The sequence below is a fragment of the Mesocricetus auratus genome, unplaced genomic scaffold, assembly GCF_017639785.1.
Source record: "Mesocricetus auratus isolate SY011 unplaced genomic scaffold, BCM_Maur_2.0 Super-Scaffold_100676, whole genome shotgun sequence".
NCBI classification, from domain to species: domain Eukaryota; kingdom Metazoa; phylum Chordata; class Mammalia; order Rodentia; family Cricetidae; genus Mesocricetus; species Mesocricetus auratus.
This window is the reverse complement of record NW_024429266.1, coordinates 69,645,524-69,717,323: the sequence shown is the minus strand read 5'-3', so window position 1 is coordinate 69,717,323 and position 71,800 is coordinate 69,645,524. Positions and strand designations below refer to the sequence as shown.

The following is a 71,800-nucleotide window of genomic DNA, read 5'->3' as shown; positions in this document are numbered from 1 at the left end:
GCTTAAGTTTCCAGATAGACCTAATTGGACTACTCTTCGTGTGATGGCCTTGAAGGTGCAGTCCGCTTGCCTTCTCTATTGTTTTCAGAGTGCCCTAGGGCAGCAGCTTTTGGGTAATAAGAGAACCCCTCTTCTCCTCATCTTGCAGTGTGAGTGTTGGGGTGAGGGCCCCAACTCTGTGAGAAGACAGACCTGGGAGACTGGAAGTTTCCAGCCTGGGTGTGACTTCTGTATGAATTCTTGAAGGTGTGCGTTTGTGGAGGGCCCAGTCATACTGAGCGCCTGGGAGAGCTCACTTGTCTATGAACCAAAGACACTCATGTGCAGGGAGATGAGGCGGTGACTGTGGCCTACGGGAAAGCCCAGGTGAACTCCTGATAGCTCTGCACTCTGAATTGTGGGCCTAGGTCCTATGATGGGTGGGAGGGGCGGGGGTAAGGCCTGTGGTGAGGATGGAAGTCATGAGACCTAGGAGCTGGCTCTCTAGGGGGAAGGTGTAGGATGGAGACAGAGCGTGTGTTCTAGGGCTAGTCAGTGTGTCCCCTGACTCTCATCTCTGCCCTGTCTTGTGGCCCTGCAACTAATCCCTCCACACCTGATGGACAAAGCAATCCAGCTGGGCTTCCTAGAACCACAGGAAGCAGGAGCATGACACAATTTGTTTTCTAGCCACTGAAGGCCATGGCGTGATGTCCCTTCCTTCTGGAAGGTGGAAGAGAGGAAGGCAGCAGCCAAGGACATTATGTGAAGCATTGAACCTCTGGGGTGGGGAATGGGCCTCAATATAACTGCTTGCTTCCTTGGATAGTAACTTTAGTTTCCTTTCATTGGATAAATACTCCCAGGATGCTAGCCAGAAAAGTACCATGAACTGGGTGGGGACAGCATTCGGCACTCTTGGAGACCCTCTTGAATACATTTAAGAGTTTGAGGAATAGCAAGATGAATTTGACCAGAAAAGGAATTGCTGTGTGACCTTGGGTGGTTCTCCTAATCTCTCTGTGCTTTGATGGTCTCCCTTGTTCTGTGATACGAAGATCAGGATTTATCACGGGGTTTGTAGGTGGAAGAGTGGTCCCTGGTACCAGCACAGCAAAGGTACTACCCCTCCTCCAGCTATCCCAGCTGCGTAACTCTGTGGGACTCAGCTCCTTTGTGTGCAGCGCTGGCATCTCTCTGACCACCATTCCCGTTGCTGGGAGTCCTCCAGCCTTGCCCTCAGCTCCTGGATCACTGGGCCCTGTGAGAAGTCAGGGGGAGCCTGCAGCCAGCAGATCCACCACACAGCTCTTGCTCCTTGATTCCGCCCAAAGGGCAAAGCCAGGAAGTGCGAAGGGCTGGCAAAGGCCAGGTCATGTAAAGCATAGGGCAGACACAATGGCAACAGAGGAGGTGACACAGAGGTGCTTTATTCCCATCCACAGGCGCTGGCCACAGGTGACTGCAGGCCCAGTGTGGGTGACTGCTGGAGCCTGACGGTCAGGGGCACTCAGGCCTGTGGACTGGGGAGATGCCAAAAGGAGTGTGCAGAGGCCTCAGGCCCATCAACACCTAGCATATTCCTCCCTCCCTTCCTTCTCCTCTCTCTGCCTTTCCTCCCTCTGTCTCAGCTCCCTCCTTCCTTTTCCCCCTCCCCCTTCTTCTTTCCTTGGTCTCCTGTAGCCCAAGCTGCCTCAGAACTCTGCTTAGCTGAGGATGCCCTGCATTCCTGATCCTCCTGCCTCTGCTTCTAAGTGCTGGAATTATAGCTGTGTGCCATTGCATCTATCCATCTGTCTGTCTGTCTGTCTATCTACTTGAATTTCATGTGTATGAGTGTTTTGCCTGCATGTATGCATGTGAACTGCATGTGTGTAGTGCATGTGGAGATCAGACAAGGACACAGATACCCTGGAACTGGCGTTACAGATGGTTGTGTATTAATTACCACGTGGGTTCAACCCAGGTCCTCTGCAAAGTCGGTAAGCACGCTTAACCGCTGGAGAGCTGGCTCTCTAGTCCCACATCTGGATTTTTCTTAGGTTTGTTCTGGGCATTCAAGCTCAGATCTCATGCCTCATGGCAAGAACTTGACCAACTAACTAGCCTCCAAGTCCCACCAACGTCTTGATAGCCTGGCAAAATGGAGTATAAGAGAGGCATTAGTCTGAGCTATGCTTTCCCTGTCTGTAACATTGGCAATCCATTAGTTTGGGTTTGGAAAAGTCTCTCAATAAGTCTTGTGTTGAAACTTTGGACCGTGACCTGGTGCCCCTGGAAGGTGGCAGACCCTTGAAGAAGTGGGACCCAGCGGGAGCTCTTCTGGTCACTGGGGGTGTACTTTTGATGGAGGTCTGTGAGCCTTGGTCTCCTCCTTGTCCTCTCCTGCTCCATGCCTGTGGGCTGAGCAGTTTTGCTGGGATGCACACTCCTGCTATGTGTGCTATCTTGACTTCGGCCTATAGTAGTGGGCTGTCTCACAGGCCAAGGCCTCAGAAGCTGTGAGTCACAGTAAGCCTTCACTTTCCTAGTTGACTGTTATTTGTTTTAGTCAGACACAACTGGTTAACACAGGGACAGTAAGACCTGTCCACAGACTGAACGACACAGAAACTTGCTTTATGCTGTATGCTTTCTCTCATTTGTGGTTCCTAGATCTTATACAGATCATAAACTGTTCATGTACACAAAAAGCAGAAGGAAAATTTTTAGGGGGTAAAACATTTAGGGAGACTAGGAGGAGGGGGGGAGAGGAAGGACAGGGTATATAGGGGACTGTGCTCAACATCCGGGTTATAGGTGTAAGAAAAAAATGTAAAAATAAATCAGTTTAAAAGGCAGAGGGGTTGGAGAGACGCCTCACAAAAAAATTCTGGGCATTGTGGTGTTCTTATAATGCCAGCGCCGGAGAGGCAGAGATGCGCAGAGCCCTGGGGCTCCCTGGCCAGCCATCCAGCCAGCCTACTTGGTGAGTTCCAGGCCAATGAGAGCCCCTGTCTCAAAAGTGTCGGACAGTGTTCCTGAGGGGGTGACACAGGAGGTTGTGCCACATAAACCCTCTTCTGACTGTGTTCCCCGAGGAGGGGTCATTAGTAACTTCTGCAACGACTCTTCACCGAGGGCGAGAAACAGAGGTCGGAGACAGTATGATTGAAGCAGGTACCTCATTTCCAGGTGTGTCACACCAGAGGACACAGGCGAGAGACTGTAAGGAAGTACAGGGAGTATGGCAAGCTAGCACAGGTGGTTACAGACACCCGCGGTAAAAGCCCCTGGAGCTGCTGTGGCCTGACACACAGGATCTTGGTTGTAGTCTTGATACCTGGGACAAGGACTAGCTAGCATGAACACTGAGGCCTCTGGAGTCGCAGCCTTCCGATCACTCCGAAGCCTCCTCCAGGTCGTGGACCCAGCCCCACAAACCCTGTCCTCTCATGACGTGTAGTCTGCCTGTGCCCGTTATGACACAGTCTGCCCTCATTTCGTCTAGAATTATTTTACGTGTCTTCTGAAATGCCAGCTTGCTGGCTTGTGTAGTTCTTGTCTACATATTTTTTTTTAAAAAAGAAATCTGAGTTTTCATATGTTTGCGTGCGGTGCGTATGTTCGTATGTGTGAAGGTGGCTTGTGCGTGTGTTCACACATGCAAGTGTGGGTGTGTACACGCCACGGCGTTTGAATGGAGCTTGAAGAACAACCTTGGATACTGGTCCTCAGCTTCCACCTTTGAGAGACGAAGTTTCTTTTTTGTTGTTGCCACCCTGAGAATGCCAAGCTAGCTGGCCTATGAACTCCCGGGATTTCTGCTTGGTCTGGGATGACAGGTGCATGCCACCACGCCCTGCCTTTGTGGGGCTCTGGGGAGTCAGGTCCTCCGGCCTTGTTGCAGGGTCCCGATGGGTGTCCCTTGGGGATGGGAAAAGTAGACACGACACCAACGACACAGGTATGGGGAACAAGTTGAAACAACAGGCTCAGTTTATTCCAGGAAGGGGTTAGCCTTATATACCCCCCAGCTCTACCCCAGGGGAGGGGGTCCACTGAGCTGGCATCTGCTGAGGTGATGTGCTCGCTGTACATAGGTCCACGACATCTCTCATCAGACTCAGCTGGTGTTATCCCAGGCTGACTGTTAGGAAATATCTACACACATGCTTTAGACCCATTGAGGCTTAGTTATCCCACACTGACTGCTCTGGGTGTTTTTTTTTTTTTTGTGAGTGTATTATTGGTCTGTTGCAGAAATAAAGAAATGGGAACTTCCAGTTTTTCTAGTTTTGAGCTTTCTATTGTGTAAGACATTGGGGACTTCATCAGAAGTGGCCTTTCTTTCCTTCTATTTTTCATTCATTATTTCTTTACTTCCTTCTCTCCCCTCTCCTTTTTCCATTCAGAATCAGGTTTTCACCATGTAGGCCATGCTGGCTTTGAACTAGCAGTCTGCTTGTCTTAGTTTCCCTTTTGCTAGGATTATGGGTGTGGAGGTCAGGGCAGGAAGTCAGAGTGGGATCCCAGAGGTAGGAGCTGAAGCCATGGAAGGGAGCTGCTTGCTCCCCATGACTTGCTCCAACTGCTCTATTTTAGAACCCAGGACCACCAGGCCAGGAATGGCACCTCCCACAGTGAACTGAGACCTCCCACAGCAATCACAAGTTAAAAAAAAAATCCTACAGGCTTGCCTACAGTCCCATCTTATGGAGGAAATTTCTTTTTATTTAATTTGTAATTTTTGATGCTAAATTTCTTTTTTTCTTCACTTTTTAAATTTAAGTTAGAAACAAGTTTGTTTCACATGTCAATCCCAGCTCTCTCTCCCTCCCCCTCCTCCCCAATCCTCCCCACCAGGCCCCCAGTTCCCCACCCAATCTCCACTCCAATCCTTGGGTAGAGTGAGGCCCTCCATGGTGGAGGAATTTTCTAATTGAAGTTCTCTTTTCTCAGATGGCTCTAGCTTGTGTCTGGCTAGCATAAAGCTAACAAGGACAGGATATTTTACCAAAGCAGTTGAAATTAAGACACTCCCTACAGTACCAACCTAGGACCAAGCCTCAACATATAGGTCTTTGGGGGACACTTGAGACCCATTGGGGGGACATTTGATGTTCAAATCACAGTAGGGAGCTGGTTAAGATTGCTTGATGCTCATCTAGAGGACACAAGCTTAGTTCCCAGCACCTACGTCATGTGACTCATAACTGCCTGTGACTCCAGCTCCAAGGGACTCCAACACTCTCTTCTGCCCTCCAGAGCACCACTGCCCCCAAATAAAAGCAAAGTGAGTCTTTAGGGAAATGGAATCCACAGCAGGAAGACAAGCTGTAGGGAGTGTCTTAGTTTCCCTTCTGTTGCTCTGGTAAAACATCCTGGGCTGGCTAGTTTGATGTCGGCTTGGGAAAGAAGCTGGAGTTGCTTTCAGGTGGGACCAGCCTTTACTCTGCAGCTTTGCACTGGATAGGACTGCGGTCTGCACACTGAAGCGTTGTGGCCCCGAGCATGCGAACCACCCAAGAGGTCGTGTGAGTAACCCTGTGTGCAGAGCAGCCTCTCCTTTCCCACTCAGCCATGGAGGACACGGAAAACTCACTTGGCATTATCTCACGAGGCTGGGGAGATGGCTCAATCAGTGAAGTTTGGAAAGCATAAAGATGCTCAGAACTAACATAAAAAAGAGTCTGAGCATGGCTGCATGTGTCTTCTCAGTGTGGGGAGACAGAGGCGAGCAAATTACCCATGGGTTTCACTCCATGAGAGACCCTGTGTCAAAAGCCAAAGTGGACAGTTCCCGAGGAATGACCTCTGATCCCCACATGCACGAACTCACACACACACACACAGACACACACACACACACACACACACACACACACACACACACACACACACACCATAATGGTTTTACAAAGAACCACCACACTTGCCCCCAGCAGCTGAATGGATTTTACATCATCCTGATCTACTGATTTGTTCATGTGTTTTCTTAGACCTTTGGGAGAACACAAAAAGATGCTAATGGATGCTTCCTGTCCTTAGCTCATCTGTCTACCCAGTTTCAGGGCACCCCTGTGTCCAGACTGATGGGAAACCTAGCTCTGAAGCCAGCTGGATCCTGGCCCTTTTGGAAGGGTTCTGAAGGAGAAGAGGACCACTTGTCGCTGCTGTAATACACATCTGCTCTCCATTGCCTCTTCAAACTCACAGGACTCCTTCCCTTCCCCCAGCACCTCCTAGCACTAATCCACTAGTTGAGCAGGAGAGCGTTGGTGATGCCGTTGTTTGGTGATTGAGGAAACTGAAGACCTGAAACTAGCTTGGCTGTCAGTGACTTCTAAAGCAGGGATTGAGCCTCAATTTTGGTGACTCCAAGCTCAACTCCAATCAGGAGGTATGGAGAAGTCTTTCTTCTTCTGCAGCCCTCCCTACAGACCCCCACCTGCCCTGACTTCAGGCTGAGAAGGTCCTAGACTAAGTCTCTGGTGAAGGTGACAAGAGGCCACTCTTGCCGGTAGGACCCAGGGCCTGCACACCTCTCTCATGCTGGGAACCTCTCGTCCGAGATCCTGTAGCTGATTTTTGCTTTCTCCATCTGCATGTGGAATGCTGGTGACTGACCAGAGATTTGAACTCACATGGAGGGGGAAGTTGAAAGTCCCATCTGTCTCTGAGCCATGGACCTGGTTTAATAGCCTCCTGGGCTAGGGAGTGGCTCAGTCAGTAAAGCACTCGATTTGCATGAAGACCAGAGCTCCACCCTCAAACCATGTTAATAAAGCTGATTCTGGTGGCTCAGGCCTGTAATTCCAGCAGAGATGGGAGGGACCCTGGGCTAGCTGGTCAGCCAAGCCTGGCCAATTTGGCGCATTCCAGTGTGATGAGAAACTGTCTCAAAAAAAAAAAAAAAAGACAAAGGTGGACAGAACTTGAGAAATGACACTAGAGGTTGTTTTCTGGACTTCATATGCACACATGAGCACACACATATACCCACACACAAAAATAGAAGAAAGGGAGGGAGGAGGCAGGGAGAGAAGGAAGGAGGGAGGGAGGAAGGAAGGAAGGAAGGAAGGAAAAAAGGAAGGAAGGAAGGAAAAAAGGAAGGAAGGAAGTCTGTTCTCTCTTGATTCCTGCTTGGAAAACAACAAAAGTGGAGGGTTACATGGACAGTTTATAGAGCAAGGCCTGGGGCCCTTGCCTGGGTTAGGAGGAAGCAATGGGAATGGCAGATGTGTGGCTTTCTGAGTCTAAGGGAGCCCTGAAAGGGTCTCCAGCCTTGGTGTCTGCACCATCAGCTAATCACTGGTGAGTCTCCTGAAAGGGGAGGAGCAAGGTGGTTGTCTCCTGCCTATGGCACGTGAAAATGGGAGAAACTCACTGCCTTGAGAATGAGTTCTCCATCCTGGAGCTGGGACCTGGGCAGGGTCATCTTGCCTTGGTAATCCCGGCTCCTTTCTCCAGAGTAGCCAGGGAAGGGGTGGTGATGGGCAAATCCTCAGGTTAAATTCCAACCCATAGTATCAGGACCTCTTCCTACTTCCACATGGGGGCATAAATCATCACCCTAGGCTCTGAACATCCTGGTCATAGAGGTTTCTAGAAGGTCTGAATGACTGAGATAAATTTTGACGAGAACAAGATTATTTCAAATGAAGTGGAGGAGACTAGGGCGGTGGGAGCATGGTGTGTAGTTCAGCTGTTAAAGTGCGTGCCTTGCAAGCATGTGGACCTGAGTTCAACTCCCCAGAAGCCAAATTAAAAATAAAAAAGGCAGGATGTGGTGGTCTGTACTTATAATTCCAGAGCTGGGGAAATAGAGACAGGCAGACCCCTGAAGCTCCCTTGTCAACCAGCATAGTCACATTGATGGGTTTCAAGCCAGTGAGAGACTATCTCAAAAGGCAAGGTCAGCAGCTCCTGAAGAATGACATTCAGGGTTGACCTCTGGTCTCCATGCGCATGTACACATGCACACCACAAGACACACACGCACGTGCGCGCGTGTGCACACAGGATATGGTCTTGGGGGTGGGCTGAAGTAAATACCATGGGTCCTGGGAATCTTGAGTCTTCCATTAGTCCTGGGAGGGAGGCCAATGATGTCTGCTGTTGGGGAGGGGAGGGTTCCTGTAGGCAGCTGGGGACACTGAGCAGGAAGGCAAGTTCAGAGGAGCAGCTGGGAGAGATGGGGGTGCACCCTTGTTGATCAGAGAGATCAGACAGAGCTGGCAGGAGGGAGGCGCCCAGCCACATGAGGGATGAAACTACACAAGAGGATGTTGGGAAGGGAGCCACTGCCCTCTCCCCACCACTGCTGCAAGGATCGGGGCAGTATGGGTAGTAGCTCATAGGAGCAGGAATGGCCAGCATCAGGAGGGAGCCTCGCAGCATCTGGACTGAGCTGGCCAGGTTTCTGTGACCCCAGGGGGCCTGGAAGGACTACCTGTGTGGTTTGAGGGCCAGCTCATCTGACTACCCCACAGCAGAAAGACCACTCAGGGTAACGGAGCCAATGGAGGAGCCCATTGCCTTTAGGGGCCCTCCGTGACTCAGTGTTCCACCCGCCCCTCCAGCACTCTGAGCAGTCTTCCTGGCGGATGCATCACGAGCAGAGAATTTGATCCATATGCTGCTTGATTCCTTCACCCTGAACTCATCGCATGCCCCCTTTGGAGCTCTTTGATGCCCCGCAGGACTCACAGGCCTTTTACGAGCTAACTCTCAGCCCTGCTCTCCTTGTCATGCATAAGGAAAGGAAGTTGTTTCTCAGAGTCTAAATAGACACTGGCTTTCAGAGGCTACAGTTCTGAATTCTAAGCTTGTAGGGCCCCCCGGGATTCACTTCCAGACTCTGGGGTGCAGTTCAGCATCCCCTAGTGGTAGTGAGTGGAAAGGGCTCTGCCCTTTTTCCTGACCCCACACCTGGGCTTGGCCTTGGCTCTGTCACAGGCAGAGTGAGAGTGGCGATGGAAGGAAAGGACTCACCTGAGCCCTCTGCCTCTGTCACGTTGTGTCTCAGCACGATTTGCCTCCTTGTCCCTCGAAACACTGCAGATGCTTAAGGTTTCTGGTAGGGGGCTGGGAGACAGCTTGCTGAGCAAAGTGCTGTTGTACATACACACACACACACACACACACACACCACACACACACAGAGGAGAAGGCAAACACATATACACATGCATTCACACATATCATTATCACTGTGATACTGGCCTTGAGAAGAGCAGCGTCAGAGGCAAGAAAATTCTCATGTGAGAGTGAGCTCTCCTAATCAGGTCTGCTAACCAGGCCTGGTTCTACTTAGCATCCAAGATCGGCCAAATCACTCATATCCATAATGGTGTCGCCAGGGAAAGGAATCAGATACATACACGAGTACAACTGGGTAGTGGCAGCTGTGAAGGAACAAGTTATGGGGATACGCCAGCTTTTTATCAGGGAACGGGGCATCTGGACTGTGTCTTAAAGTTTTGAAGACCGGCTAACATAAGTGTGTCCAACACGCTGCCGTCATGCCACATGTGGCCGTGGATAGCTATGAATGTGGCCTAACACAAAATCACAAGCTTGCTTCAAACAGTAGTAACTGGCTCGGGGTGTTCCCCAGCATGGACTTTGCAGATGACATTGTGACATGATGTTATCTTCAGAGTTCATGTTTGAGGACTGTGATGTCAAGTTACAAATACTTCCAGTCCTCAAGAAATGGCTCACAGGGAAAAAGCACCCGTCACTAAGCTGATGGCCTGAGTTTGATCCCGGGGACCCACATGGTAGAAGGAGAGACTGTACACTGAAAGCTGTCTTCTATCCCTAAACACAATGAATATGAAAAAAAAAAGAGTTGTTCACAAAATCCCAAAAGGGGGCTAGAGAGATGGCTCAGCAGTTAAGAACATTGGCTGCTCTTACTGGGTCTGGGTTCAATTACCAGCACGCACAGGATGGCTCACAACTTCCTGTAACTCCAGTTTCAGGGGACCTCTTCTGGCCTCTGTGGGTACTGCACACATTTGGTGCATAGACATTAATGTAGGCAAAACACTAACACAGGAAAATTTTAACCACTCCCCCCCAACAAAAATCTCATAATGTTTGAAGTAAGTTTATAATTTTGCATTGGGCTGCATGCATGGCTATCCTGGGCTATAGATGTGGCAGATTGGGCACACTCATATCTGAGCTGCTCCACGCTATATTATGTGTAAACTATTTTGCAGACTCCCTCTGGCTCCATGGAGGGTGTGAGCTGGGACTGGGATAAATATCTGATGCCAGCATTGTAACTTGTGATTAAAGACTTGTCTAGTTCCAAGATGATATTAGAAGTGATTGCAGTGGTGAACTCAGGGCCTGCAGAAGAGGGGCGGGCAAACACAAGACCAGCTACCCATGTGAACTCCAATTGGGAAACAAGAGAGGAAGCAGGGCCTGTTCTCACCAGTCGGTGTAGAGACCCATGCCATGGGTGGCATTGGACGCTCAGGGCTCACCAGGAAGCCAGAGAACTCCCTGAAGCAGCGCCAGGCTGAGTGTCTCATGGCTCTGGTGGCCTTTCTATTTCTGGGACTAGCTGGGCAAAGTCTTGTTTCACTTTGATGAAAGAAATTGTGGGCAGCTTTGCCAGGCACGAGTGACCCCCTGCCTCTGCCAGTACAAATATACCACCGCAAAGCAACCACAGTATTGTGCCATGTCAAACAGGGCATTGGCAGCGGAGCTCACAGTGGACTTTTGCAGCCAGGAGGCCTCAGCCAGTTTTGGAGGTGGCTTAAGGGACGTGCAGGCATCTGGGAATCTAGTCTTACTACCATGGGTCACTTAGATGGAGAGTGTCTTATTGCTGGGTTTCCCAATCCTCAGGGGGTGCCCTGGAATATGCAATGGGAGAACTTGGGAGTGACGGTTAATGCCCACTGTCAACTTGACAGGATCCAGAATCACTATGGAAGCACACCAGTGGATGTAACCGTGAGAGAGTTTCTAGATTGGGTTAATCCAGGTGCCATCTTCACTGTGGCAGCGTCTTTCCATGGACTGGGGTCTTGGGTTAATAAGGAAGACAAAGGGAGCTGAACACCAGCACTCATCTCTCTCTGTTTCCTGTCTGCAGATGTAACGTGACCAGCAGACTCAATGTTCCAGCTACCAGGACTTCCCGGATGTGGTAGACTGCATCTCCTTGAACAAACGTTTCCCAGTTAAGTTTCTATTTCTGTGATGGAGACCATGAACAAAAGTGACTTAGAAAGCAGAGGGTGTGTTTCACCTCACATGTTGTGGTCCACCATGAAGGAGCTCAAGCAGATGGCATGGAGAAAAGCTGCCTACTGGATTTCTCAGGCTGCTTTCTTTTATTACCCAGGACTGGCCCCAACTTCCACGGGGTGCAGTGCGCCCTACTCTATCAATCATCAATTAGGAGGCTGTCCCCACAGAACTGTCTACAGGCCAATCTGAAAGGGGGGGGGGATTTTCAGTTGAGAGTTACTCTTCCCAGACATGTTTATGTTTGTGTCAGGTTGACAAAACCAATGGTTCCCGCTCCTCCTTCCTCCCTGAAGCTTCCCTGTCAGGGTTTAATTGCAGCAACGGGAATAGTAGCTAATGCTGTGGGTCTGGGAGGGTCCTAACCTCAGCCTATCTCTCCCTCACAGACAGCTCTGGCTTTCTCATCTGTCAAGTGGGTGTAAAATCCCAGGGTTGGGTTTAGCGAGATGGCGCAGTGAGTGTTTGCTTGCCTTAGGAGCACAAGGCTCTGAGTTCAGTCCCAGAGTCCATTAGAGGGAGGCATCTGTGGTGTGGTGGCTCTGGGGTCAGGTGGATTCCCAGACTCGCTGGCCAGCCTGCCTTGTCAGTTTCAGGTGAGGAAAAACCAGAAACCAAGGTAGACAGCACTGAGGGATGATGTCTGAGATTGGCCTCTGGCCTCCACATGTATTTGCACCGGGAACACACGAGACATCCACGTTCACACGTCCCTCCTATGTAATCTCAGAAGGGACAAATTGCAGCAGGGAAGCGGCGAGGGTGTCACCACGGCAACACCTGCAGAGAAGAGCCAGCCCGGCAGAACGGCAGGACGGTGAGCCAGGATGATGAGGCAGAGCGTGCCGAGGCCCTGGAGTGGATTCCGGTGGATTCCGGGCCTGAGTGGCTAAAGATGGATTCCAGGCCTGAGTGGCTACAGTTGAGGTCAGAGCACGAGACTGACATCTCAGCCCAGTGGGCCACACTCAAGGAAATCAATTGCTTTGAGTTTTGCTTGGGCTCAGTCAACAGGAATCTCTAAGACCCCCATGGTGATGTGTCTATATACAGGAGTCAGATGTGGTCCCCATGTCACATGTGTGCATGCATATTGTGTATTATATGTGTGCCCTGTTTATTATTTGTGCACATGCTTTGTGACGTGTTTGTATGAGTCACGTGCCCATGTGTGTTATATGTGTGTGCGTGTTTGTATTACTTTTGTACACATGTGTGGTTTGTGTAGTTATGTATTGTGTACATACATGTGTTGTGTCTGCTGTTATGGGTAGTTTGTGTGAATATGTGTGCTTTCTGTACTGTGTTTCATGTGTTCATAGGTGTTATACGTATGCTTCATGTATATACAATGTGTATGGAGATGTTTTGTATGTGTGCTGTTTATACTTATGCGTTGTATATGTACTGTGTGAATATGTGTGACCTGTGTGTACACAAGCTTGTTTATTTGTGTGTATATATATATATATGGTTTGCATATGGTATGTTATGTGTACATGTGTATTGCATGTGTACAATTTTTATGGATTATGAAGTGTGTGAAGAATGAATGTGTGTAATTTGTGTGTGCTGTTACATGCTTATTTTGAGCATGTGTGATTGTATAGTTGTTAAAAGAAGCTTTCCTTGCTAGCCGCTTTGGTTTATCACCCACCAGTCGCCTGGGCTCTGCCGAGTTGTAGTCCCCAAATAACACACAAGACGCTGTATTAATTATGAAGCTGTTGGCCTTGCTTGTTTCTTACTGGCTAGCTCTGACTCAAGTAATTACCCCATAATTGTTAATCTAAGTATTTCTCTTACCGGAGAATAGTTCTGGGCTTCCTACCCCATGGCGGTTACATCTCGAACTCTCGTGTTTCTCCTTCCCAGAGTCCTCCTGGACTCCTAGTCCCTCCTATCTAGGTTTCCTATTGGCTCAACAGTACTTTATTGACAAATGCACAGGACTTCCCCCAACACCTCCTCTTTTCTGTTTAAACAAAAAGAAAGGTCTTAACTTTAACACAGTCAACTTGTGTATAACAGAACAGTTATCAAATAAGAACATAGTTACAATACTTTAGCAAGATTTAAAGAAAATATCATCCATCCCATCCTTGTGAGTCCAAAGTTCTATATGTAGTTTATCTTTTATCATAACTAAGGAAAACTATAATTATAACTATCTGCCTTCAACTCCATCAAAGACCACAGAAGGATAATATATAAACACTAGGATTGACAGAGACATCTTACTGCCTGAACAGTCACCCGAAGTTCCTCTGTATTGTCGGGGCATCCATCTTCAGCCCATAGGCCACAATGTGTCCAGAAGATTTCTCAGCAAAGCAGGAAATTTCAAACTGTCCATCTGCATTGGCAGTCTGTCAGTCATTTTTCTTTGTCCTGCAGAAAGTCTCTTAGACTCTTCCATGAAGCAGGAACCCTGTAAGACTGAGTTCAGCAGTCACTTTCCTGTGGGTCCTGCATGTCCAGTTTATATAGCAACAGTCAAACAGTCTAGGCAAGAGCAGTTTCTTGCCCAAATGGCTAATCTTGCCATGTTGAAAGCAAACTCCATAACAAGTTTCTTTGATGCCCATGTTCCTCTCAGACGTAATTGGTGCTGCCAGGAGCAGACATTTCTCATTGTCAAGAAAAACCCTAAACCATTTTAAATGCCATTTTCTGAAGGTCTTTGAAAGGTTTGAAGACTATCTGTCTCAAATATATCACTTTCTATCTAGAAAACCTAACTTACCTAACTATAAGTTCTGACTATTATAAGTAACTATCTATAGTCTGTATTCAATTATGCATTACATTTTAAAAGATCTGTATAAGCACAATACTTAATCAAGAGGAGAAATATACACATCACAAAATTGACCTTGAATTTGTATCAATAAATGAAAAACAATACCCATACCATAATTCCCCTTTTTACCATTAAAAGGAGATTGGTTGTGATCATTAACCAATTATAAACAATCCCATTTAAATGAAAACAAAGATTTATAAACAAGATGGGAATTGGGACGTCGCTCATTCCAAACTGCTTCCTGCTGGAAGGGGGCGCTGTTCACACCATGGGGATCATGACAAAACTCAGAAACCTGTATAAGTCCTTATTTTCGCGGTCTGTAAAGCTGCATCATCTTAGCTGTTTCAGTTGTTGGAACATCTGGTCCACTGCTTCCGGGGGTCTTGGTTCGTCAAACCACAGAAGCCTGGAAGGAATCCTCAGCTTTTCATTTTCTGTGGAAACATAAGTAAAATCTCCTTTCCCAAGTAACATATCATTATACTTAAATTTTGAAGTCAAGGCATTTTTAAAAGATAGAAGTTGGATTAATTTAGCAGCATTTATAATCAAGTGTACTTTAGTAGCAGTTCCTTCCTGAGCAAGCAAAAAACTGAAAAACACAATAGCGTACAGTATCCAGACTCTCTGTGTATTTTCCATCTTTACGTGGCTTATTTATTTATCTATTATTACTTTATTTATTTTACTTTTATTTATTTTTCTTTGAGACAGGATTTCTCTTTGGAAATCCACCTGCCTCTGCCTCTGGAGTAAATCCTACCGGCGTGCGCCACCACAACGCCAGCTTTTGTATTTATATACCACTTTGCCGTTTCATTTTCTCTCTCAGTCTCACGTATATTTTAAAACACACTGTAAACCTTTAGAAGTTTTTCTTTATCCAAGTCTGACTTTACTGTAAATCTTTATGTTTTTCTGGCCACGTGTCTTATCTGTAAAACCGAGGCTGTTTTAAACTGCCTTTTTTTTCAAGATGGCGGGCGTAAGTGTGACTCCAGTTTACCGCCTCAGTCCATGCTGACCTCCAGCAAAAGCTGCCACTTCCAGCTGTACGTACAACTTTTCAATCGTTAGCAGAGTCTCTTAAAACAACCTTGCTGTTTTTTTTTTTTATGCCGAGTCAGGAAGACTCCGGTAAGCGAGCCGCGTGAATCTCAGCTTGTGGCTAGCAAAACAGAGCACACCTGAGAAAAATGCTGCTACCAAAATCTGTGCTTCTCTCTGTTCTTCTGTTTCTAAAATTCCTTTAAAGCTTTTGTTGTTTTGCGTGGAAATTCAATCCCACTCCTGACACCATTCTGTTAAAAGAAGCTTTCCTTGCTAGCCGCTTTGGTTTATCACCCGCCAGTCGCCTGGGCTCTGCCGAGTTGTAGTCCCCAAATAACACACAAGACGCTGTGTTAATTATGAAGCTGTTGGCCTTGCTTGTTTCTTACTGGCTAGCTCTGACTTAAGTAATTACTCCATAATTGTTAATCTAAGTATTTCTCTTACCGGAGAATAGTTCTGGGCTTCCTACCCCATGGCGGTTACATCTCGAACTCTCATGTTTCTCCTTCCCAGAGTCCTCCTGGACTCCTAGTCCCTCCTATCTAGGTTTCCTATTGGCTCAACAGTACTTTATTGACAAATGCACAGGACTTCCCCCAACATATAGTGTGTGTTGTATGTACATGTATGTTGGATGTGTGCTGTGGGTATATATTTAGCTCGTATGTGTGGTCTATGGAATGTTCTATATGTCCACATATATTGCATATGTGTTCTTTGTATGTGTGCTGTATAAATGTGTTGAGTAGAGTGTGAATTGCATGTAAATGTATGTTGTGTGATCTGTGTTCTGTGTTGTGGGTATGTGTAAGTATATTATGTGTGTACATTCTGTATACTGTGTTCTATGCATGCATATGCTGTGTGTATAATGCATGTATGCATATATAATCTGTGTAGTATGTGTTTTATGGGTCCATTTGAAGTGTGTTTATATAGTTTCATGTATAGTCTGTGTAGTGTGTGGTCAGTGTACATAGATACTGTGTGTATATGTAGTTTGTGTGCACATGTATGTTCTGTGGTCTGTGTGTATATGTTCCAGTATGTGTGTCTTCAAACCAGTGCAGCCGTGGTGAGAATGGCCCTTCCCCATTGTACAGTGCCTGCCCTTGAAAAGGGTCCTTAACAGGCACAGGCCTGTGGGTATGAGGAGGGTCCTTTTTGTCTAGCATTTCCCTTCCTTCTTATTGTTGCAAGTCTTCCGGCTCTGCCTTTGGCCTCCCCTTCCATTCTCCAGTGCCATGGAAGGTTCTCCCTGCTCTCCTTCCTGCACCCCATAGCCAGCAGTTCAAGCCTTAGCCTCACCCCACAGCCAGCAGTTCAAGCCTTAGCCTTTGCTGACCAGTTTTCCCATTCACCTCTCACCTGGGCTCTGGGCTCTCTTGGTATAGGAACAGCTCAGTTCAACCTTGGCCCCTGCAGCACGGCATTAGTGACATCTCTACATCTCCACCTGGCTGACCCTCTGTCACGGAGTTCCAAGTTGAAGGTCACGAGAAGCCCTTGGCAAGCCTTTTCTGGCTCCCACTGCTGGTGGGTGTGGAACATTTGTCCCTCGCAAAATGCACAGCAGCTGGTGACTCTGTTTCATGGTGTCTTAGTTAGGGTTTCTGTTGTTGTGATAAAACACCACGTCCAAAAGCAACTTGGGGAGGAAAGGGTTTATTTCATCTTATAATTCCACATCACAGCTCAACATCAAAGGCAGCTAGGGCAGGAACTCAGGGCAGGATCCTGGAGTGAGGAACTGGCACAGAGGCCATGGAAGATTTCTGCTTACTGTCTTGCTCCCCGTGGCCTGCTCAGCTTGCCTTCTTATAGCACCCAGGACCACCAGGCCAGGGATGGCACCACCCACAGTGACCTATGTGCTCTCATATCAATCATCAATCAGGAAAATGCCCCACAGGCTTAACTACTGGTTAACTTGGGGTGGGGGGACCTTTTCCCAGTTGAGGTTCCCTCTTCCCAAACAACCGGCCAGCAGACATTGCCTCTTCCAGAAGGTACGCAGAGGCATGCACTTGTCTCTGTCCTCCACCTTCTGTCCTGGTCATGGCAAGTGGCCAGTTCTGAGTCCCTGTCCTTGCACTCCTTCAGTCCCCGATGGCCCTTTGTGTTCTCAGGCCAAGTGAGTTGCTGTTTATGGGGGCAGCTGACTGCAGGTAGCATGGGTAATGACTATGACACCGCCTAACCCTGCTTCCAACATCACAGAGCTATGTCACATAGGCTTCTGGGCTGCACCTTTTATAGGTCTCCTGTTTGCCAGAGTCTGGCTGCCTTCCCTGAAAAGCTGCCCTAGTATAAGAGGCTTTTTGCTCTGAAAGTATCAGTGCATGTGACACGGCTACCTGTCCTGTGTGTGGCTTTTCTTCTTAAAACCCTTGTCCCGAGGTTCCAGAAAACTCCATCTTTCCTGCTTATTTGTTTTCAGCCTCTTTCTGTGGGGCCTGGCATTCTGCCCACTTGGTGTGGGATTGTTCTCTGGGCTATCCTAGGCTCATTGCTCCTGCCCCATTCCTGGGTGGTAGGCTAGAAAAGCAGCTCAGCTGTCATTCCTCAGGGCCAATCCACTCTCTTTTGTCACACTGTCTGTCACTGGTCTGCAACTAGCCAAGTGGGCAAAGCTGGCTAACCAGTGATCTTTGGGGATTCCCTTGTCTTCACACCTCAGTACTGGGATTACAATCGTGTGACCTCATACCTTGTACTGGGATTACAATCGTGTGCTCTCACACTTTGCACTGGGATTACAATCGTGTGCTCTCACACCTTGCACTGGGATTACAATCCTGTGACCTCATACCTTGCACTGGGATTACAATCCTGTGACCTCACACCTTGTACTAGGATTACAATCATGTGACCTCACACCTTGTACTAGGATTACAATCCTGTGCCCTCACACCTTGCACTGAGATTGCAATCATGTGCTCTTGCACAGTATTTACATGGGTTCTGGGAGTCAAGCTTAGGCCCTCATGACAGCTAGTCAAGTGTTTTACCAACTAAGGCATCTCCCAATCTTCTCTTTCTCCCTCTTTACATCCCTCCCTCTCCTCCAGATCCGCCCTCTTCTTCCTCTCCATTCTCATTTTCCTCTTCCCTCCCCTCCTCTAGTTCTCTCTTCCCCCTTCCTTCCTGACCCCCACCTCATTCTGCTCTCTGCTGAGCACACGCTGACCAGAGGAATTGACCCTAAAGAAGACCATAAGGTAGGGGTCAGTGGGTCTTTCTGACATTTTGAGAATACTAGGGGTCTAGGTGGACAATGAGGTACAGGGTGAGGTTGATTTTGTCATCTGTGTGAGAACATGGACAGTTAAGGGAGTAAATTCCAGAAGAGGACCATCCTTGACTCAGTGGTCAAGACAGTCACAGGTGAAGGGACAGAGAAAAGCAAGGGCCTGATCAAGAGCTCTGTGTGTCCAAGGAAGAAGAGCAGAAGGTTCATGAGGAAGGTTCCAGTAGGTTCTGGAGAAGCCCATGCTGGTGGTGGGTAAGGACTGGGCTTGAGACCAGGACAGGGTTTGGGGCTGGAGTCAACATGGCCACTCTCAAATGTTCCTCAGGGGTTTCTTGTATACCATGGGATACATCACTATACATTGGTGGCACCCTAGGATGAAACATGAAGGGTAAGAGCTGAGGGGTGGGTCAGCGAGATGCCTTAGTAATTCATTGTTGCCAAACCTGAAAACTTGAGTTTGATCCCTAGACCCACTTGGTGGAAAGAGAGAACTGACTTCTGCAACTCGTCCTCTGACCTCCATTTGTGCATCATGGAACACACACACACACACACACACACACACACACACACACACACACACTTACCTTGCAAAAATTATTCACCATCAAAATCTCCTCATCTCATCCAGAATGCTCCGGTATCGTAGGCTGACCTCAAAGATTATACAGCCAAGGATAACCTTGAACTTTCTAACCTCCTGCCTTCATGTCAGAACGCTGGGATCACAGGTATTCACCCTCACTCCTGGTTCATGCTGTGCTGGGGATGGAACCCAGAACTATATGCATGCCAGCAAGCACTCTACCTACCCAGGCCCTTCTCTTATTGCTTCTGGACCTGGCTCAGTAGGATTCCTTTTCGGTTCTTTGCCCAGCATCAGTCCTCCCCCACGCCTCTGCCCAGGCATCTATGAGACCGACTCTATCACTTTATAAGTGTCTGCTTTGAGCCACCAGAGAACTCTTTCCTGATTCCCTTACTTAAAATCTCGTTTCTGGGCCTGCAGAGTTCACTCAGTGAGTACGTGCTTGCCATACAAGCACAAGGACCCGAGTTTGATCCCTAGGGCCCACATAGAAAAACTGGGGTGAAAAATGTTGGAGCTTAGTCAATCGAGTGCCTGCCTAGCATGGGTGAGGTCTTGGGTTCAATCCCCAGCACAGCGGATCTGGGAGGGGTGGCACATGCATATAATTCCAGCATTTGGGAGGTAGAGGTATTTGGGTCAGAAGTTTAAGGTCATCCTCTTTTGCATAGAGAGTTCAAAGCTGACCTGGGCTACATAAGACCCTGTCTCAACACCACCACCAACAAAGAGCCAGGTTTACTGGTGTATGCCGATGTGAATGCCTACGATCCCGGTCTTGGGGAGGAAAGGCAGGTCAATTCTGGGAACCAGCCAGCTAGCCTAGCAGAATTCATGAGATGCAGGCCAATGTCAAAAGCAGCTTAGGGAAGAAAGGGTTTATTTTAACTCACGATCCCAGCTAAGTCCTTAACTGTGGGGAAGTGAGGACTGCAGGAACTTGAAGAAATTGGTCACATCCACTGTCAAGAGCAGAGAGAAAATGAATGTGTGCATGCTGTGCTTCAATCATCTTTTCTGTTTGCTTTTTTTTTTTCAGTCTGAGATTCAAACCCAGGGATTGGTGCCGCCCATTTTTAGGTTGGGTCTGTTAACATAAGCATGGCAATCTCTCATAAACACGACAACAGACCAACTGATCTAGATAATCCCTCATTGAGACTCTCTTCCAGATCATTCTAGACTGACAGTGAAATCTGTGTCTGGTTGACAGTTAAAGCTAACTACCACATGGTTGGTGTTAGCCTTACCCCACACCTCGCTTTACCGTCCCCCTATTACCTGAAATTGTGTTTCATCACCTGCAATGCTCCCTACGTCCCTTCTCTGTCCAAGGATCAGGTCATGGTCCTTTCTGCTTGGTAATCAATGTGCACGCATAGCAACGGCTCCCAACATACTTGTGGAATGACTGTGAGGGAGGAAGGATGGGAGGGTGGGGGGGCAGGCGCGGCTGCTGCATCAGCCTGTGTATGGCAGCACAGGACGGGGTTTCCTAAGAAAGGGGGGGGTGTCGCTTGCCAAACACATTTCAGATGGCTAGAGGCTGCAAAGGGGGAAAAACAAAGCTATAAAACCACTAGATGAAAAGACAGGAGAATATTTTCATGATCTTGGAGGAGAGACAGCATTCCGAAGCAGGACATGAAATCCAGAAGCTAGCAAAGAAAACCTCAACAGGCTTGATTACATAAAAATAAATGCTTCTGCATGGTCCAAAACACGATAAACAAAGTTAAAAGACCTGACCAGGGGAGAAATTTAAAACATGTGTAATGACCAACAGATTAATGTCGTAACGTATAATGAGATCCCATGAGGCAAGAAGAAAACTCATACACAACCTGGCAGGAAAACAAAACAAACAAATAAAAAATAAAGGCCGGCGTCTAAGTCAGCTGGTAGACAGTACTTGCCTAGCGTGCTCGAAGCCCTGAACTTCATTCCCAGCACAGCAAAACTGGGTGTGGTGGTGCATGCCTGTAATCCCAGCACCGGAGAGGAGGAGGCGGGAGAAACAGGTGTTCAAGGTTATCTTTGGCTACATTGTGAGACCCAGGCCTATGTAAGCTACCATCTTGGATGGGGGGGGCGCGGGGGAATAAGAGGAAGAGAGAGAGGAAAAGAGCAGAAAAAGAAGAGAATAAAAAAGATAAGAACAGGCAGTGAAAGGCTTAAGAAATTTCTAGAGTGGGAAATATGGGGGTGGAGAGACGGCTCAGAGGTCAAGATGTGCAAGCTGCTCCTTCAGAGGACCTGACAGCACCGTATTCAGGTGGCATTCGAAATGGTCACTCCTCAGGACTTGGAAACTGGCAGATGTTCAGTGCCTCATGGTTTATGCCCACAGAAAGTACAAAGTGAAGTCACCCATGTCTTTGTCCCTGTTCTATTGCTGTGAAAAGACACCATGACCATGACAACTCTTATAAAGGAAAAACATTTAACTGGGGCTGGCTTACAATTTCAGAGGTTTAGTCCATTATCATCATGGCAGGAAGCATGGCAGCGTGCAGGCAGATGTGGTGATGAAGAGGTACCCGAGAGTTCTACATCTGGATTGGCAGCAGCAGGAAGAGAGGGTGACACTGGGCCTGGCTTGAGCTTCTGAAACCTCAAAGTCCACCACTAGTGACACACTTCCTCCAAGAAGGTGACACCTACTCCAACAAGGCCACCCCTATGAGTCTATGGGGGCCATTTTCATTTAAACCACCACACCCAACTTCTCCAGAAAGAAGGTGTCAGACGTCCCTGAAACCCTTGCAAGGACTCTACTCAAGTATGGTGAAAGTCTTCCAACTCATTGTGTGTAAATCAAAGCATATTTGCAGTAGGAGGATAGTGTAGTCAAAGAAGGCTAATTAAAAAATTATTTATTTATTTGGAGATTCAGGTATAGTTGACATGGTGTGCAGTAGAAGTCAGATGACAACTAGTGGGAATCAGTTCTCTCCTTCAACCATGTGAGTCCCAGGAATCAAACTCAGATTGCCAGCCTTGGATGAAAGTCCCTTAATTCATTATACACCTCTGGTCTCCATGTACATAAGCGCACACACACACACACACACACACACACACACACACACACACACACACACACACACACATTTACAGTAGCCAGTTGTGGTGGCAGTCACCTGTAATCCCAGCCTTCAGGAGACAAAAAAGCAGGAACAGTGCCTCAAATTCGAGACCAGCCTGATCTACATATCAAGTTTTAGGCAAGCCATGGCTATGTGTGTGGCCTATTCAAGAAACAAAAACAATATTGCAATAATAACCTATTTTGGTTGCAACAGATTCTTATAAGTATACCCTCCCTTCTAGAGCTCACTATGTCTACAGTTCACTCAAAATGCAATCTGCAGGTGTGTGTATAACGAGTTTGATCCTTGGAACCAAGCAGTCCCAAAGGTGGAGGGCAGAGGCAATCCCTGGAGCTTGCTTACCTGCTAGTTTACCCATCCCAACACATTCCAGATCAGCGCAAGACCCTGCCTCAAAAACAAACAAACCAATAAACAGCTGTCTTAGCCATTGCTCTGTTACTGTGAAGAGACACCATGACCAAGGCAACTCTTATAAAGGAAAACATTTAATCAGGGGCTGGCTTACAGTTTCAGAGATCCAGTCTGTTATCATCATGACAGGGAGCATGGTGGCATGCATGGCACTGGAGCAGTAGCTGAGAGCTGCATCTTGATCCACAGGCTGAGGGAGGCAGAGACAGATTCTGGAACGGATGGTGGGCTTTTGAACCTCTGAAGCCCACTCCCAATGATACACTTCCTGCAACAAAGCCACACCTCCTAATCCTTATCAAACAGTGCCACTCCCTGGTGACTAAGCATTCAAATATAAGAGCCTATGGGGACCATTCTTATTTAAACCACCACTACGATCCACCCTTCCAAATCAAAACCACAAAACAAACACCCACAACAAAGCAAGGTGTCAGCACCCTGAGGAATGGTGCCTGAGTTTGATTTCTAGCTTGACATTTGCGTACACTCACATGTGCACATGAACCACACCACCATGAACATACTTGCAAGTAAGAGCATTAAAAGGGTCTCCCTCCTCCTACCTGGTCCAGAGACAGCCACATCTTCCCATGCAGTGCCAGCCTCATTCCTGAGACATGATGGTGAAGGTCAGAGTACACAGATTTGGCTGTATTGGGTACCTGGTTAAGAGGGCTGTCTTCATGTCTGGCGAAGTGGATATTGTTGCTACCAATGACCCCTTCATTGACCTAAGGTGCGTGGCATACATGTTCCAGTATGACTGGAAAGTTTGACAGCATAGTCAAGGCTGAGAATAGGCAGCTTGTCAACATCTTCCAGGATCGAAATCCCACCCACATCAAATGGGGCGATGCTGGTTCCAAGTGTGCTGTGGAGTCTACTGGTGTCTTCACTGCCGTGGAGAACACCAGGGACCAAAGGTCATCATCTCTGCCCCTTCTGCTTGTGCCACATGTTCATGATGGGTGTTGTCTTAGCTAGTGTTTCTATTGCTGTGAAGACACACCTTGACCAAGGCAACTCTTATGAAGGAAAACATTTAATTGACACCGACTTACAGTTTCAGAGGTTTAGTCTATTGCCATCATGGCAGAAAACATGGCGACATGCAGGCAGACATGGTACCAGAGAAGGAGTTGAGAGTTCTACATCTTGACCTTCAGGCAGCAGAAGACTGTTTGTCACATGGGGCATAGCTTGAACACATGAGACCTTAAAGCCCGCCCTCACAGTAACACACTTCCCCCAACAAGGCCATGCCTCCTAATAGTGCCACTCCCTACATGCCAAGCATTCAAACACAGGAGTCTATGGGGTCCATTCTTATTCAACCATTACAAGTTTGAACCCCAAGAAGTATGAGGACTCACCCAAGATTGTCAGCAGTGCCTCCTGCATCACCCACTGCTTAGCTCCTCTGGCCAAGGTCATCCATGACAACTTTGGCATTGTGGAAGGATTCATGACCACAGTTCATGCCATCATTGTCACCCATAATACTGTAGAGGACCCCCCCTGGGAAGCTGTTGTGTGATGGCCATGGGGTTGCCCAGAATATCATCCCTGCATCCATTGGTGCTGCCAAGTGGAACCGAAGCTTGTTGGCCTGGCCTTCCTTGTTCCTACCCCCAATGATGCCATCTGGAGAAAGCTGCCAAGTATGATGACATCTGAGGGCCCACTAAAGCACATTCTGGGCTACACTGAGGACCAAGTTGTCTCCTGCAACTTTAAGAGTGACACCCACTCTTCTGCCTTTGATGCTGGGTCTGGCATTGCTCTCAATAACAACTTTGTAACTCTCATTTCCTGGTATGACAACATAGCAGTGGACCTCATGGCCTACATAGCCTCTAAGGAGTAAGAAGTCCTGGGACACCCACTCAGCAAGAACAGGAAAATGAGAGAGAGGCCTCAGCTGCTGAAAAAACCCCAACACTGAGCATCTCCTACAGCTTCCATCCCAGACCCCTAGAAGAAGGGGAGGGGCTTAGGGAGCTCTGCTCTCTTGAGTACCATCAATAAAGTTCACTGCACTCTCTCTCTCTCTTTCCCTCTCTCTCTTACACACACACACACACACACACACACACACACACACCAAAAGAGCAGTGAAGGGCATATCTAGGCTTTGTGCACAGAGGACTTTGTGTCCTGTGGAACTTCAGGAGCTTATAACGTAGCCTCATGATGAGTTAAACATAGGGAGAGTGAGCCCTCTCCTCTTCCTGGCCCCAGAATGCTATGGGGCAGATTCTTTTGTAGTAAGAATACATCTGCATCCTTTCAGTGTAGGGAAAAGGCATGATCCAGGGTCAACCTTATCAGGTGAATTAAGGCCAATTCCTTACCTGGGAGCATCACGACTTGGGCAATGTGACTGGGCTGAAACTTGGAAGTTTAATACCCAGTGGTCCCCTTCTTACCCCAGTGATTTCAGCTCCCCTCCTGAGAGACAAGGGCAGGTCTTTCTTCTTCTCATGGAGAACTCTGCACACTCCGTCCCAGGTCCTGGATGACCAAGGGCCTCATCTATACACACCATTCACTGCATGGACAGATGCAGACTCTCTAATGGGTGAAAAGCTAACTGGTGACTGGTTAGTTGGAGGAGAGGCTAGCTGGAGAGAGACTGGGGGGTAGGACATGAGCTGGTGCTGGGTACAGAGAGCTCCAACCTCCCTCTAGGAGATGGTAGCAATAGCACATCCATCATGGCTGCTTACCCGATACCAGTTGTGAGGTCCAGGGAGGTGATAAACTTGCCCAAGTGACCAGATGGCACCTCAGTCTCCACCGTCAACTCCCGGTTACTTGATGTCCTGAGTTTTCATTTCACATTCAGCCTCTACCTTGGGTTTTCTTTTCTTTCTTTCTTCCTTTTTTTTTTTTTTTTTTTTTTTGAGACAGGATTTCTCTGTGTAGCCCTGGCTGTCCTTGAACTCGCTTTGTAGACCAGGCTGGTTTTGAACTCACAGAGCCACCTGCTTCTGCCGCCCTGGTGCTGGGATTAAATGCATGCACCACCCAACTCGGCTGGTTTTCATTTGTCCGACTGCCTCCTCATGACTGCTGGTTGTAAGGTCTAAGAGCGTTCCTGTTTTGTCTTTATTCTGCTTCTGATCCTGGCCCTTGAGCTTGTGGGCTGAGGGTTGAAAGGTTATAGGGAAACCGGGAGCCACGGGAAGAAGCAAGAACGAGGGTGCCGTGGCCCAGACAATGGGCAGGGAGTGTAGCCAGGCGCTCCCCCACCTTTGACCACGGACATGGTGCCTGGAGGCCAGGGACACTCTGTCTGCTCAGACGTCCAAGGCCGAGGCTCCACTCCAGAGAAAGGAGATGTCTACACCAGGGCTACAGGACTGTGGCTCTTGCCTAAAGAATGTTCTCCATCAGGCATCACTGACTCACTTTACCCTCATACCTAACAACTCCTTGTTGTCTACATAGGACATAGGGCCAGGGCCAGCCAGATCTATCTAACTTCAGGTCTCAGTCTTGGAGCCTCTCCAGGGCATTGACCTCTCTCTCTCTCTTTCTACCTGTCTCCCTCTCTCCCTTCCTTTCCCCCCCTCTCCCCCTCATCCTTTCTGTGTGGTGTGGTATACATACTTGCTGGTGTGGGTGTGTGCACATGCGTGTGCAGGATGGCATGCACATGAGTACACATGCCAAAGGTTGACACTAGATGTCATTCCTCCACTGTTTTATAATTTCCTTTCATTAAATAAAATCTCATTTTTTTTTATTTTAAATAAGTGTGGTGGGGTTTGTGGTTGTGAATGCAGTACCCAGAGACTCCAGAAGAGGGCATCACATACACTTGGGCTGAAGTTACAGCAATTGTGAGGTGGACAGTGTGGTACTAGGAGCTAAAATGGGCCCTTTGCAAGAGCCTTACTCTCTCTTAAGCAATGAGCCATCCCTCCAGCCCTAGTCTCTCTCTCTCTCTCTCTCTCTCTCTCTCTCTCTCTCTCTCTCTCTCTCTCTCTCTCTCTCTCTCTCTCTCTCTCTCTCTCTCTCTCTCTCTCTGTGTATTTTTGAGGCAGGGTTTCTGACTGAATCTGAAACTCATCATTTTTGCTAGGTTGGTTGGGTAGTGTGCTTCAGGGATCCACGTGTCTCTCCTCCTCCCTCACCTCCAGTGTTGGGATTACAAATGCATGTCCCGACATGCATGTGGAGGTCTGAGCAAAACTTCCAGGAGTTGGTTCTCTGCTCCCACCTTGTTGACACAGGAGCTCTCTTGTTGTTTCTGCAGTGGTGAGGTGCTCTCCAGGCAAGCTGGCCCATGCACACTTGTGGCCAATTCTCCTGTCTCCACCTCCCATCTCAATGGATAAGTGCTGGGATCACAGCTGTTGGCCATCACATGGAGCTTTTGAGGCTGGTTCTGGTACTGAACCAACCGGTTATTTGGAGGGTCAGGCTTTCATAGCTGGTGCTGTTACCTGCTAAGCCATTTCCCAAGCTCCATGCCTGACTCTTTATGTGGGTGCTGGGGATCTGAACTTAGGTCCTCATGTTTGCATTGCAAACGCCTTACTGATTGAGCCATCACTGAAGCCCCAATAGCTCCAATCTCTTGTAGGTGTATACATTTGTGTTCCCTTTATGTTTTCCAATTGGTCTTAAAAGAACCCTGTGAATGAGGTATTATTGGCCGTGTTTTACAGACAAGGAACCAAACAGTTGGAAGGTCACAAAAGGCTCCACGTAGGTATGCCTCACCTTTTTTTGTTGTTGTTGTTTGTTTTTTTCGAGACAGGGTTTCTCTGTATTGTTTTGGAGCCTGTCCTGGAACTTGCTCGGTAGACCAGGCTTGGTCTCGAACTCACAGAGATCCACCTGTCTCTGCCTCCCGAGTGCTGGGATTAAAGGCGTGTGCCACCAACGCCCAGCATGCCTCACCTTTTTAACAGTGAGACATGATGTCCTCTCCTACAAACTTCACACTAAGTAACCATGAAATCAAAATTATGTATCTCTTTCTCCTCTACAGACACACACACACACACACACACACACACACACACACACGTTTTAAGTAAGCTTAGTATTTTGTATTGGGCTGCATTCATAGCTGTCCTGGATGCATGTGACCCACAGCAGCAGGTTGGACACACTTGCAAGCTTGTATCTGGATACCAGACTGCTTCTCCTCGGGCCCAGCACTTCCAGCCAGAGAGGGACCCAGGGAGCCGAGCGGGTGTAGTGCTCTTCTCAAGATGGCGCCCAGCCACTTCTCTGGTTTTATGGTATTTGATGGATTCCCATATGACAGCTGCCCCCTATTTTGGTTTGTTTGAATTGCATCCAAGGGGCTGTCATGACGTTGTTGCCTGGCACATCACGCACACTGAAGTTTGTAAGACAGAAAAAAAACCCTAGGACCCATGGTGAGCAATCTTAAAAGGAGACCGTATACACACCCACAGATATGCACTATTCTTACACACATGCCCCCTGCACACATGTATACTACACTTACACATACATATGCCCACACACCCACACCCACATACACACATGTGCACTATACTTACACAACTTACGCATACATCCACACATCTACACATGTACACTATATTTACACATGCATACAATCCACAGGTGTACTTACTTACATACACTTATACACATCCATACATATACATGCATACACACTCCACATCCACACATATACAGGCATGCACACACACATGCAGTACCCCAGCTTCCTTTCTGCTGTTGTGATAGAATAAAACAGCTTGGAGAGGAAAGATTTATTTGACTCATACTTCTAGGTCACAACCCACCATTGTGGGACATCAGAGCAGAAACTGAAGTGGAAATCATGAAGGGGCACTTCTTACCGGCTCATTCTCTGCCTTGCTCTCCCAGCTGTCTTACACAGGCCAGGCCCACCTGCCTAGGGATGGTGCCTCTCACACCAATCATATATCTAGACCAGCGGTTCTCAAACTGTGGGTAGTAACTCCTCTGGCCGCCTAAGACCATCAGAAAACACAAATATTTACATTACAATTCATAACAGTAGCAAAATTGCAGTTATAAAGTAGGGACAAAAATGGCTGGGGTATTAAAGCATTAGGAAGGTTGAGAACCACTGATCTAGACAATCATTTACAGACCCATTGGCCACAGGCTAATCTGGTCTGGGCAATTCCGCAGCCGAGGTTCCTCTTTTCAGGAGACTCTATATTTTGTCAAGTTGGCAATGAAAACTAACCATCAGCTAGGTGTGGTGGCACACACATTTAGTCACAGCACTCAGGAGGCAGAGGCAGGTGGCTCTCTGTGTGTTTGAAGTCAACCTGTTCTACACAGAGAGTTCCAGACAAAGTGAGGCTACATTCATAATGAGACCCCATTTACAAACAAAATACCTCACTACGGGATTCACACACACACACACACACAAAGACACACATACCTATACACATACATATATACACTCTCACACACACCTATACACATACATAATATATACTCACACACATGTATACATATACACAAACCTATACACATACACACACACACACACACACACACACACACACACACGTGTTTGGGTTTCATCTAGCCATGGTGACTTATCCTCTCCATTGTGTTCCTGTCACCCTGGCCTAGACTCTGCCATTTTGCTTTGCCAGCCACTCCGTGTGTGGAGACATCCGTGCATGGAAACATCTGAGGCTGTCAGCGCTTACTCATAGTTATATTTTGCTTCTTCCCCATTTAGAGGAAGATCTTGCCACTACCCCACCCTCCAGATTGGAAAGTATGTGGCTCTCACGATGGCATTCCAATGGACACCTCAGGCCAGATTTCCAAGCTCAAAGGAACAGAGGGTGGCGGTGGCCAACACATGCTCAGGACAGCTGGGGACGACACTTTGTCCTGTCTCTTAAAAAACAAACCTTGAATGGCTCAAAGGACTGCTTTCCCATCAAATATTTGTTGGCACTAGTGTGTCCTGTTGGTTAGAAAACATGTTTTTTTTTCCGGTTTGTTTTGTTTTAAAATTAGATTTCCCTGGAAAGAACAATAGAAAAGCAAAGCAGACTGTGTCCGGTGGGGCAGAAAGAAGACAATCTTTGGCCCAAGCGGTCCTGCAGTTTGGTGGGCACCAATCTGACTTAGCTGCAGGCTCCCCGTCCAGTGCCAGAGATGGGACTCACTGTCAAAGACAACAAAACCATTGATTGGGTCCTGATGCAGACACTCTGTGGATAGCTTTGAAAGTGGCTGCCCACTGGTCTTTGCCACCCTCTTGTCTTTGCTGGGGTACCAGAGGGCCTGTGTCCCTAAAACTATCTGCAATGCAAGGGCTGGGAGGTTTGGAGAAGGCTCCCAAAGTCCTGAGGTTGACCTGTTCTCTGTGTATCCCTCTGCTCCAGCCACAGCTCACGGGACATTCTCTGAGCTTTGACCCCTGGCAACTGTTGGTAGCCTGGCTGGGGACCATGACCCACAGCCCAGGGGCTATCAGCCAAACAGATGTTTCTCTTGGGGCTTTGGAGGCAAAACATGCAGAGAAAGATGCAGAGAGTGACTAAGACAGAGACACAGAGACTGAGACAGAGAACACAGAGACAGGCAGCAAGGAGACCAGACAGGACAGACGCAGAAGGGAGAACAAGGGACTGAGACCCGTGTGACAGTTGAGGCCAGTGTCCCAGGGTGTCTAAAGCTGGTCAGCCCTCCAAACTGCCACCAGGTGGCCGGGGATGCCGCTCACCCACAGCAGCTGCTCCCCCAGGCACGTTAAACTCCATCTGCCCAGCTACTGCGACAATGTAATGTTCAGACATGCTACAGGGGATGTTTTTACCGTCTCTTCCAGGAAGCACTCTCTGATAGCTCCACACCACAAGTCCCAGGCCTCTCCTTTTTGGGGGGAGGTTCCCCAGAACTTGTCCCTGGGGGGTTCCCAGCTTCTTGCAGTGACTTCAGTCTCTACCTTGTACCTGTGGCTCTCTGCAGTTTCCTCAGAGGCCAGGCTGTGTCTGAACCTCGCAGGTCCCCCTTACAATATGGGTCACACACCTGGGTCACAGCAGAAGTTATCGCATGCTCATGGTGGGGCTGGAGGCTCCACCTCCATTGTCCCGTCCGTGCCCCAAGCTCAGGCCCGGCAGCCCATGCGGACAGCCACGGTGTTCTGTGGCCTCTGCTCCAGGCACATAGTGCTGGAGGCCCAGCTGAGGAATCTGCTGGTATCTCAGAGGTGACATGCCATCCAGGCCAGAGCTCAGCGCTGTGGGGAGTGGAGTCTGGAACCTTCTCTCTTCTTGAAGTTTGCCCCAAGGTTCCTGTGTCTAGGGTGGAAGTCCCAAATGGGCCTGTCCTCTTCCCCACCCTTCCCTCTGGCCTCTCCTCCATTCGTCTGTAATCTAGGGAGCCTGGGTTGGAAAGTGTGCAGCCCAAAGGGTGTGCACAGAGGCAAAGGAGCCAGGAAGGCTAGAGCGTCCGTCCCCGATGCTTGCCCCTTCCATAAAGCCCATGCACACAGTCACAGTGAGCTGAACCGCAGGGGTGGGCACTGGGATGATTCTCAGGTCACAGCCTTCTGGCCAAGGAAGACTTTGACTTGCTGTGGCCCACAGCGACCCTCCAGCAGGAGCGGAGTCCAGGCTGAAGCAGGATGCAGGGGACGATCTTGAAGACATAAAGGGGGACAAGGGCTACTTCCCCTGGAGTTTGGCTGAAGGCCCTTGTCAGCAGCAAGCAAGAACTCCAGCATGGTTAGCTGGTTAGCTCTTTCTCCCTTCCCAGGCATGATCCAGCCATTGTCTAGGAATCCCCTCATTTACAGGAAAAGGTCATGTCTGGACTCCTATGCAGCTCCAGGGGCTTCTGTTGTTCTTGCTTGTTTTATCAGATTATAACTCCATTCAAGGCATCTCTAGAACCACTTCATCTCACTCATGAAAAGAAGCGTTCTCAGCTACTTGAAAACCACCACAGTAGTATATAAGTGACTAATGCTGGCAAACTTCATTGTGACTGTCCTTGGAGGAGCCCACATACATACTGTTAGGTATGTCTCACCATCTTCTTAAGTGCCTTTCTGTCTAAATATTTTTCAAGTTAAAATTTTTTATTATTATTGTGTAGGTACATGATGTGGGGGGGCATATGTGGAGGTCAGAGGTCTTTGAACCCTTTCTTGTCTCCACCTGTATGTGATTTCCAGGGATCAAACTCAAGTCTGCAGGCTTGGGCCACAAGAGCCTTTACCCACTGAGCCATCTTGCCAGGCCCTCTTTCTAAGTGTCTTTAAAAAGAAAAGGCTCCAATTCTGCTTCATCATACTAGCTAATCCTCAAATTCTTTTTTGCTTCAAGGCGCTGGGTTTCCATTTAGCCTGAGTTGAAAGGTTAGGGGAACTTCTCAAGTTGCCGAAGGTGGTAGCAAGACTCGTTGTCTCTGTCTTCTCAATAAGGCGAAGCCTGCATTGAACACCAGGGCCACAGCCCTCCTGCCCCCCCCATGTGAGACCCACTCCCACCGCAGAGAGCTCAGAAACTCAGGCTTCCTGACATAGCATCTGCCTAGGTCCACTGGTTGCAAGGTCCAGGCCACCACGTTGTCTTGAGTCTGTTGGAGCAACAGGACAAGCACAGGGTCCTGGCATGGAAATAGCTGATAAACACATTCCCAAGGGGTCACGGTACAGAAGAAAAGACACAAGCTTAGAAGATATAAAACTGCAACAGAGACGGATAGGATCACTTGCAGGGGGTTGGGGCTGAGCAGCCCAATGAGCATAGCAGTATGGTCCCAGAGTAGAGGCCAAATGGAAGGATACTCACTATCATGGGGGTGTGAGCCCTTGTCCCCTTTGTCTTCCAGAGTGGCCAAGTCTTCTTTGCTTGGTTGGTTTTAAATTTTTTATTTTATTTGATGTGTGTGTGCGTGCGTGCCTCTCTCTCTCTCTCTCTCTCTCTCTCTCTCTCTCTCTCTCTCTCTCTCTCTCTCTCTCTCTCTCTCTCTCTGTGTGTGTGTGTGTGTGTGCAAGCCAAGCCAAGCCATGGCATATGTTGGTCAGAGGATAACTTTTGGGAGTTAATTCTCTCCCTCACCATGTGCTCCAGGTACCAAATTCAAGTTGTCAGTTTTGATTGGTAGGCACACTTTTACCCACTGACCCATCTTGCCAGTTCAAACTCATTATATAACTGAGGCTGACCTTGAACTCAAGATATTCCTGCCTCTGCCTTGTAACCAAGTCTTCAGATTTATCCCCTCCAAAAAAGGCCAAAAATGTGCTCTTTCTGTTTCTGTCATTATTTTTATTGTATGTGTATGGGTGTTTTGCCTGTGTTTATGTCTGGTACCATGTCTGGGATTAGGTTCCCTAGAACCAGAGTTACATATAGTTGTGAGCCACCATGTAGGTAATGGAAATTGAACCCAGGTCCTCCAGAAGAGTAGTCGGTTGTCGTAATTGCTGACCCATCTCTCCAAGCTGTCTTCCTCGACTTTCTAAGGGCATTGATCCTATGGGATTAGGGCCTCGCCTTTATGATCTCATTAGCTCCAGTTACTTCTTTAAAAACTCTACTTCAAAGTCAAGTCAAAAGTTTGGGCTTCAGCTGGGCTTTGAGGGCGGCATAATTAGTCACAGAACAGAAATGCCTGCAATTGGCTTTCTAGTGTCAGGTGTTCGTGTATGCATGCACACGCTTGTGTGTGCATTCGTGCGTGCGTGCCTGTGTATGTGTGTGGGTGCATGAGTGAGAGAGAGCACTTCTGATTTTTTTAGTCACCGTCTTGAGACTGAACAAGTGTCCCTGCAGGCTAGATCGAGTCCTCAGGCCACCCCTGTCCTCCCTGCAGTCCAGGCACACCCAGTAACCAACTGCTGTGATTCAGAAGGTGGTGACTGGACTGGGCCGAATCTCAAGCACAGGTTTACGGCTAGTGGGGACTTCCCATGGCCACGCTTGGTCAATTTCTCTAATCCAGGCCCTTTGCCACCGGCAGCACAATTCTTGCACGATGCCTCAGAGATAGGTGTGGCGGCCTTTCCCTGTGGTTGAAAGGTGGAGACTCAGGGAGGCCGGGTAATGAGAGGTTTCAGGGTGATGTGGGTTTGAAATGGGACAAAGAGCAGGACAGCCATTTCCCTTAAGCTGTCCCAGAGTGAGCACAGACGAGCCCAGCCGCAGGCCAAGGACTCCTGTGCTGGTTAGTGCTGTCGATTTTCCAGGATCCATAGTCACCCAGTCACAGTTTCAGAAGTTCCTGTCCTTGGTCGCTTGGCTCTGTTGCTTTGAACTTGTGGTGACTGGGACATGAGGGTGGGGAAGTGTGGAAGAGGACTCCTTTCCCAATCGTAGTGGTGGAGAAGAGTGTCGGAAGCAAAGAGACAACATCCACTTCAAAGACTCACCTTCAATAGCCTAACTTCCTCCCACTTGGCTCCACCTGTGTGTATATGTGTGTGCACGCGTGCATACGTATGAGTGAGTGTGTGCTCAGTGCACATGTGTGCTCTTGTCTGTATGTGTACCGTGTGAATGCATGTGCCCACAGAGGCTAGAAGAGGGCGTCAGATCCCTGGGGTAGAAGTTGCAGGTCTTTGTGAGCTGCCTGATGTGGGGGCTGGGAACTGAGCACCAACACCCTTAACTGCGGCCATTTCTCCACCCCTGATGCTCAGTCTTTTATGTGTATGCTAGGAATTTGAACTCAGGTCCGCCTTCTCTCAGAACCAGCACTCGTAACCACAAAGCCATCTCTCCAGCTCCAACCCCACTTCTTAAAGGTCTGTAGCTTGGTTGGCTACAGTGCTTAGCTTGCAAGCACAAGAACAGGAGTTTAATTTTCTAGAATCCATGTTTTTTTTTTTTTAAAGCCAAGTATAGTGCCCCATGCCTGTAAACCCTAGCACAGGTAGGGGCAGGGGCTCACGGGTCAGCAGCTTAGCAAGCTGATGAATTCCAGGCCAGGTGACCGGCATCTATAAAAAAAAAAAACAAAAACAACAGAGGCTGTCTTCCACACATGTGTGCTCACACGACTACATGTGCACGCTTGCATCTGCACACACACACACACACACACACACACACACACACACACACACACACACGTCTATCACCTTCCAAAACTTGATACTGGGAGCCAAGTTCTCAATGGCAGGTCTTTGGGAATCAAACACCATCAAAGCCCACCCCCCCACCCCCGCCTTTGAAAACTACTCATTCTGTTTTGTCAAAACCCGATTTATCTGTCTTCATCTATCGCCAGTGTTCAAAGTCCCTGGATCTAACTTTCGAAACAAAGGAAGACGAAGAACTCCTCTTTAGCAAGCTTCGGTAGAACCTGATATTGTCATTTTGTGCAATGTGTCCCTGTGGGCACACACGAGGCTCCTGGCTCTTGTAGCCCACAGAGCTTTCTGTGAGGGAAAAGTCTCTGGGAATCTGGCTGCTGGGTCAGGGTGAAGAGCAGGCCGACCTGACTCTTAGCTAACTGGGGCACAGAGGCCTCCCACAGGGGCCCAAGCAGCCTCCAAACAAATCATATTTATAGGGCACCTGTCAGCCCATAAACGCCCTTTGAATCCAAGATGCGCTCAAAGCTGATAGTTTGCCTCCTCTTGCAGTCAACAGATACTCAAGTGTCACTACACACATCACTATGCTTGTTAGGTTTGAGTAATAGTGGTACAAAGAGAGAGCTAGCTGGGCTGGGTTCTCCTGTGAGCACCCAGGCTTTATGTCTGGTAATGCATCCAATGCCATAAAACTCACCCATGTGCTGAGCTGCCTTCTGAGTGAGGGAGGCTGAAACAAGACCACAGCTGGGTTCTCTCAAAATTTTATTATTACTATTATTATGTGGTATGTATGTGTATAATGTGCATGTGTGTGTGTGTGTATGGGTGTGTGGTGTATGGTATGTGTGTGGTGTGTGTGTATGGGTGTGTGGTGTATGGTATAAGTGTGATGTGTGCGGTATGTATGTATATGGTATGTTTGTATGGTGTGTGTGTATGGGTGTGTGGTGCATGGTATATGTGTTATGTGTGTATGTGTGATATGTGTGTGTGTGGTATGTATGTATGGTGTGTTTGTATGGCATGTGTATGGGTGTGTGGTGTATAGTATGTGTGAGATGTATGTGGTATGTGTGTGATGTGTATGGTATGTGTGTGTGGTATGTGTGTGATGTGTATGGTATGTGTGTGATATGAGTGTGATGTGTGTGTGTGTGTGGTGTATGGTATGTGTGTGATATGAGTGTTATGTGTGTGTGTGTGTGATGTGTATGTGAGCATGTGTGGAAAGTCAAGGACAACTTTGTGGAACCAATTCTGTCTTTCCAGTTTTATAGGAGTTCCAGGGATTGAACTCAGGTTACTAGGCTTGCACTGCAAGTGTCTTTCCCTGCTGAACCATCCCAGTGCTCCCCGGTCACCTTTTGAGTCAGAATCTCATGTAGCCCAGGCTGGCCTTGAAGTCCCTCTGTAGCTGAGGATGACCTGATCCTCTTTCCACCTCTACCTCCTGAGTGCTCTGCTCAGTCACACCATCACAGCATACTAGGTTAACTCTAGGGTCAGAACCCAGGACACTGTGCACGCTGGGCAAGCACTCTGCCAGCTGCACTATGTCCCCAGGCCCTCGGCTGTCTGATGTCACAGCTGTAGCCAGCATGCTGCTTGGGACTCTCCACCAAGCTGCCTGAGCTTCTGGAGTTCGCCTGGCCCCTAGGGGCTCCCACTTCACACACCTGACTCTACTCGACAAGAGCAGCTAGTGGAGAAAGGGCACAATCAGAAGTTTAACTTTGTCACAGGGCCACGGTACACCCAGCTTCTAGGATTCCGGGTGATGTGGTCCATTTGGACGACACCAGCCAAACTGAATATTGGAAGAAGAAACTGAGCACTGGGGCAACAGGCAGGCCCAGGTGAATGGATGCCTGCTGTCCTGGTGGGAGACAGACAGCAAGGGAGACCGCACTCCCAGGACGCAGCAGGGTGTTGTAGTACAGGAATGGACCGAGCGGGAAGAGCCAGGAGTCAGAGGAACAGTCGTGTCCTGGGGTCTTAGATGAAAATCAGGGTGATAGGGGGATAAGGGAAGAGTTGGCATGTTTGGAGCTGAGTGGGCACACAGGCAGGGTGGGGTCAGGTGGGGCACACTCTCTTCACAGAGGGTTTGGTGGCCTATGGCAGCTGTGGTTTCAGCCCATCTACTTTAAATTTGTTTTACACTTATTATTTAAATGCGTGTCTGTGGGCACTCAGGAGCCATGGTGTGTCAGTGGAGGTCAGAGACGACTTTTGGGAGTCAGTTCTCTTTCCCCATGTGGGTTCCAGGGCTCCAGCTCAGGTCATCAGTCTTACTGACAAGCACAGTCCCCTGCTAAGCCACCTCGTCAGCTTCAGTCAGGTTTGCCCTGGGGCTCAGGACAGGTTAGCAGTGCACGGTGGAGGCAAGGGGACTGTGTCCCCAGCAGTGGAGCAGAGAGTGGACTCAACTTTGTAGACTTGACCTTGTACCTGTCACTCTGCACCACATCAAAACCACGGGCCTTCTGTTCAGCCCTGACGGCAGGTTAGGGAGGTGGGACCTCGAGAGGGGAAAGGGGTTTTGCCTGCTTTGTGTGAATCTTGAAGGGCAGTGGCAGAGCCCAGACTGGCTCTCTGGGTAGGCGGGGCTGACATGGCTGATGTCACTGTGTTAACTGGTGACACCGGCCCCTGAGAGCTACCTGTCTTCAGTCACTGAAGAGAAGTACATTTGCTGTGAATTTCGTGTGTGTGTGTGTGTGTGTGTGTGTGTGTGTGTGTGTGTAGGAATGTGTGTAGGTGCGTGTCTATGTAGGCATGTGTGTGTATGTTTATGTGTGTGTAGGGGTATGTGTATATGTGTGTCTGTGTGTGTGTATTGGAGTGTGTGTAGGGTGTGTGTTTATGTGTGTGTAGATGTAGTATATGTATGTGTGTGTAGGGATGTGTATATGTAGGAGTGTGTGTGTGTGTGTGTGTGTGCATGTGTTTGTGCGTGTAGGTGTGGAGGCCAGAGGCTGATGTCAGGTGTTGTTTTCAGGATACCAGCTACCTTGTCTTCTATGACAGGGTCACTCACTAACCCTGGAGCTTGTTGATTAGTTTGACTAGTCAGCTAGAGAGCCACTAGGATCCTCCTGGCTACATCTCCCCGGGGCCTGGATTAAAGTGTGTCCCACCATTTTATGAGAGTTCTGGGGATTGAATTCAGGACTTCATGCTGCACCGAGCCATCTCCTCATCCTTCACTAGTGACCTTCTAAAACCAGCCCATATCCGCAGGGTCAAAGAGCATGCAGACGCACCATGCCCTGACAGCTGGCCAATCTGATCCTGCTGTCTGCTCTCAATTGGTACTAGTGACTCCAAGGGCAGTAAACACAGTGGCCAGGCACCCAGCTTCATGCCCCCCACTGGGCTTGGGGCTAAAGATGCTTAGACCCTTCAGCTCCCCAAGTTCAAGGTATTGTGGTTCTGCAAGGGGTACCACCGGCCCAGTGTAAGACACAGGAGAGGGCAGGACACAGACAGCCAGGAAAGTGGTATACAACATCTCAGAGTGAGCTCAAGGCTGGAGAACATAGGGCCCAGGGATGCTCATCATCTGAGCCCATGTCAGGGATGCTCATCATCTAAGCCCATGTCAGTGATGCTCATCATCTGAGTCCATGCCATGGATACTCATCATCTAAGTCCATGCCACATCACAGGCAGAGTGCAGAGGAGGAAGCTTTGAACACATAGCACAAGAAGAAGCTGTTTCCCGTGTCAGACAAGACTTTACTCCATACATCATGCCCTTGTCTCTGAGACAGTCTCTTCTGTGGCAGTTTGAATGAGAATGGCCTCATAGGCTCATGTATTCAAATGCTTGAATTCCCAGTCAGTGGAACTGTTTGCTGATTAGGAAGTATGGGCCTTGATGATGGAGTCCATTCTGTTTCCGGTTAGTGTTCTCTGTTTCTCTCTGTCTCTGTCTGTCTGTCTGTCCCTCATTTCCTCCCTCCCTCCCTCTCTGCCTTGAATCAGGATGTAAGATCTCAGTACCATGTCTGCCTGCCTTCTGCCACATTTTACCTCATGATGGCTGTGAATGCTAACCCCGTGGAACTAACTGCCAGCCCCAAAATAAACTCTTTCTTCCCCAGTTGCATTGATCATGGTGTCTTTACCCAGCAACAGAAAGGCAACTAAGACACCTCCCCTCGTCTCGTTTTCTCTTCCTTTTTTTCTTGAGAATGTCTCTGTAGCTGAGGAGCTGAGCATGACCTTGAACTTATCCTCCTGTCTCTCCACTATTCCTGGCTTAAATGGTTTTGAGGATTAGAATCATGCTAGGTAAGGGCTCTACCAGTAGAGCTACATCTCCAGCCCCTTGAGTCTTTCTTGTACATACTTGTTTGTTTCATTGGCCACCAAGTCCTGGGCATCAGCTGGAAAGCAAACTGTGCTAGGCATTGGATTCAGACAGCAGTCGTGGTGGAGAGGAGAACAGAGCTTGCGCCTGGAGTTATCTAACCTATTAAAGAGCAGGAGTAGGGTAGGTGGAGAGGACACCTCAGAAGGGCTGTACCATCGCACATCCAACACAAGGTAAGGTATGCAGCATCCACGGAGCAGCTGTAGCAGCAAATCATTGCTCGCTTCTGTGAAATCGCAGCGCCAATGCAGGGACTCTGATAGCCAAAGACCTAAGAGACTCACTGACGCTTCTTCCGCCTGCCCCTCTCCATCTGGATCCTCACAGAATAAGATGGTGACAAGAGCCATCATGCTGGTGTGACAGGAAGAAGGGTAGATGGAAAAGCAAGAAAAGAGATAGTCAAATGTGTGTTCAGAAAACTGTGTGTGGGGACGGGGAGGTGGTTGGCTCCGTGAGTTGCTTGCCTTGCGAGCATGAGGACCTGAGTTCAATTCCCAGAATCTACTTAGAAAAGAAAAACAGCTGTGCATAATGGCATGCATTGAGCTCCTGCTCAGTGGAGAGAGATCCCTGGGACTCCCTGAGTAGCCAGCCCAGCTGGACTGGTGGGTCCCAGGTCCCACCCCCCCAAAAAGATGGAAGGCTCCCGAAGAAGGTGCCGAGGGTGACCTCTGGTCCCTACATTCATCACATATACATGCACCCACTCACACAGGAACAAGCAAACATGCACACATACATAGTCGCACACAAGGCTGAACACTAGAATTGCCGCTGAGACTACAAACATCCATTCCTAACCAGCAAAGTCAAGGCTTTCACAGCCTCAGGGCAGCCAAGGCTAGGGTTGCTGTCCTCTTAGCTCCCTGCCTTAGTTTCTCCAGCTGTAAATGGGAGCTGTCAGGGCTGCCAGGGAGGTTTTAAGCAGGAGTGAATGTTAACTTCACTGAGAAGCGACACTGACTCCTGATTGTCAGATTTAAGAGATCCTAGAACTAATCACTCCCAGCCACAGACCAGGAAAGAGGTCTCGTCGCCTGTCCTGATGCTGCACACTCTCCATTGCTGCAGGTCCCCAAGGACCCAAGGCAGTTTAGCCTGGTGGCAGGTCACAGGACCTGCCCTCACTCAGGGAGGTGGCTCTGGGCTCAGCGGGGTCACACGGGTGGCTTTGTGCCTATCTGATTTTCATCTCCCCAAAATAAAAAACACTCGGCAGGGGCCATGACCTCACTGCATAGAAAATACCTCAACCTCTGGCCCCTGTGTAGGGCTCTCCAATGAGACCATTTACCTTGTTTTGCATGTTAATTGTTCTAAATGCTACTTGCTCTATGATCAATTAAGCCTTCTAGTTCTGGGAGGAAGTGGGAGGCAGATGCCCCCTCAGGGCCACAGGGTCGTCCAAGATGTTTGCACCCTGCCACCACAACAGCAAACTTTGGGACAGGCCCAAGGCCTGCCAACGTGGGCAGGTAGACTGGGCTGACAGCCTGTCTTTCATCATCAACCTCTTTTTAAAAAGATATACTTCCATGTAGCCCAGGCTGGTCTCCAACTGTGTTTCACTTATTCTCCAACTTTCACTTTCCCACTCCCTGGATTATAGGTTCAGGGCACCACAGCAGGGTTAGGAAGCTGTAGTAGAATCCAGGGCTTTGTGCATGCTAGGCAATCACTCCGAGACACACCCTGGCCTTGAACTTGCTCCGTAGCCGAGGGTAATCCTGAACTTCAGATTCCCCTGCTTCTGCCGCCCCCCTCCCGAGAACTGGGGTTCCAGGCCTGTACCACCATACCTGGCTAATGTGGTGTTGGGCAAGCACTCCACCCACTGAGCTACATTCCCAGGTTGCCCTTTGATCTCTTTCCAGTGAGGCCAACGGATTCAGAGGCCAACCTGTGCAGTCTGTGCTTCCCAGGGAGAGGCTTTGCCGAGTGTCTTTGGCCACTGCTACCTGGGCAGTTGGCCTTCCTGACCGCCGTGGCTGGGTGTGGAGAGAGAAATGCTGGTGACACCAGCTGTAGAGCCATGATCTGCAGGACGTTGCCATTGACCTCACCAGCACAGCACAGGCCCTTCATTCCACCCCGGCCTGTTGTGAGCGTTCACACATGCTCACTTCCACCCTGGACTACACACCAAGGAAGCTCACAAGTAGCCCCCCCCCCTTGACGCAGGAAGTCATGTCCCTCCACCCACCAGCCACATTTTTACAAGTTCTGTGGGGTTCAATGATCCATTTGCTCTAGTACAGATGTCCCCAACTCTCCTGCTGGTTGTCCGTATGTCATTTTCCACACAGGTGCTGCAGCTAGTCGTGTGCATATATGCATGTGTGCGTGCGTGCGTGCGTGTGTGTGTGTGTGTGTGTGTGTGTGTGTGGTATGTGCATCCATGTACAAGGTATTCATATCCATTCTTGTGCTTGGAAGCCAGAGGAGGATGTCTAGCGTCCTGGTCTATCACTCTCCGTTCTATTCCCCCAAGACAGTCAGTTTTTCACTGGGCCTGGAGCTAGGCTGGCAGCCAGCAGGATCTAGCGACCTTCTGGTGTCCACCTCGCCCACCCATAGCACTGGGATTACAGGGGTACCTGCCTCCACACAGGGCTTTTTCTGTTTCTGCTAAGACTTGAACTCGGATCCCCATGCTTTCATAGCAAGTGCTCTTACCCACTGAGCCATCTTCTCGGCCCCTGAGCAGCACCTTCAAAGACCAGATCTAGTTTGGACTCCTCAGCTCCCCCACCCCAGCATCTTCAAAGAGAGTCCCCCCTTTGCACTTTCTGTGACCTGTATTAGTCACTTTTCTATTGCTGTGATGAGACACCATGACCACTGCAACTTACAGAGGTATTCACTGAGACTCACAGTTCCAGGTTAGGGTCTATGACATCATGACTAGGAGCATGACAGGGCCTTGGGTGGATGGAGGCCAAGGCTCCAGAGGAGGCATCTGGATTTTCAGCAGGTGCAGGCCCACTCTGGCTTCCCGGGTCACAGGCAAGCGACTCCCAAATGCGTGCCCATGAGTGAGGAGCTTTCTTAGGCCTCTCACCAGACACCTGCATGCTGCCATCTGTCCCCAAGCCCAAAATTCCCTCAAGGCCAAGCCACTCCCTTCTACATCCTCTGCCACAACTCCTTACCTGGGTAACACAAATCTGTCCTCTTCCCATGGCCCAAAGCTGCAGCCTCACCCCTGCCCCAGGACTCTGGGCTCATGGCCACCATTCCCCTTCATCTGCCCGAGGGCCTGGAGATCTGAGAGGACCGCCTGGTGGTGGGCCAGTCCTCAGGGCTCCAAAGGGCAATGGCTCCTTTGGTTGCTCCCTGAAGCAATAGGGACCCAGAGTCACCAAAATTTTTTTTAGACATTTCAGAGAAGGCCTGAATTCCAGATTTTTTTTTATGTGAAAGTTCTCAGTTTCAAAATATTGGATCAAAACCAAAAACTTCTTAACACTGGCAGAGCCAGAGAAGTTACATGTGACGGATGTGGTCTAAGCCCTGCTGATTATGGCGGCCTTGTGATGGGATCCACTACATGACCCAACCAACCAACCCTCCACCTGTCCAGCGCTTCATCTCTGGTCCACAGGATATGGCGAGTGCCTGCTGCTGAGCCTGAAGTGGGGGTAAAGGCCATAGATGCAGGGCTGGCTGCCGTTGCCTCTGCTTTCTCCTGCTGCCTTAAGGGTTTCTTGGTTTCCTTTAAACCTTTGGTTCATGTCGATTTATTTTGGTATAACATGTGAAGTGAGGTTCTAAATTAATTTCTTTTACAGATGGGCAGCCAATTGTCCCAATACTAAATGTGGAGAAATCCTGTTTCAAATGCCAACTGGATCATATGGTAACTTCCTATATATATTGGATGACTTCCAGTAATTTCTAAATTATATGGCTATTCATATACTTCCTCTATAGTTCCAATTATTTCAGCTTTATAATAGGATTAAAATCTGTATAAATAATGGAGAGGGTTCTCCCTGCTCCCTGCATTGCTGTTTCCAAACTTCTCCTGGATATGTGTGTTTTTCCGTATTGCCCTCTCTAGTTCAGTGAGACCTGTGTGGCTATTGTTCAGTGTGGAGCTTCATTTAGGGAGAAGTGGCATTCTTGTAATGTCATTTTACCCATGAGTATCTAAGCTCACATTTGTGCTCTTCAGTAGTATGTAAAAGATTGCTTCCCATGGATTTTGGCACATCTTCAAGAAATTTATTTCTGGGGCTGGGAAGACAGCTCAGCTGGTAAAGTGCTGCCCTTGCAAGCATGAAGCCCTGAGTTCAACCCCTAGCTTCCATTTAGAAAAAAAATTGCTCAGCGTGGTGAGTGTTTGCAATCCCCAAACTGAGGAGCAGAGGCAGGGGGATCCCTGGGACTGGGCAGCCAGCCAGCCTAGCTCAATTGGCAAATTCCTGCCTTGTAAGAGACTCTGCCTCAAAAAACAAGGTGGTCAGTTCCTGAGCGGTGGCACCCATGCTTGCCTCTGCTTTCCCATGCCCACCTGTGCACTCCCACAGGCACACACGTGAACAAGCACATACACATGTATACATACACGCAAATGGACAATCTTAAAGTAAAAGACTTTCTTCACACTGACTTTACATTTTTTGAAAAAAAGTTTATCTCCAGGTTGTTTTTATAAATGGGCCATTTTATCCATTACAGTTTAGCTTTGGTTTGCTTCTGAAGTCTTTGAAGGCCAAGGAGTACTTATTTTGTATAGAGTTGTCTTATAAAATTCTTTTGTCATTTTCAATCTTTTCCCCCTGTTGAGTCTTGTGGGGTTTTAGGTAAATGAGCAAATAATCCTCAAACAGTGAAAGGTTGCTCTCTCTTTTCCAACACAATATCTCAGTCTAGCTTTATCGTACAAGACCCAGAACAATAGTGATGGTGATGACCTTGGCTCCAAGAAAAATATATAAATGTCTATTTATAGAATGATACACCCATCTAGTCTAGTCTAACTCATTAAATTCTTTTTTCCTGAGAATACATTCTGAGCTTTTGAAGACACCTTTTTTTTTTTTTTTTAGCTTATAAGAGATAAAGAGAAGATCCCAGAAGCCTTGAGAAACCGAAAAGTCATGCAACAGAGGATCAAGACTTGGGATGGCACTGGGCTACTTCTCATCAACCCAGAATGCCACATGCCAATAAGGACTGCCTTCAGAATGTGGAGTGGAGATGATTTCCAAACGAGATTTATACAGCCAGCCAAACTGTCAATCAAGGATCCAAAAACTGAACTCCCATATGCAGTTTCAAGGATGCTACTGGCATGTATATTATAACTAAAAGAAGGCAGTAGACCAAGCAGGAGGGGGGCTTCGGATCCAAGCACCAAAGAAGAAGTGTGGAAGAGAGGTTAAGGGGTTTCCTGGGAAAATGGTGGAGGGAAATTTCAGAATATCTACCATGCAGACATCTAGGAGGGTGTCTGGTTCAGGTCACGGCAAGAGGACAAAGGGTGTTAAGAAAAACCAAAACAGAAGTGATCGGTTACCAAAAGAATCTGATTGCATTACTAGAAATTTTAAAACTGTATACATGTTTGTGGGAAGAATTAGTAATGTGGCTTTAAAATGTAAATGAAAAACAGAGGCAATTACCAACTCCAGGGAAAACAAAAAGCTGCATAGTTCAGCAACCACACCTGCAACACCTGATACAATGGTTAATGCTTATGTTATCAACTTGACAGGATCTGTAATTGCCCAGGACATAAGCCTCTGTGCCTGTCTGTGAAATGTTATCTACATTAACTTCTGAGGGATTTTCTTGATTAGGCTAATTGAGGTGGGAAGATCTGCCCTAAATGTGGGTGACACCATTCCCTGGGCTGGGATCCTGGACTCTTAGACCTGGAGAAAGGGAGTTGAGCACCAAGCATTCATTTCTTTGCTTCCTGACTGAAGGTGACTCCCTCACTGTGGTGGTGATACCCTTGAATTGTGAGTCAAGACAAACCTTCCTCCCTTAAGTTGCTTTGGTCACTAGGAAAGGAAACCCAGAGTCTTTGTTTAGCTGTTAACAACATGTACATGGATCAGGTAGAAGGGGTCTCTGAGTTAGCAACTGTGATGGGATTACATTGGGAGGGGAAGTGTGTGCCTCTGTGTGGTGGCTGCTGTGGAACTAGCAGTCTTCCATAAGAGGAGGCCAACAAATAGTATGTGAAATCAGAAAAGGATGGTATTTAGAAATATGAAAGTAAATGTCAGAGGGAACGAAGAGAGGACTTGAAGTCATCTCCTCCAAGGAGAGGTGGGTCTGCTGCTTTTCATTATCGGTTTCATGCAACGATTTGACTTTTACAATCTCATAACAAACTATTGATCAAAATGGAAATTTAATTTAAAAATGCCCATGCATTTATGACCTAACTCAGCTTTTGAACCTCTCCTGCTGCTCAGGAAATGAGCTGACCAGAATTTTGAAGATCAAGGGTACAGTCTCTCAGCTCTGTAAATTGCTAGTCGTATGGCCCAAGGCCAGTTGCTCAGTCTCTCAGAGTCTCCATTAGTTCAACTGAGAAGCAGGGGTAATTCCAGTATCTTCTTCATAGGGCAACTCAAAAGATGACATAAACACTCAGGATTGTACACTAAAAGGATGCCTGTTGGTGTCATCTTCCTGGTTTTATTTTTGTTCTTTCTGTTTCTTTTGGTGTGTGTGCACGTGCTTGTGCATGTGCATGCGTGTTTTGGCACTCATGTAGAGGTCAGAGGACAACCTTGGGTGTGAGCCCTTGCTTTCTACCTTGCTTTCTGTTTTTCCACATTATCTACCAGGCTCTCTGGCCTGCAAGCTTCTGGGGTTCTCCCAGCTGCCCTCATCCATCTCTCTGTAGGAGTACTGGGGTTGCACATACACACTGCTGAGCTCTCTGGCGGGCAAGCTTCTGGGGTTCTCCCAGCTGCCCTCATCCATCTCTCTGTAGGAGTACTGGGGTTGCACATACACACTGCTGAGCTCTCTGGCGGGCAAGCTTCTGGGGTTCTCCCAGCTGCCCTCATCCATCTCTCTGTAGGAGTACTGGGGTTGCACATACACACTGCTGAGCTTGGCTCTCAACGGTTGCTGTTTTCATTCCGTCCAGCTCAATTCCTAAGGGAATAACTGTGGACAAGTTCTCTGAGCCTTGCCCTTTAAACATGAAGTATTTTGCACTGCTGAGCAGACAAATGAGGTAGAGGTGCAGAGTATCCAGGATGCAGCACCTCATTTTTCCAGAACTCTGATTTTTCATCGGCAAAGGGAGACAATGCTTCCAAGGCACTGTGCGCATTGATGGCATGATCCTGAGAGATTACTGCTCTGGGTTGCATTTATTACTCAAAAAGCAGTCAACTGAGGAAATTCTAAACTCATGGACTACACTGAGAAACATGGGAAAATCTAGAAACATGTGCCAGCACATTTGTTACTTTTTCTCATCCCTGTACGCAAGTACCTGTCAAGAAGCAGTCTTCAGGAGGCTCAGTTCAGAGGAGAAACGGTTTATTATGATGGGGGAGGGGAGGTAAGGTGACGAGACCATGGTGAGAGGATGAAGCTGCTTGTTGCATTGCACTGACAGGAAGAGAGAGCTGTGACAGATACAGCTGCCACAGTGACCCATTCCTCCAGCGAGCACTGCAGAGCAGGTGTGTCCAACCCTCCTTTAAAATGTCTTTTATTTTCATTTTATGTGAGTGGGTGTTTTGCCTGCATATATGTCTGTGCACCACGTGAATCCTTGCTGCCCAGGGAGGCCAGAAGAGGGCATTGAATTCCCTGGAACTGGAACTGCAGGCAGTTGTGAGCCTCCATGTGTGCTCTGGGAGCTCAACCAGGGTCCTGTGCAAGAATGGCAACCATTCTTAACCGCTGAGCCATCTCCCAGCCTGGTATGTCCAACCTTTGACATTGACACGCAACATTATCATCTACAAAGTTCACAATGGGGATCTGTAACTGATTTACAGGAAAAAAAAGTCTCATGAGTCTGGAGAGATGGTTCAGCAATTAAGAGCACTTGCTGGAGTTCCATGAGTTCCAAAGTTCAAATCTCAGCACCCACTTCAGACAACTTACAAACGCCTATAACTCCAGCTTCAAGAGAGCTGGCCCCCTGCATGTACGCGTGTGCGCACACTCACACACACATCTCATAATATGTTACATAAGCTTCTCATTAGTATTGGCCTGCATTCATAGTTATCCTTGGTTGCATGTGGCCTGCAGGCTGCATGTTGGACAAGCTCAGGAAGTTACGACTACCTTAAACAGCACTACCAGCTGGGAATTCTATGTTCAGACACACGAGCCTATGGGGGAAATTTCACATGCCCATCAGACAGACAGGAGTTTTTCCCATTTTATTTCCTATGGAGAGAGAGAGAGAGAGAGAGAGAGAGAGAGAGAGAGAGAGAGAGAGAGAGAGAGAGAGAGAGAGAGAGAGAGAGAGAGAGGAGAGAGAGAGAGTGTGTATTCCTGTGGTGATGGTGATGGTGGATCTCAGTGGCCTCCTTTCTGCTTATTCCTAGATACAGGAGTTGGGTGGCTCTCGGGCCACTGTCCCTTGGTGGTGACCCTATAGAGCTGCCAGCCGTCACTAGGAACTCAGTTTTCCCCGGTGGACAAGGCTGGGGAGGGATGGGCTAACAGGGAGACACTAGTGAGGAGGCATGGGTACCAGAAAGCAGCACAGGTTATTCCAACTCACATTGATGATCGAAGAGAGAGAGTTGTGCGGTCATCCTGAGCTGGGGAATGGAACTGCCCTCCAAAGTGCCTGGCCACATGGCTAAGGGGACCCAGGACAGAGGGGCACTTTGTATTGTGTTTGTGCACCCGGAGCCACATGGCCCGCACTGGGCTCCTTTGCAGGCTGCTTTTGTCTTCGTTACATCATGAATCCTCTTTGAACACATGTGGTCGTCAGCACAACACAAACTGAAGAAAGATTTCAAGTGGCTGGTGACACTCTTTCTCTCTCCCCTGTTCCCTCCTTCCTCTTCTAATTTAGGGAACTGTGTGTAGGTGGCGGAGATCCAGGCTTCTGGTCTTTGCATGTCAATGCTCAAAAATATCTCCCCATCCTTCCCCTCCTGGCCAGCCAGCATGGACAGGCATGTCCCCGTCCCTCCTTCTTATGGGGGAGCTCGGGCAGGCCTGGGGTGTCATTCACTCCAGAAGTAACACCTCTGGAGGTGAGGCCAAAGGAGCCCGCTGAACAACTGCCGGGTTAACAACTGCACATGTGGGGTGCGGCTGCACGCGGCTCTGCTGGGGCCTCCTTGTGCAGACAGTCAGCCGGTGGTGTTAATGTGCTGTGTTAAAAGTGACACCAGAGCGCTGCAGGCGCCACTGTCAGCTGTTGCGGGAGATGACACCCCGGCCTGCAGAGTTGGGTGCGAGCTCAGAGCAGCAGCCCTCCCCCTCACTTGGGTCCCAGGATCCTGGAGACCCACGGGAAGTGGTTCAGGAGAGGCGAGCATGGTAGCCTGCTGAAGGAGTACTTTGTCCCCAGCTTGCAAAGAGCAGGACATAGGCTATGGGGACAGTGAAGTCACAAGGCTGAAGGGACAGGTTAGAGACAGGAAGGAAAATGTCCATGCTGAGAGCTCAGGGCTCTCTCCTCCCAGGCCTTCCCTCTCTCCTTCCTTCCTCCTTCCCTTAGCCCGGCCTTCTTTCTCTCTGAATACAGATCGGACTAGACAAGGCTGACCTTGAAGTTGCTAGATAGTCCAGGATGACCTTCAACCCCTTCTCCTTTTGCCTCCACTTCCCAAGTGCTGATTCCGGGTGGACACCAGGACACCCAGTTTATGCTGTGCTGGGGATTGAACCCAGAGCCTTGTGCATGCCAGGCCAGCAACTCTACTAACTAAGCGACACCTCCAGCCCTCAGACTCTCAGCCCAGTGCCTCCTCTGGGGCTCCATAGAGCAGCTGTGGTTTTCACATGATGCTATGGACAACTGCTGAGGTTTACAATTCAGTCATGAAAGGGTACAGGCTTAGAGTGACTAAAAAGGAACACAGCAAACACCCGCGTCTGGTGTTGGAGTGGATGGGCAAATGCCAGGAGCTTCAGAGGACTTTGAAGGAGAGTGACATTGGTGAGGACTGAGAAACATAGATGCCCAGAGAAGGGAAGGGAAAGGAAGTGACTCTCACCGTCACACTCATTTCGCAGGTGGGGAGACTTGGGGTTAGCTCACTTTCTTCTGGGGGTAGAGTTACCACTGCAGCTAAGACAGTGCGGTCCGTGTGCTTTGTGTGGAACCTTCATGCATCTGCCCTTGTAGCCTGGGGAGGAGCAGTGCCTACTTCAGCTATGGGAGTGGCCCAAGGTTCAACAAAAGAAAAAACCAAGAACACTGCTCCTTTGGGGTGTGAAGCAAAGCAACTCACCCCTAGAGTCTGAGGAGATAACTCAGTAAAGTGTTTTCCATGCATGCATGAGGCCTTGAGTTCAGTCACCAGAGCCATGTAAGAAAGCTGGACACAGTGGCATGCACTTGCAACCTCAAATCTAAGGAGGGGAAGCCAGGTGGGTCCCTGGGGCTTGCGGGCCATCGAGCCTAGCTTAGTGCTTCCAGGCCAATTCAAGACTCTGTCTCAAAAAACAAAAACAACAAAAACAAAACAAGGTGAATGGTATCTTGAGGGCGACCTCCGGCATCTGTCTCCACATGCATACTTACAGACATACACATATGAACACACAGAGACACACACCCCATCTCTTCACGGAATGAAGTTGTTATTTTATTCTTTTCCTTGTAACAGTCTTAACTAGCTCATTATGACTTCCACTTTGTCGTTCGGGAAACGGAGGCTAGAAAAGCAAATGTTGTACATTCCTATGGTTCTTTTGGAAATGGCACCTACTGCTGTCATTTCAGGGTCACCAGCTGCTGGTGCCAAGTCAGAAATCATTCGAGACAATTCCAGTGTCTGTGAACGTCAGTTCATTTGCTTGCTAAGCCCTCTTTCCTCTTGGAACACCTCCTGCCTTCCATGATCCTAGCCTGGACCAGGAGGAACGAATTTGGAGGGAGTCACCTATTGGCTGGCTATCAGCCAATCAATTACTCCCTCTAGTTCCACCCTCACTGTGTATATGGAACTACGTCTGGAATCCCAGATTTGGGAAGGATGCTAGCCAGCAATCTGAGACTGTCTGTATTAAAAGTCCTCAGTACTGCCTGGTTTTCCTGTCAGCCCTACTCTCTTCCTCTTGTTAGGAGCCTGGAACTTGTGACTTCTGAGACCCTATTAATCTTTTCCTTTATCCATTCAAGATTTCTCCCTCGTGGGTAATCAAAGGTACCAAGAAATGTAACCCAATGTAGTTCAGTCTCAGCAAGGCATTTTCTCCCCTGTGTGTGTGTGTGTGTGTGTGTGTGTGTGTGTGTGTGTGTGTGTGTGTAGAGATTTTAATTGAGTGTCATTTGTATGTCAGGCACCTTTCACAAACACACATTCCATTATGTTACTTTCGTGTGTCTGTATGTTTGTGTTCTTGTGGGGATCAGAGGTAAGTGTTAGGTACTATCTTCAATCGTCTCCACACTATTATTGCTATCACTACTATTATTATTATTATTACTATCATCATCATCATCATTATGATAATTTCTCTCACTGAGTCTGGAGCTCAGCAGGCTAGCAAGCCCTAGGGATAGTACCGTTTCTGTTCTCCAGCCCTGGTATTATGCAGAGTGCATACCACCATGCCCAGCTTAGACGCCCATGCTTACCCAACAAGCAGTTGACTGAGCAGTCTCCTCAGGCCTGAGCACAGGTTTTAGGTCATTCACAGATTTTTACCCTGTCTTCTTGCTAGCCTTACTTCTTGGCTGTGGCTCTGGACCTGCCCCTGACCAGAGTTTCTGCTTCTGTCTTTACTGTGACATGCTGGACTATTCCTTTAGCTTTCAGCCTTGCTTTGTAGCTCTGTGTTAAAAGCCACCAAGACCATCTGACTGCAGAGAAGGTTTTGACTCACTCTCGCCATGCATGTACTGAGCTGTGCAGGTTGGACTTAACTTTTGCTAGACTAGATCCCTTAAAGCACCAATGGCCATTTATGATAATTAGCTGAGATCTTCCAGGAACCATTAGGCTCCAAAGGGCTGAACCCACTTGCCCAGCCACCTCCATCCTTAGATCCATGCAGACCCGTGTTCCACCTATGTCCCGTCTACCCTGCAGGTCTCCTTTGCTTGACATGCCAAATGCCCTTGAAAATGTGGTCCCTCGGGCCCCACCTTCACTTCCTTCCATCCGTCCCTGCACTTTTTCACACTCAGCCGAACCATTTCTAGCTCCAGGACACCTTCCCCCAGCTTGGGTTCCCTTCCTGAAGTACTTGGCACACAGTGTCCCCTCCATCTTCCTGCTATCCCAGTGTTGTCCTTGAAGCTTCTGGCTCTCTCTTCCCTGACCACACCTTAATTTACCAAAGAAACACACCATGTGCCCAGTTTACAGGAGGCAACACCGAGGCTCAGAGAGTAAAAGTGACTAACAACCCACAGCTAGGAAATAAAAGATGCAAATAGGATTTGTCCCGTGTCCGGTAGAAGTCTTACATTACGCTCTTACCCTTGCAAATTGCTGATGTGTGTGTGTGTCCATCTGTGTGTTTATGTGTGGATAGAGAGGCCACAAGTCAATGTCAGGTGTCTTCTGAAATCATTTTTCCATCAAATTCTTTGAGCCAGGGTCCCTCAGTGAACACGGAACTTGCCTTGGTGATTTGGCTAGTCTTGCTGGCCAGTGAGCTCCAAGAGGTTTTTCTTTCTGTCTCCTGAGCTCTGGGATTACAGGTGTGTGCCTGTAGGGATCACACTCAGGTCTCATGCTTGTGTGAGGAGCGCTTTCCAGACTGAGCCGCCTCCCCAGGCCCGCCTCTCCTTTCTTGAGCATCGGTTACCCAGCATCCCACCAGGACCCTGGTCTATCCTCCCCTTCGCTGCACATCTGGTTCAAGCCACACTGCCGTTTCTTCATCCTTTCTGTCACGAGTGCGTTTGTATATCTCTTCTTCAGCAGTCATGGGGGTTCTTGGTGCTATTTGCTCACTTTCCCCTCGGGCTGTCAGTTTGCCTTCCCCGTAGGAGTGCTACCATTTAAGGAAACTCACCCTTTACCATACGCGTGTTACAAATATTTTTTCTAGTTTTTTATATATATAGTGGGATTTTAATATCACATATAGTTGAATTTTCAATATTTATTTTGTACCTGACATTTAATTTCAGCCCACATCAGTTTTCTTTGGCAATACTCTGCTAAGGTTTGGAGGTGTAAGGTCTCCACTAGTACTGCCCCAGCCAGGGTGATAGATCCTATCCATGCTCAGCTTGCCAGCAACTGGAAAATGGACCCTCCTGCTAGTATGTCGATGAAGTTGCTCCAAAATGCTGTAACTCACATGTGCTTCTGTTCCTAGATCATCTATGGTGGTCCATCCGCCCAGGGCACGGCAGCAGTACTGTAGTCTCAAGAACTGAACATTATTAGGTTTGGGGGTGGTTGGTCCCTGATGGGGCTCATTGGGGGGGGACACTGAGGAAAATGGTTCTTTTGAGCAAAAATTTTGCTAGAAGAGTTATTAATGCCATAGACAGACAGACAGACATGTAGTAGCACAACAGGAGCTCTGTTGAGAGCTTAGGCCCAGAATGGGGGTCCCTTCTTAAAGGTCTCAGGAGGCAGGCTTACAACAAAGAGCCTGCAGCCGGCCTGCCCACCGTTCTGTGGCCTGATTAGCCTCTAGTTTGAATCTAACAGGGGGTGGTGGTAGAAGGAATTGGGAGACTTGGGAAGGGGCAGGAGATTTCTTACCATAGCTGTGAAAATGGTAGGCATTCCAGACTGGGGAAGAACACAAACAAACAAGCTGGGCCAGGTGGGTAAAGTCCTTGCTGACGTGAGTATCAGAGACGGGGTGCTCAGCATCTACATGAAAAGCTGGGCGTGGCAGTGTCCGTCTGTAAGCACTGGGTGTGTTTGGGGAGGCTTAGATAGAGATCTCTTGAGTTCTTTGGCCAGTCAATATAGCTCACTCATTGAGATTCTGTGAAGACCCTGTCTCAAAAATAAGGCAGAGAGCACCTGAGGAAGACAGCTCTCACCTTGACCTCAAGTCTCCTGTGCATGCATATACACACATGTGTACATGTACCCAGTTGCACACACAGGACCGTGCAAGCTTGGATACACTACATACACACAATAAGAAAAACAGTTCTAAAAGACAACCTATTTGGAAGTTTCTAAGCTTCAGGACAGGTTTACATGGAGGGAAGAGAATGGGAGGGCAGGCTGGGACACCAAGGTCCTTGAGCCAGCAGGGGAAACCTGCTGGTGCTCAGGCAGAGGAGGGAAGGTTCCTTCTCCCACCTGGGGTCCTTAGGATGAGGCCTCCATGCGAAGGGTGGGTGGAGTTTGGCAGATCTGCTGATGCCCTAATTAAGCCGCGGGTACGTTTCCCAGCCCAACTGTCAACCAACGTGGCTGTGTGAGCCAGGAATGAATATTCCCAAAGCGCCAACAGAAGGAAGTGCTTCACAAAAACGGAGCCCGAGGGCGTGAAGGGAAAACAAGCCCTGTTCACACGCAGGCAGACAGCAGCAGCCGCTCAGCACAGCCCGGAGGAGGCGGAAACGAGAGCCTAACAGAAGCAGCTTTGCTGCGGGCATCATGAGTTCCCGGTCCCAAGCGCTCACAGGTGTGGAACCCCTGGGAGGCTCCCTGCCCAGCTCCGTGTCCACTCTGGTGACCCTTGGAGGATGGACTCATGGGGACCAGGCAGAAAGGTCTAGATTAGATGACTAGCCTGAGGCTGTCCCCCGTTGGGTTGTCCTTTCCCCAGAATGGGTGCCACCATCCCTTATCCCAGAATTTGTCTGCCTCTGTCACCTTGGGCAAGTCAACTCTTGGTGCTCACTGTTCCTCTTCTGAAAAAACGGAGTTACTAACACTCCAGGAAGGGAAAGATCTGTATATTACCTGTGTGCCCCTACCTGTAGTCTCAATAAACCCGGGACTTTGAGAAGCAGGGAGTAGAGTTTTGCGTTGTTTTGAGGGGGCGGAACCCAGGTCGGTCTTTAAGTTAATATGGAGCTGAGGATGACCTGGAATTTCTGACCATCTTTCTCAACTCCACGGTGCTAGCCGGGCATGCCTCCATGCCCAGTTTTATGTGGTGCTGGGGCTCAAACTCATGGCTTCCAGCATGCAAGGCAAGCACTCTACCAACTGAGCCATAACCTCAGCTTCCAGAAAGTAGTTTTACGGGAAACTTCTTTTCCGAGTGTGAGAGTTTGCCTTCTGTTCTTTCGGTCACATGGGGCCACAGTGACTGCTGGGACACCGTTTCCCAAGAAAGAGATAATCTTGTGACACCTTCTGTCTTCTGCTCCTTTGCCCACCCAGTAGCTGTTGGCCTTCTGCGATGGCGGCGTGCCTTGGGAAGGGCAAGTCACCCTCCATCTGAGCCCCCAGAGCCCTGTCCTGGCTCAGATATGGTGGTGGGTCAGGGACCAACTATGTGCTGCTTAGTCGACCTCTGCTATGTCACTGAGGGAAGCCAGATCAGGAGCTTGAGGACTAGGCCTTGGGCTCCTGCCAACTCCATGGTCCCAACAGAATCTGGCCCTCGACAGGCCCACATTGTTATGCTTGGGGCTCCCAACCTGCCCCCTCAAGGCCAATGCCACATGGCTGTGGATTGAGGGCCAGCGCAGTAGCTTCCTTCTCCTGCTGCTTTGGGTCAGCAGCTTTCCTAGTTGGCCAACAGAGGCAGGGTGGGGCTCCCCTTCTAGCCCTTCCTGGCCTCTGTTCCTTCAGTGGCTGTTGGCACCTGCCCACAGAGTGCTGCTCTGACTGCGTGAGGAATCATTGGAAGGGTCAGGTTGTCCTTGACGTCAGGTCCATCTTTGAGGGCAACCGCCTATAACTTGGCAGGTTTGGGTATAGCATTTGCACTTTGTACTCTGCTGATCTCTTGGCAGGGTCAATATTGGCTGTTTAGATGCGTGCCACTGGACTGCCTTTGAGGTCTTGAATTTTGCCCTTGTATTTGGGAGAGGGCAAAAGAATGTGGGATCAGGGAGACAGCCTGCAGTTTCCAGGCATTCCTGGGAAGAGGGCAGCCTGAGAAGAAATGTAGTCTGGTTGGGTCACCCAGACACTGTTTCTCAGAGCTCCCTCCACACTCCTGTGAACATATAACCTCATTCACCTTGAATCTCCCTTAAAAGTTGTGTGTGTGCTTGTGTGCATAAGTGTGCTCGTATATTGTCATCTTACATGTGAAGGTGGATGATATCTTCCGTGCTCCGTCTCCACCTTCTTTTTTGGGGCAGTCTCTCACTGAACAAGGGGCTCACTGTTTAGGCTAGATCGGGTGTCCTGAAAGCCCCTGGGATTCACCTGTTTCCACCCCTGCCCCAGCTCTGGGGCTACAGACGCTCACTGACAAGCTTGGCTTTTTGTTGGTGCCGGGAATCCAAACCCAGGTCCTCAGGCTTGTTCAGCAAAATGCTCTACCACTGAGCGTCGCACCAGCCCTATCTTAACAACTTGATTTGTGTGTGTGTGCTCCCATGTGTGCATGCACATGGAGGCTAGAGGTCACCCTCAGGTGCCATCCATCTTGGTGTTGGATGCAGGGTCTCTCTTGTTGGTCTGGGCTGGCCAGTGAGCCACAAGTCCTCCTGCACTGAGATCACAAGTGTGGGACATCATGCTGACTTTGTGTGTTTGTTTGTTTTCCCAAGACAGGCTTTCTCTCTATATAGCCTTAACTGTGCTGAAACTCACTCTGTAGGCTGGGATTAAAGGTTTATATGGCAAATACTTTAACAACTGAACCAGCTTCCCACTCCTACTTGGATTTTTGAATTTTCACCTTTATCCATGCTTGGAGTACAGAACAACCCTTCTGTTTTTGAGTACCCAGTACATTCCAAGACTAATCCAATACTGTGTTATACAAATAGGCTTCAAGTTAGATGGCTTTGCCAGATGAACCGTAATGGAGTGTCCTGGGCACAGCCCGGGAAGGCTGGACTGAGCCGTGTGTTGAGTAGGTCAGAAGTAGCGAGCCCTTGTTGACTTAAAGATGTTTTCTACCTACAGTGGGTCTATGCAGACATTGTCCCCTTCTCTGTTGGGTGTATGCCTCTGCACCAAGTTAAGTCCTGCTGGTAGGGTGAGTAGGCCCTGGCAGAAGGCAGAATGTTTCGGCTCCTTTCTTTCCCATAAGGTCTAATGGCTACTCTTGTTCCTTCATGCTCCACGGGCCTTCTGCCAACTCTTTTCTCCCTGGCAAGCCGGAGACATCACTCTACCCACCCTCTTAGCAGCCATATATCCCTCCTCCCCCAGGACATGTGACTGGGGGTGGAGCTCACTTTCATTGGTTGGGAAGTGGCGGGTCTGAGATCACATGTGGGTAGGTCCTTTGAGGTGGGTCCTCCAATGGTGTGCTACAGCCACAGGAAATCAGGGCTAGAATTTTTTCTGCCACCACCCCCTTCGAAGGTGGCAAGTAAGCCCTGTCATTTATCACACCCGGAGGAGACCCTGCTAACAAAAAGACAAGGAGCAGAGAAGATGGCAAGAGCACTGGGTCCTGGCACACGTCTGCCATGGGTTGCCGTCCTGGGACTCCCAGCTGAGCATCTCCAGGACCTGGACTCCTCCTCTTTCTCAGGTTTTCTCTTAAAAGCTAAAGATGAAACATGGGGACAATCAGCAATCAGCAGTCAGTGAAGGGAAACCCTGGACCCCAACAGGCAGCCAGCCAGCTGTGTTCTGAGTTAACTTGATAACCTCCACCATCACCTCAGTCAAGCCTCAACAACTTGGGTGTGTCCAGTCACCGATGGGATCTGAGCCTCACCAGGGCTATGTGGCCTAGCCATCTGGTATTTGGTTTGCTGTTGGTTTTGGGGGTTTGTGTTGTTTTGGGGCCACACGTGTGAGTGCATACTGGTACACACATGTAGAGATCATTGAAGGACTTCCTCTGTCACTCTGCCTTATTACCTTTAGGTAGACTCTCTCAGTGGATCAGAAGCACATTGGTTTGGGCCACCCAGTAGGCTCATGGGACCTGACTGTCTCTATCCCCCCATTTTGGAGTTACGGACAGGTCAGCCATGCTAGGGTTTTGGGGTTTTTTGTTTGTTTGCTTTGTTTTTGGTTTTGGTTTGTTTGTTTTCTTTTCAAGACAGGGTTTCTTTGTGTAACAACCCCAGCTATCCTGGAACTCTCTCTCTGTAGACCAGGCCAGCCTCAAACTCATAGAGAACCACTTGCCTTTTGCCTCCAAATTCTGGTGTTAAAGATATGAGTCACCACTGCCTGGCACCAGGAGCTGACGATTCTAACTCAGCCTCTCGTGCTTGGAAAGTGTTCTTACTCACTGAGCCATCTCTTTTCTTTTAAGAGACAACCTGGTACAGCACAAAGGACATATCTTCTTTTTCCTTTCCTTTATTTCCTATCTATTTGTCTGTCTATCTTTAGATAGGTTCTCATGAATCTCAGTCTGGTCTCAAACTCTTTACAATGTGAAAATGACTTTGAACTCTGATACCTCCAGCCTCCATGTGGTGGTTTGAAAGAAAATGGAACTATTAGGAGGTGTGGCTTTGTTGGAGGAAATGTGCCACTATAGGGGTGGGCTTTGAGGTCTCTTATGCTCAAGCCACACCCAGTGTGGAAGACAGTTCACTTCCTTTTGCCTGTGGATCAAGATGTAGAACTCTAAGCTTCTTCTCCAGCACCATGACTGCCTGCATGTAACCATGTTTCTCACCAAGATGATAATGAACTACATCTCTGAAACTGTAAGCCAGCTTCAATTAAATATTTTCCTTTATAAGAATTGTCATGGTCACGGTGTCTCTTCATAGCAATAGAAATTGTAACTAAGAAACTCTATTTCCTGAGTTTTGAGTTTACAGGTATGTGCCACCGCACCTGGTTTGTGCAGTGGACAGGATGAAACCCAAGGCTTTGAGCATTCTAGGTAGGACTAGGCCAGCTTGTCAGGGACAGAATTCTGTAATAAATATCTTGCGTGCTGGTGGGGATATCCAGAGTTGAGATTCCTGTGCTTGTATGTCAGTGTTAATTAGGTGATGGGATGGGGTGGGGGAGGCCAAAGAGGTACCATTAGAGGTGGATCAAAAAGGTCACACTTATAGAAACAAAGTCCAGCTGACTCTGAATGTGAGCTTAGCCACACACTATCTGATGACCTTGTATAGGGCACCTCAGCTCCAGGTGTCTGGCTATCGTCCTCTGCAAAGTCCCACCAAGCCTTTAACTTTTAAAGGCAGGCTCTCTCTCTCTCTCTCTCTCTCTCTCTCTCTCTCTCTCTCTCTCTCTCTCTCTCTCTCTCTCTCTCTCCCCCCCCCCTCTCTCCAGGCAGTCGTGTAGCCCAGGCTGGCTTTGAACTCTCTATGTAGCCAAGGATGACCCTGAACTTCTGATCCTCCTGCTGTCACCTCCCCGGTGCTGGCATTACAGGTGTAAGCCTCCATGTCTGCTTTGTGCAGTGTCTGGCATCACAGCGAGGGCTTCGTGCTTGCTAAGCAAGCCCTCCATCTACTGAGGTACATCTCTAGCCCCGGATCCTCAGCCCAGGTATTACAGCCTGCTGTCAGAGCAAGGGTTAAATGGTGACTGCGTCCACTGAGTGGAGTGGCCGTGCTGAAAACACTGAACTGCAATGACGGGGCTGACAGGGGCTATTTTTGGAGCCCAACCACACGGAGTAATAGGATTGGGGCAGAGGCGAGCGTGACCAGAGGCGATGTTCTCAGCTACCGAGGCAACGGCTGCAGCCACCTTGCCAAACAAAACACTCCTTGCTTTCTTCCCCTCCCCTCTTCCGTGGGTTTTATTTTGACCTTCTAGAAAACCACCCTTGCCAGCAGCAAGGGAAAGACTGTTTTTGATTTCCTAACTGTTGGGTGTCTCATATCCACTGTTCCCTATACCCTTCAGCTCTTAGCTCTAATGTCCATTGCACAGTGGGGGAAACTGAGGCAGGAGGGTGCCAAGAAAGCAGTCACCAGGTGATCTGCATGGGAAGGCATTTAAAAATAATTTATTTATATTTTATGTGTGTTGATGTTTTGCCTGCATGTATGTCTGTGCGAGGGTGTGGGATCTCCTGTAACAGGAATTACAGACAGTTGTGAGCTGCCAAATGGGTGCTGGGAATTGAACTTGGGTCCTCTGGAAGAGCACCCAGTGCTCGTAACAGCTGAGTCATCTCTCCAGAACCCCCTCCTTTTTATTTTAAAATAGAGAAGGCATTTTAAAAGTCCACCTTACCTCTCCTCTCCCATTCCCTCTGTCCTTCCTCGGAATCTAGCAGACCCCTCCCGCAGCCTTAGTCCTTTCTATTGTTTTACCTTTTTCCTGTCAAAATTGATGCTCAAGAGAGTTTCTCTTTCTGTCCTTCATACCCAAGGGCAGTGCCCACGAGCATCTGCATTGCTGTTCTTGGGGAAGTGTGCCAGCAAGAAGGCCGGGCAAGCTTCTGTTGTCAGGGTGAGTGTGCCCTAGCTGGCCGTTGAATGCCTGATCAGAAGACATTTCACTACTGGCTAAATAGTGGCAGGGACCCCGTGCCTGTTATGCCAAGGTGTTGGTCCAATCCCAGGTTCCAGTTCATTTGGGGGCCACCTTCTCCTGTGGCCTTCCCACCCAGGCCCCTGGAAGGGTGGATTCAAAAAGTAACTGAGTGCCACTCTTTGAAGATGGGGACTCAGCTCTGACTTCTTAAATTTTGACTTTGTATGTGGCCCTTCTGTGAGTCTGTCAGGGGCTCCCAGGTCCCGTGGAGAACTGGTTGGTGTGGTGGCTTGGCTGTGAACTTGACACATGTGGGAAGAGGATCCCTCAATTGAAAATGTGCCCCATCAGATCGGCTTGTGGGCATATCTCTGAGACATTTTCTTGGTTCTTAATTGATGTAGAAGGTCCCAGCTCACGGTGGGTGACACATCCCAAGACTTAGTAAGAAAGGTCACTGACAGAGATCCTGAGAGCAAGCCAGTAAGTGACACTCCTCCACAGTTCTGTCTCTGCTCCTGCTTGAGTTCCTGTCCTGACTTCTCTCAGTAATGGACTGTTCCTGGAATTGTAAAGTCAAATAAAGCCTTTCTCCCCATAGCTCACTTTGGACATGATGTTTATCTCAGCAAGAAAAAACAAACTTGAACAGGTAGTTGGCAATATGACAAAGTAAGCAGGAGGTTTGGGGAGATTGCTGGGTGGGTGAAGTGTGGCTGTGTAAGGACCTGATTTGGTCCCTCGGTACCCTGTAAAAAGCAATGTGTTTTTGTGTTTAGATGAACTCAGCACAAGTTAGAGACATCTGAGAGAAGGGAACCTCAACTGAGAAAATAGCTCCCGTAGGCAAGCCCCTTGGGTGCTTTTTTAATTAGTGATCAATGGGGGAGGGCCCAGCCCATTGTGGGTGGTGTGACCCCTGGGCTGGTGGTCCTGGGTTCTATAAGAAAGCAGTCAGAGCAAGCCATGGGGAGCACGCCAGTCAGCAGCCCCCTCCATGGTCTCTGCATCAGCTCCTGCCTCCAGCTTCCTGCCCTGCTTGAGTTCCTGGTGTGACTTGCTACAATGAGGGACAGTGATGAGCTGAGTAAACCCTTTCCTCCCCCAGTTGCTTTGGTCACGGTGTCTCACCACAGCGGTAGTCACCCCAACTGGGACACCAGGCCCTCCCTCGAGTAGGCAGAAACACAAGAGGACCTCTACAGCATGGTGGACTGCTGGAGTCAGTGGAACGGCTGCAGGATGATTCCCGAGGAGGGTTACTCTAAGCATGCATAAGTTAGAAAAGACACAGGTTGTTTACAAGTGAGTTGTGACCCCACCAGGGGGACACCCGGAGGGAAGACTTGGCAGAGGATGTCAAGGGACCCAGGCCACTGGCACACAATGCCAGACCCCAAGAATGGAAGAACAAAAACTCGTCGTAGTTCAAAGCAGGATGCCGAGGCATCTGCATCAAACCACACTTCTGAAGCAAAGGGGGAGGGGCTGTGGGAGCCTCACTTTATGTTCCCAGCTGTGTCAGGAGACCAACTGGGAGCTGAGTGTGACCGGTAAGCCTGTAAGGGATTACCTTAAGTCAGGGACTACAGAGTCTAGGGGGCAACAGTGGTCATCGCTAGACTGTCAAGACATTGGCCTTGGAATGCGGACTCAGCAACAAGGTCTAGGGGAATGCCCTTGGGTGGCTTAAGGGCAGTAAACAGACCCTGATGGGACTCAGCCACAGGATTGCTGGGTGTTTGGCAAGCAAGGATAATCAGTCCAATCCAACAGTCTGGGTGCCAGCAGGTCCTCATGCTGCAGTCAGGCAAAGTGACAAAGGAAGGGTTGTGACAACCCCGCAGCTAGGCCTTTGAAAAGTCAGCTAACTTGAACTGGGATCACTCAGTCCTGCTAGCTGGGAGGTCAGGAGCCATGCTGTTTGTGGGTGCCTGGGAGCCCCTCTGTGACCTCAGTCTTAGGGGGTGTGGCAGGCTGTGTGGCAATCCCCACTGGGCAGAGTTTACCCCCAAAGCTCTTTCTGAGGGGGCAGGTTTGCTGAGCAAATGAAGAGCGCAAACAGAATTGCAATAGGATTGTTTAAACTCACTTTTAGTCAAACAAGTGACTCAGCCCCCACCCCGGGACTCCCCTGGAAGCATCTATTGACCGGCAAACGAAAGATGCTCTAATTTAGCTATTCATCGAAACCCCACCCTGCAGGACCCTCGCCCCGGCCCCTGGATCCTCAACTTGGGGCCACTAGTTAACCTTGATCTTGCTACCGGCTAGAATTTGGCTCGCTGCAGTCCCTTCTCCACTCGGGAAGGGCGAATTAATGGGATGTCCGTGTGGCCACTTCCACGTGTTTAATATGCGGCAGAAGTCAGAGTCACTGAGGAGCAACCCCGAGTCATCCGGGCTTGTCCAGAGGGGAAGAAATTGGCTGATCTGGGTTTTTTTTTGTTTCTATTAATATCCGCAGAGTGACTCAGCCTTGTCCTGCCCTGGTGAGCAGGGCTGACTCCCTTCCTCCATTGCTCCCAGGATCCCGCAGTCAGCCTGGCCCCTCGGGGGTCATTCACTGGGCTAGAGCCAGAGAGCAGGTGCACATCCTGATCCGTGGAGGAACAACCTTTTCAGTGCCCCCAAGGCAGCATTTTACTAAGCATTCCTGGTGACTTTGGATCCTGGAGTTAGGAACCTCCCTTCAGTTTAGGCACGAGTATCTTTTTTTGGCTGGTATCAGAGGAAGAAGAAGCCTGCATGGCTTGCTTGGCTGGGTCTGGGGTCCCCGGCATGGTTGACCTCTGACTTTGACCTAGATGGCTTTGGGGGAAGGTTTAATGAAATGATCCACTTTAAAACTTGCTCAGGGCTGGGGATGGAGCTCAGTAGCTAGAGAGCTTGCTTAGCATGTAGTAGAGGACATCCTGGGTCCCATCCTCAATACTGCATACGTCAAATGTGATGGTACATGCCTGTAATAGTAGCCCTCTGGAGGGGACACAGGAGGCAGAGGAGTTCAAGGTCATCCACAGCTATGTAGGGAATTGAGACCAACATGGATACAAGAGGCCCTGCCTCAAAAACAAACAAAAACCTTGCTGAGTTTTGACTTACGTTCTGGAAATAGGAGAAAGATTGCTGTTGTCTGACTCTGGTTTAATTGTCAACTTGACAATCATCTGAGAGGAAAGCTTCAGTTGAGGGGTAGCCTAGATCAGACTGGCCTGTGGGGGATTGCTTCTCTTGACTTTTAGTTGATACAGGAGGGTCCAGCCCACTGTGGGCAGCACCACCCCTAGGCAGGTGGTCCTGGGTGTTCACCATGAGCTTGGAAGTAAATCAGCAAGCAGTGGTCCTCTGTAGTTCTGGCTTTGAGCTTTTAAGTCCCTCCCCTGATGTCCCTCAATGATGCATTATGACCAGATAAACCCTTTCCTCCTCTACATAGCTTTTGGTCATGGTTTTTATCACAAAAGCAGAAAGAAAACTAGAACAGATATAAACAGTTTTATTGAGGTGAAATTCACATAGAATGTAACACTCTGCAGTGAGTAACTTGGTTGCATGGGTAGTAATTGGGTAGGAAGGAAGGGCTCCTTGGTTCAAAGACAGACATGAAGAAGGAATGGGGTGCTAAGACCACCATGTTGCCCACTGCCCTCCCAGCTGGACCGAGGCTATTTGAGTTTCAAGGTGTCCCCAGCTGGGGCTAAGGAAATGGCTTGATATGTGGAGTACTTGACGTGCCAGCATGAAGAACTGAGTTTGATCCCAGAACCCACACAAAAAAACTGTGGTTATCTGCAACAGCACTGGGAGAATGGAGACAAACAGATCCCTGAAGCTCATTGGTCAGCCAGTGTAGCCAATCAGTGAGTGATCCTGTCTCAAAAAAAAAAAAGTAGAGAATGACTCAAGAAGACACTCAACATGGACCTGCATCTCACATGCACACTCTCATGCACACATTTGTGCACACATGCGTGCACACTGATTTCCTCCCCTCTCCCCTCCTTTCCTTGAGCCCTAAACTCTGAGTGGACTGTCCTCCCCAGTCTGGCTTTGGCCTTGCCAGCCAGCTCCTCTCTATACTTGTACATGAGCCAGAGACATGAGACTGTGTGCGTCTTTGTAGCGATGTGTGCATGTATCTGCTAGGCCCCACTGTATATGTGACACTCATACATATGTGACACTTGTGCATACATGTATATGTTCGTGCAGGAATATGCACATATCTAGGTTAGCAAGACTGTGCCACATTACATACAATGTATGTATGAGACACATACATGTGTTCAATTTTGTAAGGGCACACAATTTCAAAGACCCTTGTATACATGAGTGTGATTTCTAGTGTGTATGCAGTCATGTACCATAATAAATGTACTTGTGCATGTGGGCATAAAGACGATTCTGTGTATATGATCTCTTGTGAATAATCACAGGTGGGAGACTTCAAAAAAGCAAGCTGCCAAGGGGAATCATTTGTGTCGGGATACAGGTACCTTCCACTAAGAGGGATGCGCTTTGCCCTCTGGTCCCTGCAGAAAAATTAAGCTCCAAATGGTGATGCATGCCTGTGACCCTGGTACTGTACATCGGCAGAGACATGAGTATTTGGGAGCGGGGACTGTCCTGCCAGCTGTTTTGGAATAGCTTGCTTCAGGTTCAGTGAGAGACCTTGTGCCAAAACACAAGGCAGGGAGTCATAGAAGACGTCCAACTTGGACCTCTGGCATCTACATACAGATAGAGGGATAAATCCATTCACATACGTGTGTGTGCACATCACATGCGCGCGCGCGCACGCACACACACACACACACACACACACACACACACACACACAAACAAACACTAAATAGGAGACTACTTGGACATACATAGAAGGAGGAGGACTGGGTGTTGACCCGGAGAGAAAGCAGCCTCTAAGGGCCAAGGTCAGAAGCTTGGGTGGAGCCTCCTCTCCTGCTTTCAGAAGGAACCACTTTTCTGACATCTTGAGCTTGGGTGTCTAATCTGCAGAGCCAGGAGCCTATCTATGTCTATATCTAAGTGGCCCAGTCTATAGTTCGTTGTCATTGTTGCCAAGCTAAGACACGTGGTAAAGGCACTCATTGGTGTGTTCTAACTGTGGATACCACAACCTCTGGTAAAGAGTGGCATGTTCCATAAGGACAGTTGATTACTCCTGCCTCAAGAGGAAGGGATATCAATGATTCTAGAATGTCCTTGGGGTCTCTGCCTCTTCCCCGCTCTGTGCTATGTTTGTTGAGTTGGGTGTTCGTTCTTTGGGTTGTTGTAGAGGGATAGCCTGGGAGGGCTCATCTGAGGGGAGGACATTTGACCTTTAAGTTGATAAGGTGCTGGCCCAGGATAGCACTGGAGAATGACTAGCTCTACTGTCCTGGAGCTGGTAACTGTGCACCCACGGGGACTACAGCTCAACAACAACTGGCCGCTGACTTTGATGCTCAGCCCGAGGCCACCTGGGATGATGCCTGCCTTCAGGCAGAGCCAGGCGTCCATCCAGCATCCACAGCTCATTATATTTGACTATTTTTCTATTCCTGGCAACATCATTAGGAGGATATGCAAATAAGAGAATCAACTGAATTTGTTTCACAGAACAAAGAACGACATTTAATCAGCACAATAAATACATGTAGCCATTTGCTGCATAAGATGACAGTTAATGAAAGAACACTGGGAACAGAGTAAGTTTGGAGCTGGAAACAGAAAAGAACAAGGAGAGACTGAGGTTGTAATAACATGAATGGTGAGTGACACAAAGGGTGAGAGACCCAGGTTGCTCATTCATTCATTTATTCATTTGCCAGATATTTATTGCATACTTATGAGGTTCAAATATTAGACACTGAAAACATATTGAATCAAGGGTTGTGATGGCTCAGACAGTGAAGTCCTTGCCTTGCAAGCATGAGGACCTGGGTTCAATCCCCACAACCTATATAAAAACAGCTGGGCAGATTGATGTGTGCTTGTTAGCTCTGTGTTAGGGAGGTAGAGACATGAGGATCTGTGAGGTTCAGTAGTCAGCCAGTCTAGCCTACTGATCAAGTTCCAGGCCAGTGAGAGGCCCTGTCTCAAAAAAATCAAGGTGGCCAGCTCCCGAAGAATCACACCAGAGGTTCTCCTTTGGATCTTACATGCACATGAACACACATGTACTTGCACATACATGAACATATATGCACACACACAAAGCACAGTGACCAACGCAGATGCTGCTCCTATGTACATGGGCTCACCTTGCCTTGAGAGAGAAAGACATACATCAAACAGCCTCAGGAATTCATACATCATTATAGATGCTGGTAATGCAAAGGGATCTGTGTTTGGCAGCTTTCAATCAGTATTACAAATGCCTGAGCTATACAACTTATAAAGACAAAAGGTTTGTTCTATCCTACAGTTCCAGAGTTCATGATTGGTTGACCCATTCCTTGGTGAGAAAGCACAGTATGGTTGGGAACATATGATAGGGTAAAATCTCTGACTTCACGATTGAAGGACCCAAGAGGGGGCTGAGGTTTCAAAGCCACCTTCAAGGACACACTACCCAATGATTTAGAGACCTCCCATAGGCCCCATGGCTTAAAGGTTGCATGCCCTCTTACTAGTATTGCTCTGAAGACTAAGCCTTTGACACATGAGGAACATTCTAGATTAAACTCTAGCAGGTAGAGAAGATCTAATCCAGCCAAGAGACGGAAAAGGCTTCCCCAAGACTGTGAAGAGAACTTTGTTGGAATGAGTAGGAGGCAAAGGTTGGAGTGGATATGCATCCTACACAGAGGATAGTATTTTTGTTTACTTTTATGGTACTGTAACAAAAAAAACTTCACAAAAGAAATTAAAGGGGAGGGAGATTTATGCTGGCTCCCAGGCTCAGTTCTACCGCCCATCAGTAGGTCAAGGTGCAGAGGCTGGAAGCAGCTGCTCCCATCGTATCCACAATCAGGAAGCAGAATGCCATGAGTGAATCTGGTGCTCAGCTTGCTTTCTCCCTTTTCCATAGTTTAGGAATCTTTTCCCAATGAGTGGTCCAGCCGGGCTTTTCTCAAACCAATCAACTTAATCAAGATAACTCCCCACACACTTGCTCAGACACACATCTTTCAGGTGATTCTAGATTCTGTCAAGCTGACAGTGAACACAAAACATCTTAGTCTGTACAATAGCCCTGAGGCAAAAGGCCTCACGTGCTGAGACCATAGAGATGGAGCAGGTAAACAGAGGGTGCAGCTAGATGGGAGGGCGGAGCCAGACTCTTCAGGCTCTTCCTGTCTATACTGAGATGCTCAGGCCTATGCTCCTGGAAAGCAGCAGGCTTTATGTTTTCATCCTAACATGGCTGGCTTCTGGGAAAAGAATGGTCTGGAGGGTCTACAGAGGGTAAGATGAAGGCAAGGAGGCTGGAGAGGATGCCCTTGAATGCAAATGAGCAAGTTGAGATGGTAGCTTGAATCAGGTCGGATCTCCCCTTCCCCCACCCTTGCGGGGCTGCCCTGTGTGTTGTGGGATGTTTAGTTGGCACCTTGACCTTTGACCTACTATATATCTCCAAATTGTGACACATCCCATCCCCAAAAGTCTCCAGGCTCTGTAGGGCGAAGTTGTTAAGAAGTCTGGACAGAGAGGATGAAGACAAAGGAGAAAGAAGGGGAGCAGGGTGTTCTTAACTTCCTTTCTTTTACTATGATAAAACACCTGGAATTGGGGAAGAAAGGGATTTGTTCCAGGTTCCAGCCTCTCATTTAGGGAAGTCACAGAGGTAGGCGCTTGAGACAGCTCACACCACATCCATGGTAAAGAGCAGAGATAAATGAACATACTCATTCTGCAGCTTGCTTTTTTGGTACTCAGCTAGCTCTCTTCACTCTGAACAGTTCAAGGCGGAGCCTGGGGATTGGTGCCACCCACAGTGGGCTGGCCAGTTAACAATCAAGGAAACTTTCCCATAGGCCCACAGGCGAACGTGATCTAGGAATCGCTCATTCCGAGACTCTTTCAGGTTGTGGCATGCTGACATCTAAACCCAGTCATCACAAGGTGGTTAGGACTTGGTGACAGAATGTGAGGGGTCTAGAAAAGGAAGTACTGAGGACAACTCCCTGTAACAAGCTATTGATGCCACTCTTTACTGTGTAACAGTGAAAGAGAAGCTTGCTGCAGGAACAGGGCATGAGGCATCTTCCTTTTGTTGAGAATTAGCAGTGAGAACATCTTCTCTTACTTGGTCTTTCAAAAGATTATGATTGTGTTTGATCTAGAAGAGCAAACATCCAAATGCTATTCTCTTTTCTGTACCCCAAACAGACATATCTAATGGTTTATGGCTCTCTGAGCCTGGATATTCAGTGCTTCTATGCAATCACCAGGAACAGTGTTATGCAGGACAGAGAACCTATCCCCCCCAACACACACCCTTGCTCTTGAAACTGATAACAGTCTCATCTAACTTGTCCCAGGGCAGACAGGTTCTGGATAAGGTTCAAAGTATCTAATGAGTGCTGAGCAGCAGTGGTGTGTCAGGACATTGCCTTTACTTCACGCTGAATCTCAGTCTTACTGTGTCATCCACTCATGAAGACAGAAGCTCCTTCACACCAGTTACGAAAGGGGCTCTGGAAGTCCCTAGCTGAGAGTTCCAGGGACCTTTGGGAGTGGCAATGTCTGTCAGAACCTTTGTCACCATCTCTCATCTGGCTTGCTCTGCCTCAACCTCTATGGGACCTGGATCACCTCCTGTATTGTGACTCTCTCCAGTCAATGGAAATACAGTTGTTCTTGCATCCATCTTAGCCACAATTCTCTTTCCACAATATCAGTTCCCCATGGTCTCTTCCGGCTGGAAGTATTGTCTTGGTTCTTGTGTGTGTGTGTTTGTGTGTACTTGTTACACATGCTCATGCGTGAGTGTATAGCCCAGAGGTTGATACCAGTATTTTCCTGAGTGCCTTCACCTTAGTTTTTTGAGACAGGGCTCTAATTGGACCCAGAGTCCCCAATTAGGCTAGACTGGCTGGCCATTGAGTTTCCTGTCCAGTGCTAGGAGCTAGGATTATAGGTACAAACTACCATGTCCACCTTTAGAAAAAAGATTTGTTTATTTTTATTATATGTGTGTGCACGTTTTTGCTTGTATGACTGTGTACCGCGTTAATGCCTGATGCCCACAGAGGCCAGAAGAGGATGCTGGATCTCCTAGGCTGCAGTTATGGTTTCAAGTCACCATGGGGGTGCTGAGAACTGAACTCAATCCTCAGCAAGAGCAGAAAGCACTCTTAACCCCTGAGCCTTCTCTGCAGGCCACACCCAGTTATTTTACATCACTTCTGGAGATATAAAAGGTCCTAATTCTTGTAAGGCATGCTAGGGTCAGGCCCTCTGTCCCACAGGAGTGCTTGTGTGGCTTGTAAGGCATGCACTTCACCATCACCCCCACCAGACTCTTTCAAGAGAGACCAGATCTACTTAACTTATTGCAGGCTGACATTATACTGTGCCATTTTATTACTGTTAGTATTGTTCATCTCTTTCTGAGCCTAATTTGGAAATTAAATTTACTCAAGTATAGAAGGGAACATGGGAATTGGCAGGATGGCTCTTAGGATAAAAGCACTTGCCTCCAAGTTCGATGGCCTGAATTTGGGACTCACACAGCAGACGGAGATAATCCACCCCACACGCTGTCCGCTAACCCCTACACATACACCACGGTACACGTCCTCCTCACTGTGTAAGTGAGCAAGCAGAGAGGGGCAATTCAAAAACTCAAGCTGTTCCAAGTGTTTGATTTTAACCAGTATTTAAATTAAAATTTTTACTATCTTTTAAGGATGTCCAAATTTTAACCCTTTAAAGCTATACATGTGTCATATGTACACATTATACATATAGATGGCATGGTTCTGTGGGTGGTTCCAAGTATGCATTGGGGTCTTGGCACACATCCCCATGGAGAAAGGGGCAACTTCAGCTATGTATTGATCTGTCATTTTCACTCAAGAGCATATCACGCATCCTGTTAGGGCTTTTCAAAAGCAGATGCGTGAAATGTGAATTTTAAAATATTTGTCTTTCTTCCAATCCTAATGCTGTAACAAGCCTTCCACCAGAATGATTCCACACTTCTGCTGCAGGCTGAATAGTGGCTCTCCAAGCTATGTACAAGTCTTAACCCTCAAAGTTATGCCTGTGACTTCATTTGGAAATAAGCTCTTTGTAGATGGAATGGAATCGATGTGAGGTCCTCCTAGATATGGCTGGACCAAATCCAATAATTGATGTCCTTTTTAAGAAAGGGAAATTGAGCCAGGCGTTGGTGGCGCACACCTTTAATCCCAGCACTCGGGAGGCAGAGGCAGGGGGATCTCTGTGAGTTCGAGGCCAGCCTGATCTACAAAACGAGTTCCAGGACAACTTCCAAAGCAATACAGAGAAACCCTATCTCAAAAAACCAGAGAGAGAGAGAGAGAGAGAGAGAGAGAGAGAGAGAGAGAGAGAGAGAGAGAGAGAGAGAGAGAGAGGAAATTGAGGCATGGATGCCAAGGAGAACACGGTGAATATGGAGAAGCAAGGCTGGGGAAAGGGCTTGGGAGGAGGGGTAAAGTGCTTGCTCAGCAAACATGAGGAGCAGAGCCATCATCTCCAAAACCCATGTAAAGCCAGACATGCAGCACATGCCTATAGCACCACTGCTCAGGGGCAGAGACAAGTGGATCTCAGGGGTTTGCAGGCCAGGCCAACCAGTGTAACGCATGTGCGCGCGCACACACACACACACACACACACACACACACACACACACACACACACACACACACACACACACACGGAAGGAGGAGGGTGGGGCAATGGGTTTCCAAGCCAGGAACCACAAGGCTCCTCACATCCAGGAGAGAGGCCTGGATCCCATTTTCTCTTTAGCCCTCGGCTGGTCCTTGTAAGGAATAAACCCTGCTGGCACCTTGAATTCAGACTGTTGGCTTGCAAAATTACATCCTTTGTTCCAAGTCACGGGGCCATTTGTGATGGTGGCCCTGAGAAAGGACAGAATGTAAGACCCAACCTCAATTGCCTTGAAATGAGGGCACCATTATATCAGACTGTGAGTGGGTTTGGTCCCTCTTGGTTGGTGTGTTCAGTGGAGAAGTGGTCTCCTTGCCCCTAGAGCTAGGAGTGGCCATTACTTCAGTACTCATACTCCCAGGCTGTACAAGTGGGAGGAGCTTAGTGGGGCTCTATCACTATGGTTACCTGTGGTGCTCATCTTTTGAGATGGCAACCTCACACTTTCCTGACCTGGCCCCTCCCTCACCTCTCCTAATCCAGCCCCATGACTCTCTTCTTAAAAAATATTAGGAAATGACAATGTCTGTGGGTTGGCAAAATGCTTATGTAGTGTCCCCAGCACCCCATAAACAGAGTGTGGTGTTATACAAGCATAATCACAATACCTGGGTGGAGGAGCCTTCCATGGCATCACTGGCTACTTACTGAGTTTGAGGCCAGCTTAGGGTACATGAGAGCCTGTCCCCCCCCCGACAAAAAAAATTGCTCCTTTGACCAGCCTGGATGTTTTCTTGCTTCCTTTGGTTTTTCAAAACATCACTTGCATTTTTCAGGGAGATTTTATTTGCACCCAAGCAAGAATGGCAGCTAACTGGTTGGGCCCTGGTTAAAGTGTGCATGGCTTGCCTATGCAGCCAGGGAACTCCCAGGGAAGTCTGTGACACCCAGGAGGCCTTCCTCTTGGTCTCTCCCCTCATTGACTCTGATGGACACTTGTGGCAAGCGAATTCCGAGCCATGTGGCTGCATGCAGAGGCGTTTCCAAGCAGTAGTGGTAGCTTCAATCAGATCCTGCACCTGTGTGCCGTGTGTGTCAGCTGGAGCATGTATCCCAACCAATAGGAGAGCAAACAGCACATCACAAGACACCCCAGCCAGACCATTGGCCATATTGCCTCCAAATCATCTTCAGCCCAGCTACCCCTCCTCCTTAGAGCTGACGGAAAACGGTAAATGATATTGCTTCAAGCCCTTGAGTTTGCGGATGATTTACCATACAACACTGTAACTAGCACAATTATATTCAACATTTGTAATATTGCCCCTTGTGCCCCCCCCCACATCAGTCTCATGTATCACCACATTTCCCCAAAAGCTTTCCTGGATGCTCAGAGAGCTGGGTTAGGTGCTACCCATCCTTC

The 71,800-nt window shown here is 48.6% G+C and overlaps 2 long non-coding RNA genes and 1 pseudogene across 2 annotated transcripts; 2 read left to right on the top strand and 1 right to left on the bottom strand.

The window, feature by feature from the left end:
* The first annotated feature begins 22,863 nt into the window (after positions 1 to 22,863).
* On the top strand, positions 22,864 to 24,345 carry LOC101831126 (annotated as a pseudogene).
* A 9,967-nt stretch (positions 24,346 to 34,312) lies between these two features.
* On the bottom strand, positions 34,313 to 42,282 carry LOC121136849. Its single transcript, XR_005874007.1, has 2 exons — positions 42,094 to 42,282; positions 34,313 to 34,455 (listed from the first exon to the last, which is right to left on the bottom strand). It is a non-coding gene; the product is annotated as an uncharacterized LOC121136849 (long non-coding RNA).
* A 169-nt stretch (positions 42,283 to 42,451) lies between these two features.
* On the top strand, positions 42,452 to 45,515 carry LOC121137068. The gene is made up of 3 exons (XR_005874282.1): positions 42,452 to 42,582; positions 42,733 to 42,800; positions 43,996 to 45,515. It is a non-coding gene; the product is annotated as an uncharacterized LOC121137068 (long non-coding RNA).
* The last annotated feature ends 26,285 nt before the right edge of the window (positions 45,516 to 71,800 follow it).